Consider the following 72,089-nt stretch of genomic DNA (forward strand, 5'->3'; position numbering starts at 1 on the left):
CCCGAGAATTTTAGGTTTCTTTCGCTTCTAAAGCGAAGCGAAAGAAACCTAAAATTCTCGGGACAGGAGTATGTGTCCAAATTTTTTTTTCATCAGAAACGATCTGTAAACAGGGCTTTAAGTGTAAAATACCGAACTTGTCCTTTACATAATTTTGGACAGTTCCCTGCCCGCCGTGTTGGGTAAATAAATGGAGAGAGAAACAGAACCTCCAAAGATATAATTCCGTTTCAGTCTTTTTGTGTATTGAACGTTCAAAAGAGATAAATGAAGTTAGGCTTACTGCCAACAATTAAGGTGTATGTCTTTGTCCGCTTCATAGCACTGAGGGGGGGCTTATTTTAACTGGCCCATCCAGTTTTCTGGAGGCCCACCTACAATAAAAATCCTGGCGCCGCTAGTGGTGTGCAGTGTGTATGCGGTGTGTAAGTGTCGCAGCTAGTGGTGTGCAGTGTGTATGCGGTGTGTAAGTGTGAGCAGCGTGCTATTGCCTAGTGCTTGCACATATGCTGCGTTTGCAGTGACTGATCCGCGGCTGTACCACAAACACATACTCACTCTTTTTATTTCAAATCCAGAAGTTATCAGCAACTTTTATTAAAAAAAAGTTTTTGTCAGCGTTGCGAAACACAATTTAAACAATGTAGGGCTAGTATTCCATGCATTACTTCTACTTGTATTAAGTTACTCAAGCAAGTGTTCAAATATTTAACCATGTACTTATATTAAAATCGCAAACATTTTAAATGAAAACTTAAAATTGACAGAAACAGCCGACTCTCATGCCTTTTCTTTTGTATTTAAATTTTAATAGGCTACAATACATCTTGCATGTCACAAAGAACTTGTTTTTCCACCTCCACGAATGAGACGAGTGTTGTTCATAATGTCGCCTTGTTGAGGTAAACTGTAGATCTCTGCACTGCTGTGTACGCACCGCTCCTGGAACCCGAAGGACCGCATCCGTGCGCAGTGTGAAAGCTCTAACCTGATAACATGGGCACGGAAAATATGCATTCCAGTGGTCTGAGTGGTTAATTGGTTTTATTATTTTCTTACGATCGTCTTTGCAAATATTTGCTTCAGTGAGTCGATCCAAATCTTCTGCTTCTGGTCCATAGTTTTGCTAAATAAATGTTGCTTGCCCACTAGAGGGAGACATAGGATAAGGATGGAAACTATGAATGGAAATAATCGCATTGATCCAGTAAACTAATTATCATGATTTAGTAGGCTAACATTAACCAATGGAAAATGTAATATTATAAAATAAAAGTAAAAATTCCAAATGTTATAAATGCATGAATGTTATATTTCTATATATTTTATGATTATATGTTATTTTCATAAGTGTTTAAAACACGTATAATAAATAAATGTTGCTTGCCCACTAGAGGGAGACACAACATAAGGATGGAAACTATGAATGGCATTAATCACATTGATCTAGTTCATTTTTATAACTTATGGTGTACTGACAGAATTGTTTTATACAATTAGTGTACATAGAATCTGTGAAATGTTTATGCATTATATTTATATACACATATGTTATATTTATAAGTATTTATACCATATATGGTGCACTTATTATAAATGTTGTAAACAGTGATGTATTTTTCACACAGGTAAAGGATTCACACAGGTAAAGTAATCAACAGGTTTATTTGCAGAAGTGTGTGATCGCAGCGATGGAAGCAGGAGAGTAACTGATGAATACAGTGTTCAGGATAGATGTCTGTTCTGAAATGGAGATCGAGGCAATGACTGAAGACGGATGAAGGAAGCAGATGACTGAAGACAAGTTGTTCAGGTAGCTATCGTGCAGGTAAGGAGTCAGGTAAGTGCATGCAGGTGAGGGCCAGAGAGGATGATGGGAAATGTAGTGAGGAGGTGGTGACTAGCTGGTGACCGTGACAAAGTGCACCATAAGTGAGTAAAAACCCTCACCATTTATCCGGGATTGGGACCGGCACTGACATCGCACTACTTTGTGAATGTCAGAGGCTGGGTTAAAGAATAGTTTACATCTAAAAGAGTGAAGTGAACTTTTGAACAAAAGAAATGGACTGTGGCGTACTCGTCCAGCCACTCGAGATCTAACCCCTCCCCACGGCACGATTTACGACTCACCCCACAGTCAAATACTCCTGATCAACGGGGATGTTCTGCAGAGCCTTCAATAAAACCACTTCCTGGTCTTCTCCGTTAACAACCACTTTCCAGCAGAATGGCTTTATATTGGCCGGCTTAGAGGAATGATGGATTTGAATCCGATTTTGATTCAATATCGATTCATTTCGATAAATATTAGATACATGTTAATTTTTTATTACGCTATATTAGCAATAATGATTATTTTGTGAGACATGGATGAGCTTTGATTGGTGGTTCCCATCATGCACTGCAACATTAGGCTTTGTTTATTTCAGCAGTGATGGTTGGTTGGTCAGATGAGAGGAAGTTAATAACCACAGGAGGAGCTGCTGATGTTTAGAGGAGGAGCTGTAACTATATATAATGAAGAGGAAGACTGACAGAAACAGAAAATGGCTGATAAGTGTGATCTGTGTCTGCTGGGACTGATCATTCTCTCTTCACTTCTCACAGGTAAAGAAATCTGTATTTTCTCTAAAGACATTTAGTGGAATTAGTCTGGAAAGAGTTCATTTGAACATGCTCAGTTTATTCTTGCACACATTCACGTTGTGTTGATCTCAGAGTTGTGTATTGATACACACAGATCATAGTGTATTATTCCTGATACTGGACATAGTGTCACTCAAACATCTGATGATGAAGAATTATCTTCATATTAAGAGTGTGTCAGTGATTTGAACAGCTCTCTGATAAAGACTAATAGTTTATTCTGGAGAGTGTGTTGTTTGCTTTAAGTCAGGAAAAATACTATGATTTAAAACTTCTGCTTTTTATCCTGGTGTGTTTTATGATTCATTTATTAATACACTGTAAAAAATTCACCCATATATTTACAGTAAAATACTGGCAGCTGTGGTTCCAGCCATTTACCATAATTCTACCATTTCAATACAGTTTCAAATTGTACTTGCAGCAATGGTCACAGCAATAATTCTACAATACATAAAAAAAAAACATAATACATTATTATCATTTCTAGTCTATGTAGTATATAATGTATACCGACAAATCAAACTATTTTTCACAAGATGTAGAGAAAATAAAGAAGAACTAGATTATGGTACATCATCTTCTATTTATTAAAACACAAGCAAAAAATGGCCATTTACAAATTGTCTGAAACTGACCCAAACTGAATCTCAGCATAAATAAACAATAAGTTAAAAAGTAAAATAGCACTTGCTTTAACAAACACAAATCCTTTAACTCTCTGGTGTTCTTCGGTCACTTTTGACCACAAAGATAACTAGTGACTCCCAGAGGGTTAAAGAATTTGTCCAAAAATGTAATTCTCATTATTCTTTTACCCTGATACAATCCCAGATGTGCACAACTGCCTTTCTTCAGCAAACACAAACATTTTTAGAAAGAAATTCAAAATCTTTAGATGCATAACATGAAACTGAAAGACAATCATTTGGAAAGTCCAAAAGTAATGCATGAACCTGATCAATTAATATCTTATGTAGCAAAACAATAGGTGTCAACAAAACAAATAAAGATTTAACAAAAAAGCTCTTCCTGTCTGCACTAAATTCATTGTGTAGCTGTGCAACGCAAGTATGTTGGCATGTTAAAGTGTGTAGAAAACGATGCTTTGATTGCAAACAGAAGAATGAACTTTACATGAATATTCTGATATTTCAAACGGTATCAGAGCCCTGGTCAGAAGCACTAGTTTAAAGTAGAGAATGTTTTACTTGTTGATTTGTTTCTTACAATAATCACAATGCTGGAACCCATTTTCTTGCATAGTATGGATCCATGTAGGAAGCTTGAATTGAATTACAGATTAAATATATGCATTTCTATTCTGTTGAAGAAAGTCATATACACCTTGGATGGCATCTGGGAAAATAAATAATGAGAATCTTTATTTTTGAAATGATGCTGCATTATATTGCAGCATCGTGGGTGGTGGTGGCGCAATGGATAAGACACATGCCTTTGGTGTGAGAGACCTGGGTTCGAATCCACTGTGAGACACCAATGTGTCCCTGAGCAAGACACTTAACCCCGAGGCGTGCGACCTCTGACATATATAGCAATTGTAAGTCGCTTTGGATAAAAGCGTCGGCTAAATGAATAAATGTAAATGTAAATGTATATTGTTTAAAATTATGATAACAGTTTTAAGAGGATAAATCAATGTCTAAGAGAAAAGTGTACATTGCCCAGCCCAATGAGAGGAACTAGTGAGTGAATTAACTTATAGAGACCAAAAAACAACAAAAAAAAAACAAAAAAAAAAAACAGCCAACACGTTACACCCTCTTTGGATAGATCTGGCAAGACGACTGTCGAAACTGGTCAACACACCCAGTTCTAAGAAAAAAAAAGAAAAAAAATGTTAGTGCTTATATATAGCATATGGCAAACAAACGATACTTATAAATAACATTGCACACACTTTTAAATTAAACATAAAATTAACTGTTTAGTAGATGAACATAATTAGAAACTTAAAGTGTAAATTGCAGGTTACATTTTTTCACGGAGATAATGCAATGTGCTTATTAAACAAAGATAAGAGCCGCCCACCATTGTTTTGTATGTTTTTTATACCAAAATGCTGAATATAATATGAAAAGTTGGTACTTTTTATAGTGGTTTTAAGCACTACCCCTCCCTTCCACTAGGCAGGGCGTGACGTCATATGAGGGACTCCAAGCCTAGAGTTACTGTTAGTCTAACGGCAAGTAGGCTAGCAGTTATACTGGAGACCTAGCTAGCAAAATTGGTTAACTATTGTGTTTGTGCGGGATGTACGAATACATCAAAAACAGGGCAGAGGCTCCGCAAGTTTCCCCAAGAAAAAACGTCTGATTCGTGCCTGGGTGAGGTTTGTGGCTATGAAGCGGGCAGATTTTACTGCTGCCTCTGTGACAAAGTCAGCCGTCATATGCGGCGAACACTTCACTGCTTTAGACTATGACCCTGGAGACATGCGTCGGTTCAGTATGGGTTTTAAACGCCAGGTACGACTTATTTCCGATGCAATTCCTTCACGTCATTCCCATTCCTGCTCTTCTGCCTGTCCTGTCCTGTTTATATGTTATTTTAGATTCAGACGTGATGAATGACATAACTCAATTGTAAACGTACTCGTGTGTGCTGGCTTCAAGAGGACCGTGATCCTGCCTGAAATGAGAGTAAGCTATTCGCAAAACAAACGGGTTCAGGCAGCATGCGTCAAAACCAGGATCTGCCGGTCTGCTCCACTAAACTCCAAAACGTGTTCACCTCACGGCAGTTCATCACCCAGTTACTGTAAAAAACATGCTACCTTTGAAGAAACCCCAATAAATGTTATTTTAACACATTTTAAGACAGAAATGTTTAAATATATACATATTGAGCTCTTTATACGAGAGCACCACAGCACATGCATGGCCTTGCCATAACTGAGTAATTTCCTCTTGACCGCTTACACCATCAATATGCGTTGGCAAAGATGTTTTCAATTATGCATTCTTTTGACTTCTTTCCAGAAATCATTTGAATTATTTTTTTGCAGTTTCCTTGCAAGTGATTCAGACCTCATTGTGTTTTCATTCCTCTTTATGAAACGTAGGGCATATTTAAAATGTGCATTTGCCCGTTTCTTATATTCAAATAAGGGACCATGTTTATGTCTATACTCAGCCCAAGCTTTAAAAGCCCTTCTAGCCTCCGCATGAAACTCTTCCACATATTCATTTACACCTGGCTTGGCTTTGTTCATCTTGGTCTTGTACAGAGTCCTACTTGATCACCCACAATAAAAAAGCAGGTGGAAGCCTGATCTTGAATAAATGACACAGGCCAACCTGTTGAGATATTCATCTTCATTCTGGGAACTCTCATGGGGTGTATAGATGTTCAGGATGATGAATGTTTTTCCACCATAACTGAACTCAATTCCTATAGCCCAGTAAGCATTCAGTCTGATCAAACTTGTTGTGCCATAGTACGTCAACGCCGCCAAGTATTCTGCCATGAACTAATCCAGCGCTCAAGTTAGTGGCAGAGTCATCCGCCCCATAGAAGTCTTTATGTGGGGAGTTCAGTCTTTCCAAATCCTGCTAAGCTAAAAAAAAGTCTCTTGAACACCCAGTACATCACATAATAATAATAATAATTCATTACATTTATATAGTGATTTTCTCTGCACTCAAAGCAATTTACATGGGAGGGGGGATCTCCTCAACCACCACCGATGTGCAGCATCCACCTGGATGATGCGACGGCAGCCATATTGCGCCAGAACGCCCACCACACACCAGCTTACTGGTGGAGAGGAGACAGAGTGATGAAGCCAATCAGTATATGGGGATGATTAGAAGCCCATGATGGACAGAGGCCAAGGGGCGAATTTGGCCAGGATGCCGGGGTTACACCCCTACTCTTTTTCGAAGGACATCCTGGGATTTTTTGTGACCACAGAGAGTCAGGACCTCGGTTTTACGTCTCATCCGAAGGATGGTGCTCTTTTGGCAGTATAGTGTCCCCATCACTACACTGGGGTGTTAGGATCCACACAGACCACAGGGTGAGCACCCCCTGCTGGCCTCACTAACACCTCTTCCAGCAGCAACCTGGTTTTCCCAGGAGTCTCCCATACAGGTACTAACCAGGCTCAGCCCTGCTTAGCTTCAGTGGGAGACCAGTCTTGGGCTACAGGGTGATATGGCTGCTGGCCCAGCAACATGTCTCCAATAGTTTATCCACCACAGAACGGCGTGATTTATTTCGGTTTATCGGCTGCTGTTCTCATGTAGAGCTACCCAAGTTCTCGCTCACACTGGCCTGAGCTTCCAGGGCCATTGCTGCCAAATCCGACAGGTGGAAGTTCATCCAGGTAGTGTGATACAAACCTGGGAATGTTTTCACCGCACTCATTAAGCACCTTCAGACAGTCCTTAAGGTTGTTAACCCTCTGGGGACCAAAAACGTTCCGGCGCGTTTTGTTCGTTTTTTTTTTTAGCAATGAAAAATAAACACTAAATGCTCTGTTAATTTTGATCTTTCATTTTCGTGTAATACATCAATCGATCCTGTTCAGTTTCTATTTTTTTTCTGTATACTCACAATAAAAATAAAGTGTTTTGCTTTTTGACAAATAAAGAAAAATTAACATGATGCGATTTCTGCCTTCTCTCTGTCAGTAAACTCCCATTTGAAACGCGTTCGAAAATGATCTATAACTCCGCGAAAATTCAGTCAAACAGGCAAACAGACCCACGGGCATAAAGCTTGAGATCGCATCTTTTAAATGAAGTAACTTATATAAAAAACAAATATTCTCATCTTCTGTAATCTGTATAAAAAGAGAGCGACTCCAGTCGAGCTCATTAAGAGCTAATTCACAGTAATGTGACCACTCCCCGGAGAGCGCGTGCTATTCAAACGCAAATTCTGAGAACCATTTCAGAGCTGTGAAACGCCCACATCACCTGTAAAAAAAGCGTGTCGCGATCGAGTAAGGCATAATATAGCCAACCTTATGGAGAAAAGATTCCTCAGAACAGTGCTGATATGAGGAGCAATATATCCTGATATGCAACATGACATCATGACTTTGCGTATAAATAACACGCCACTTTCAAGTCAAGTGGCGTGTTATTTATACGCATTTTGAGCTTTCCGCGTCTATGTGTACGCCGTTAAACGTCCGAGTGATTCCGCGTGTATGTGTACGCGCCGTTAAATGTCCGAGCGAAACGGAGGAAAATGTATATCTACATCTGGGGAGCAATATTTTTTTTCCTAGGATGGTAGGGGAACACTCATAAATGGTATTAACCCGAGTGATGGGTAGGTTTAGGGATGCGGTTGGGGTAGGTCATATATATTTATATACAGTAATGTAACGTAGATCAACGGCGTTGATAAACACGCTGAAAAGCGATTATGCGTGTTGATAACACGCCAAAATGGAAATACGAATTGGCGTGTCATACATACGCCATTTCATGAGATCAGTCTGTGATATGAGGAGCAGATCCCGCTGAGGAGTGAGGTAGGCTGTTTTCTTTTCTCAAGTGCGGAATAACGTTATGGAATAACGTTAGTGTAGGCCTATGCAAACCGCAAAAAGATGAATCGCATTTCTATAATATGACTCGCCTTTCTGTGAGATGAATGAAGGGTACATATTTGTAAAGACTGTTTAGCCTAAATATGAATCGCGCGTCTGTGTGTGAAAGAATAAACTGCTTTGCTATAGCCTACTGAGATGAGTAAAAATCGACTGAAATATGTTGAAATAAAATATCTAACGTTATATATATATATATATATATATATATATATATATATATATATATATATATATATATATATATATAATACTATTTTTGTCAAAAATAAAGTCATAGACTAAGATGTTAGATGTTCCAATGTTGGCTATATTCAAACTAATGAATACATATGATAAAATGTAGGCCTACAATCTTTTTTTTTTTTTTTTTACAAAGAAAGAGTACACTTGAAATATTGTTGAAATTGTAATTATTGTTGTAATTGTAACATTTTTAATAAAATAGCAAAACATATTTACAAGAGAGATGTAAGCGAAATCTTAAATGGTCAATATAAGTCTAAATACATCTTTTGTCCTTGCATTGTGGCTCAGTCAGTGTCACACCTGAGTGAATGGCTCATTATGCAGAGTGGGTGTGACACTGTAATCTAATGTGTAAACTACTCCTCCTTCACACATATTGGCTTTGCAAGCAAAACCTGTTTTACACCATTTAAATCAATGTATTTTTTTTTGTGAACGATAAAGCAAGACTATTTTCTGATAATTTTGAAGCTAGAACTCAAAGGGAGAACATCCATTAGTCAAAAGTCTTGTGGACACATATTTAATATGTGTTTTGTTGTCTTAATTCAGAAACTTTCATTTTTATTTTTTCCGATAGCCAAGCATAAACATTATTCTCTTAAAAATACAAACATCTGCATACACGTTGCTCGCATATTATGGTAGCCCTGTTTGTGCTATATAGAGTGAATTTACACCTTAGCCATTAACATGTTTATAAATAACTGAAAAAAGCACAAATGTCAAGGCATGTCAGAACATCTCAACGACCCCAAAAACAGCTTGGTCCCCAGAGGGTTAATGTCCTTCTGAGAGCCTTTATGTTTGATGCAGCGTATTGTAGTCGTACACATTAAAAATCAAAGTCGTATTAATAAAAATCAAAGATTTTTTACAAGGGCAAGCAGCAGCTCTAGCACGTACCGCCACACCCGTCGCCATCTTTCTTTATTTTTTATTAAAAAAAAAAAATAATAAAAAAAAATAAAATAAATATATATATATATATATATATATATATATATATATATATATATATATATATATATATATATATATATATATATATAAAACGGTTAGGGCTGCGCCATACCGGGCGACGTCACGGTCCTCATTTTTTTTGTCATCATAAGGGTTGTTGAACCGCTCTTAGTCTGACCCGTCGCCTAGGACCTGTTAGGACTTCTGCAGTAATGCGGTCCCTGTACCGGTCTGTCGTGGTGAAGAAGGAGCTGAGCCGCAAGGCGAAGCTCTCGATTTACCAGTCAATCTACGTTCCTACTCTCACCTATGGTCATGAGCTGTGGGTCATGACCGAAAGGACAAGATCCCGGATACAAGCGGCCGAAATGAGCTTTCTCCGCAGGGTGGCTGGGCGATCCCTTAGAGATAGGGTGAGAAGCTCGGTCACTCGGGAGGAGCTCAGAGTAGAGCCGCTGCTCGTCCACATCGAGAGGGGTCAGTTGAGGTGGCTCGGGCATCTTTTCCGGATGCCTCCTGGACGCCTTCCCGGGAAGGTGTTCCGGGCATGTCCCACCGGGAGGAGACCCCGGGGAAGACCTAGGACACGCTGGAGAGACTATGTCTCCCGGCTGGCCTGGGAACGCCTCGGTGTCCCCCCGGAAGAGCTGGAGGAAGTGTCTAGGGAGAGGGAAGTCTGGGCATCCCTGCTTAGACTGCTGCCCCCGCGACCCGGCCCCGGATAAGCGGTAGAAGATGGATGGATGGATAAAACGGTTAGTTCCAGTCCTTGATTCTGATTGATTCATTTTGACGGCAATGAACTTCAAAAGCTCACCCTCCACAATCACTTGCCAAATAGCAACATTATTAATTAATTAATGCATTTTAATTAAAAAATGTTATATATATATACACATTTACACACACACACACACATAGCCTATATATATATATATATATATATATATATATATATATATACCAGTCCTTGATTCTGATTGGTCAAGTGTTTTATCCACGATAAACATGGTTATGACCACTTCACCCAATGGTTCTATGTATCACTACACAACACCCCTAGCAACCACTCTTAGCAACGCAAACATATGTTCTCATTGATATTGATCATTGATAAGCTTGTAGAGTATTGTGAGAGATGAGAAGTGAGTGTACCTGCATTTAAAGTAGATATAGCATCTTCCTTCAGGTCAGTCCTATATTCATAATAAATCAAATCAAATCAAGTATATTTGTATAGCGCTTTTCACAATACAGATTGTATCAAAGCAGCTTCACAGTATTAAATTAAATTAAATTGTTTCTAGTGGAATTTATTGATTGATAGAATAAACTTGAATATCCCCAAAATATCCCCAACTGAGCAAGCCAAATGCAACAGTGGCAAGGAACCGAAAAAACTCCATCAAGCAGAGATGGGACCAAGTCACACATGTGCAAGTCTCAAGTAAGTCTCAAGTCTTAACCTTCAAGTCTCAAGTAAGTCCCAAGTATTTTTTTCTTGGGCAAGTCAAGTCAAGTCACAGGCTATGTCAAGTCAAGTCAAGTCAAGTCAAGTCAAGTCAAGTCAAGTCAAGTCAAGTCCTGTAGTAGGCCAAGTCAAGTCACCTTATTATTGTAATTTTACCTGCAGAATCTGATCTAAATAAAGTGAAAAGACAAGACAAGAAGAAAGCCTTAAGTTTTCAAAAAAGCATTAGACATGTGACCCACTATTCTGCTTCATAAGGACCATGTTGACAATATGACATGACGTGGTTTAATGTAGCCTAAACAATGATTACCAAATTTCTCTCTCATAACCACTGAAAACGGGTAAAAAAATCTAACCAAAAGTCAAATTATTATGGACGTTATCTGACATTAAGCATTTCTGTTTCACATTTTGAGCAGGGCAGCGGAGCGGCTGTGGGTTGACTCCCCACGGTTCTCATGGGCTTTATATATAAGTCCTAACATGAAAAAGCTTTATGGTTTAATGTACCTAAACAATGATTTAGGGGGGTTTGGGGGGATGTAAAAAAAAATTATTGCATCACAATAAGTGTATTGTGATTGTGAAAACATTTTAGTAACTAAACTGAATTTTATTAGGTTTAGTGACAACATGTTACAATGGTTACATGGTACAATTTCTGGTAAGCTATGCTTTTTTATTATTTCAGTTCAATTCAATTCTTGTGATTTGATTTAATATTGACACATGTGGATAAATATTAGGTAGGCTACACAAGGTAGGCATTCATTTTTCTCAATGTAAACATACAGAGAGCCCTATCAGCTGGCAGTATTATTTAAGGTTAAAAATAACTCAAATACATATAATGCGTTTTTTTTATTAATAACAACTTTATTTAAGGATATAAATAAAAATAAATAAGTAATATAGTACACATATTTAGCAAAAAACTCTCTATAGCTCTTTTTTTCTAGCCAACTAATGTGCTATAGCCCATGTTATGGTCATCAAATGGCTTTCCTGAGGTAGCCTAAATGTTATGTGACATAATTGTTCTCCAGCTGTTTTATTGACCCATTTGTTTGATTGATTGGTCGATATTATGTATGAGGAATATACATTTCGGTAAGTTGCACTGTATCTTTCAGTGTTTATTCGTGTTTATTTACTATTAGGTTGTAGAGATGATCGGTTCACGTGCCGCTAGGGATCTGTCGCGTCACATTTACAAGCGCCAAAACGCTATTTTTTGTTTGAATTTCATAATAATAGTGACAGAATCTGAGAGCTGAGATTTTTTTAGATCATAACTAACCTGCTCTGTCTAGTCTGTCGGTATCCGTGTTCTCTTTGCTTCGCAATTTTTCTGTGCGTGAGAAAATGGATGTGTGGCGTGAGAGCGTGTGAAAAGCGTCAACCGCGTGAGTCTCACTGTGAATGCGTGAGAGTTGGCAGCTCTGTGTTCGTCTTTTGCCATCTTGTGAATAATAGGGGTTATGCGGAACGCCCAACGTTTGAACCGGAAAACAGGTATAAGCATTTCCGGTTTTCACTGCTGTACGCATCTGCAGCGGTAGGTGATCTCTGGGGTAACTTATTTTTCGCTTTTTTAGAATACAATTCTTATTTCTGTTTTAATTCAAATGTCACGAATGCTTAAAGGGGGGGTGAATTGCTGTTTCATGCATACTGAGTTTTTTACACTGTTAAAGAGTTGGATTCCATTGCTAAACATGGACAAAGTTTCAAAAGTTAAGTTGTACGTTTGAAGGAGTATTTTTGTTCCAAAAATACTCCTTCCGGTTTGTCACAAGTTTCGGAGGGTTTTTTTCGAGTATGGCTCTGTCTTACGTAAGAGAGGGCGGAATTTCCTTATATGGGTCCTAAGGGCACTTCTCCGCGGGCGCGCGCGCACTCGTAGACCAGAGAGAGAAGAGAGCGAAAGCAGTACGTTACCTCAAAGCACTCTGCTCGGCTTTTAGGGAAGTCAATGTCACCAAAGAAGTGGGTTTTTGGTTGCCAGGGCAAGGCAACCCTGCACAGATTCCCAAAGAACCCAGCATTAAGGGAACAGTGCATGGAGTTTATTTTTCCTGAGCATAAACAGAGTTGTGTAGACTGTTTGTTCCCTGCATTTCGACGATGATTGTTTTATAAACAAAGCCCATATCGACGGATTTGCAGATCGTCTAATAAAGGATCGAGCAGTCACAATTATAAAGGTTCGCTGTCGCATGCGGTGAGTAAACTGATTCAAATGTCTCTCTGTGTTGTTGTTAGCTCGGTTAGCACTATAGCACACCGCCCACACGGCCCGCCCCCAGCCGCTCGTTTTTTTCCGGAAAGACTCGGTATAGCCTATCTTTCTATTATAAATATAATAAAACTAAAGACGTTTTGGAGATATGAAGGATGCAATACTACTCTATAGGTCCTCAAGATTAACAGGAGATTGAGTGAAAAGGAGCAATTCACCCCCCCTTTAAGTATCAGAAAAAAATTTTTTATAAAAAAAATAAAAATGCAGTCTTCATTGATTGTTTTAATCGTCTGCCAGCAAATATAAAAGGTTAAACTACTGATAGCATACAAGTCTAAACTAACTTACTGATAGTTAGCTAACTGTACATCGGGTGCCATTAGCAAAAGCTACATATACTAACTTACATACCTTCATAATCATGAATAAATGAGGAGGTGTAAAAACTTTAATCCTTTATCTAACGAAGTACTCGGGGCTCTGGACGTCCGTTTGGCAATACGATGTACATCTGAAATGGATAGAATGGGTAGCTCCTGTAAACACCGGCTATAAAAGGTCGCCATTCCTACGCTGTGTTTACCGCAGTAGCTGACGACCGGAAGTAGTTATACCCATTTTGTAGAACCCGGAAGTATGTTCCGCATTCCGCATCGGTACCCCTCCGGCTGACATGTTGATGTGATATCTGATCTAAGTGGGCGTGGTGTGCGTAAGGTACGAGAGGGCATGACTGATGATAGTGTCGTGATCCAGTCATGACAACGCTATTCTCAGCCTGCGCTCCAGCTGGGTAATCAACTTTATTTAAAAAAATTATTTATATATTTTATATTCAAACTGAAAACATGATGTGATTAACACTCAAGTCATTCAAGTCATCGTGTCTCAAATCAAGTCCCGAGTCTTTAACTTCCAAGTCCGAGTCAAGTCTCAAGTATTTTATTTTTTGTCAAGTAAGGTCACAAGTCATAAAAATAGCGACTCGAGTCGACTCGAGACCAAGTCACAAGTCCCCATGTCTGCCATCAAGTGACCTAATGGTGTCCTAAAACTCCATCAGGTGACCTAATGGAGAAAAAAAAAACTAATGGAGAACCCAGGCTCAGTCGGGGGCCAGTTCTCCTCTGGTATTTATGAACTAGAGGCCGGATTGTAGTTTGAACAATATTATATGAATGCCTGGCCGAAAAGATGCGTCTTTAATCTAGTTTTAAACTGGGAGAGCGAATCCGAGCAACGAACAGTATCGGAGCCAAATGTGAAAATGCTCTCCCTCCTTTGGTTGATCTGGATATCCTAGGTATGACCAAAAGCCTCGAATGTATTGATCTTAAAGAGCGCGATGGATTATAGGGTGATAGAAGATCCGTTAAATAGACTGGAGCTAAGCCGTTTAGGGCTTTATAAGTCAGTAGCAATACCTTATAATTAATACGGAACTTTATAGGTAGCCAATGTAGTAGGGCTGTACTGTCCTAGTCGATTAGTCGATTAATTGGTCGATACGTTCTGGTTCGACCAAAATTCTGATTGGTCGATTTTCTGCCGCGTTTATTTCATCAGTTTTCACGCGCTGCGGCGCGCTCATTTTATCAGGTGGAAAGCACTAACTGCTAATGGGGGTGTTTTCAGAGTACCCTTGTTTCACTGTAACAGTCTGTCTTCAAAACACCCCCTTTGTTTTCACCGTTTTTGGATTAGCCCAACCCAAGAGAGAGCGTCGAGCGGAGAAGGTTTGATGCTGAAAATTATTTATTTAATTGTGAGAGCGTTTAATAGTCAGTCCTCTTCTAACATGTCAACAACTAAGAAATCGACAGTGTGGCAGCATTTTGTTAAAACTGATAACAGGAAAAAGGTCGAATGCAAAGTTTGCAAGCAACAGTTTTCCACAGCTCGACAACAAATCTAAAAGTGGTAAGCTCACTTGTCTGCGTTAGCTTGCCCTGTCTGTTTTGAGTAGGCTATATGAACATATCAGAATTTGCCTATTTCAATGTTTTAGTGTGATAACTTTTTTATTTTTTATTTGGAGCCTAATGCGCAATTGCGCTGTGCTGTTGGTTGTGTTAGTTTTGAGCCTAGGATGCTTTATTTCAGTTATGCACTTTATTTCGTTTCTGCTCTTGATCTGGTTTGTTTAATAAATATTCTTTTTTTATTAAAGTGGACGTGCATTTTGTGTTTATTAAGAGTAAAAGCTTTAAATTAATAGTCTATTCGTGTCTCAGCTGCGAAGCTGAGCTCATGTTCAGCCTCGCTTGGTGCGAGGACATGCACGGTGAAATGAGAGCCGACAGACTCGTGTGTCAGACTCATTTCAGTGCAAAATAATTAGGTCAAAAACGGTTTAATATTCTGCAAATAGCCTACTAGTTGTTTATGTTTATTTATAATTCATTTAGGTGGACAACAAGGCTACCAAGTACTGCGCACAGTGCGCATAGATTAATTTAAGGGTTTTTTTTTCTAACGTCATTTTTAGTCGATTTTAGTCGATTTTTAGTAAAAAGTTTCAGGACTTCAGTCGACCAAGATTTTCTTTGGTTGAGTACAGCCCTACAATGTAGTGATGATAAAATCGGTGTTATATGATCATATTTTCTTGATCTCGTAAGAACTCTAGCAGCTGCATTTTGGACTAACTGTAGCTTGTTAGCCTTTGGCTTGCTCAGTTGGGGATATTTGGGGATATTTAATTTAATTAATCAATCAACGATACTATTGATCAGCATTACCAAACGTAGACGTTCCACTAGAAACAAACATTGATGTATTGTTCTAATTTATTACTGTGAAGCTGCTTTGATACAACCTATGTTGTGAAAAGCGCTATATAAATAAACTTGACTTGACTTGTTTATTGAGGATGCAGGACAACCGGCTAATAACGCATTACAGTAATCTAGTCTCGAGGTCATGAATGCATGAACTAACTTTTCTGCATCAGAAACTGATAGCATATTACGTAGCTTAGCAATGTTTCTAAGGTGGAAAAAGGCTGTTTTTGTAACATACGAAATATGATTTTCAAAAGACAGGTTACAATCGAGGTAACACCCAGGTCTTTTACTGTAGAGGATAAAGTAACAGGACATCCTACAATGTCAAAGTTGTATTGTGAGAGGTTCTGTGGGCGTTTTTTTTAACCGATAAGTATTACCTCTGTCTTGTCTGGATTTAATAAAAGAAAATTACGCGTCATCCAATCTTTTATATCTTTAACACACTCTGTCAATTTGGATAATTTAGCGTTTTCATCCGGCCGTGATGAAATATAGATTTGAGTGTCATCAGCATAACAATGAAAACTAATTCCATGTTTCCTTATAATATTTCCAAGTGGCATCATATATATTGAGAATAATAGAGGGCCTAACACAGATCCCTGCGGCACTCCATAGTTTACTGGAATTATGATCGATTTTTCTCCATTTAAATAGACAAAATGGTAGCGGTCAGATAAGTATGATCTAAACCAGCTTAATGCTTGTCCTTGAACACCAGTATAATTTTGTAGTTGATCTAAGAGTATTGTGTGATCTATAGTATCGAACGCAGCACTTAGATCAAGTAAAACTAGTATTGAGATACAGCCTTGGTCAGGAGCTAAAGGTAAATCATTTAGATTTTAACGAGCGCAGTTTCAGTGCTATGATGCGGCCTGAACCCAGACTGAAACTTTTCATAGATATCATTTTCTTGCAAGAAAGAGCCCAGTTGAATGGACACAACTTTTTCTAGTATTTTAGACATAAAAGGTAGATTTGAAATGGGTCTATAATTTACTAGATTATTCGGATCTAATTGTGGTTTCTTAATGAGAGGTTTTATAACTGCCAGTTTAAATGTTCTTGGAACATGACCTAAAGATAAAGATGAGTTAATAATATTGAGGAGAGGCTCTTCCACTACAGGTAACACTTCCTTCAGTAGTTTAGTTGGTATAGGATCTAATAAACATGTTGTTGTTTTAGATGAAGTGATAAGTTTATTTAACTCTTTTTGTTCTATAGTTGTAAAGCACTGTAATTGTTCTTGCGGGGGGATAATTGAGGCTGAATTATAAGGTGCGATTGAACGTTTACAATTGTGGTTCTGATGTTTTCTATTTTCTCAGTGAAGAAGTTAATGAAATCATTACTACTAAACTGTAACGGGATATTTTGTTCGGGTGACGTCTGTTTATTTGTTAGTCTAGCCACGGTGTTAAATAAAAACCTAGGATTGTTTTGGTTGTTTTCTATTAGTTTGCGGAGGTGCTCAGCCCTGGCTGCTTTAAGGGCCTTTTTATAACGTGACATACTGTCTTTCCATGCGATTCTAAAGACCTCTAAATTAGTTTTTTTTTCCATTTACGCTCTAAATTACGGGTTTCTCTCTTTAGAAAATGCGTAGTATTATTGTACCATGGTGCTTTAATTTTCTCTCTGACCTTTTTTAATTTAATGGGTGCAACAACATCCAATGTTCTAGAGAGAATGGTGCTCATAGTGCTAGTTAATTCCTCTAGTTCATCTGTTTGTTTGGGTTCACTGAGCAGCTGAGACAGATTAGATAAGCAATTTGAGAAATTATCTATGGTGGATGGAAGGATTGTTCTGCCTAATCGATAACGCGGCGCAGCATGATATATTACAGCAGTACGTAATATGCAAGTTACCAAGAAATGGTCAGTGACATCATCACTTTGTGGAATGATATCTATATCGGTTGGATCGGTTCCATATGATATAATTAAATTGAGTGTGTGATTAAGACGATGAGTTGGTCCGGTGACGTTTTGCTTGACCCCAAAGGAGTTTAATAAGTCTATAAACGCAGCCCCTAACGCATCATTTGAATTATCTACCTGTATGTTAAAATCTCCAACAATTAATGCTTTATCTACATTGACAATAGGTCTGAGAGAAAATCTGCAAATTCTTTTAGGAAATCAGCGTAAGGCCCAGGCGGTCTATATACGGTAGCCAAGGCTAGAGATAATATGGATTTTTTTCTAACATCTAAGAGCGTAACATTTAGTACAAGTACTTCAAATGAAATAAACTTATAACCTGTTTTCTGAGTAACATTGAGAATATCTCTATAGATTGTTGCAACACCGCCGCCACGACCAATCAGACGGGGCTCGTGCTTATAGGAGTATCCTGAGTATCCTACTGGAGTAGACTCATTTAGACCGAAATAATCATTTGGTTTAAGCCAAGTTTCAGTAAGGCAAAGTACATCGAAGCTATTATCTGTGACTATTTCATTTACAATAACTACCTTAGGTGTGAGTGATCTAATGTTTAGAAGACCTAGCTTTAAAATTTGTTTTTGTTTACTAATAGCAACATTTTCTGTTTTAATAACAATTAGATTTTTCCTAGATCCTGCAGTAGATTTATTATTTGATCTCACTAAACGAGGAATAGACACAATTTCTATGCAATGTTCTACACTAGTATTTATATCATTTAAATTGGTGCAGGAGAGACTATGATTTGAACTTTTGGTTACTAGTCATTTAATGGTATTTAACATTTTGGAGATGTTATCCGACAGAAGATCCACTCCGAATCTGTTTGGGTGTAAGCCATCGGCATGGAAAAGCCTAGGACGCTCCCAAAACAGATTCCAATTATTTACAAAGAGCAGTTTCTGCTCATTGCACCATGACATTAACCATTCATTTAGCGCGAATAGTCTACTTCAGAACCTCCGTCTGGTGCAGCCTGATGTCATTCACTCCCGCGTGCAGGACCACAGTTCCGACGCGCTCGTCACCGTTCAGAATCTCGGGTACGCGAGCAGCGATTTCAGAAACACGAGCACCAGGAATGCAGTGACTGTGCACCTTACTTTTACCTAACGTAGCGTGTACGTGCCGAGCGATGGAATCGCCGATGATCACAGCATCGCGTTCGGTTTCGCGAAGATGTTCGTTGTAAGTGAGTTTAAAGGGATGAATTATAAATCAAATCGATAGAGCTCCAAAAGACAACAACGCGTTCAGCGACGCATTCGAATTCCAGAAGTGAATTTAATAATAAATCTGTTTGAATGTCCGCTGCGATATCTTGTCCTTTTTACTGTTAAGGGGTTTTCCAGTGACACTAGTCATTTATCAGTTGCGTCTTGATTCTCTGTGTTCACAAGTTTGAATCCTAAAAGTCATCTCTACTGCCTGACTCACTCATAAAGACAGTCTTTGCCGCCATCTATTGGCGAAATAATGTATGTAACTTCTGCTGCTGTTCACGGTCAAGGACTATTTTACCAGCGGAAAGAAGGCTTTTAGTGATGTTACTTCATGAAAGTTGCATAGATACATATTCTTCGGCTTTGATATTTGCATTCTGTGTTAACCGTTTTATAAAAGCAATAAGGCACTTGAGGCAGCACTGGCAACACTGGTCAGCGCAAGATGACACCAGATGTGCTAATACGCATAGTGACGTGTGCCATTGGCTTCTGTGCGTCAGATGCCATGTCACTTACTGTTAATACCACTGTCGTGTGGCCACTACATAAGGATGACATTACCTCGAAAACATGATGAAATTTTTATTTTCCTCATCTACACATATCAGTGGGCAGTGGCATACATTATTTGTCAAGGAGATAACAGATTCTGAAATGCTGTAATGAATGATCCACACAACAAAATGGAAATGCAGAATGTTTATGCTTATTGTTGACAATACACAATCACATATTCAAAACGGGAATGGCCTTAAATGAGAAATGATTTAATGATTAGTTTGCATAGATATTACAATCAAATGCCAATGCAATGCTTCTGTGTCCAGAGGCATAATGAGCAATTAGTATGAGCATCAAAGATTAGTTTCAGAAACTTTTTTTTTTTTTAACTAAACGAATCAATGTTTTTGGACTAATCTGTTCATTTAATGGTTCAATTGCTCACTCATGAAGGCATTCACTTGCTTAGCCACCTACTGGCTTAATGATGCAAGTTACACAAACACAAACACTACAGTGAAAAGTCCCAGTGCTGACTGGTGAAATATAACATATTCGAGGACCATATTCACATTAATATTTATACAATACTTCTAATATTATTATTACTATATACAATACTATTGCTCATTTCTTGGACTGGGCAAATGCCTATTGTCCATTTATGTATGAACTGACTGTTTGTTCTTTACTGTTATTGTGAAGCGTCCTTGAGCTTGGGAAAGGCGCTATATAAATTAAACATTATTATTATTATTGTTATTATGGCATTATATTTATTAGGTGCTTGTGTTGTTAAATTGAGCTTATATTTTCCACAGTAATTAGCAGAGAACATATGTGTTAAATAGGAATACACTAATAATGTTAATTACTGCTCTTCCTTTCTCATCTCCAGATTGTTTCTGTTACTCGTTTAATACTTTTATCGTACACAGTTGTTTGGTTTAGCTACTTACATCTCGAAGGCCAGACTCACACTATATGACCGTTCACTGAAAGCGTGTCGTGAAGCGTCGCGCTCGGCTCGCAGCTTCTGTGAACATAAAGCCCTAAAACCTCATTTGATTCGATTTTTTTCATCTCGCCTGGGAAAACAAGCGAGCGTTGCGACGGTGTCACTCTTTATTTGGGTGCACTTTTCGCGCTTCTACAATTAAAATAACAAACGTCCCAGACAGCAACATAGTGTCAGCCCAGATCCGGCCCAAGTGGAATCCATGTGTGTACCAGATGTGGGCCGGATCTGGGCCAACACTATGTTGCTGTCTGGGGTGAGAGCGCAAACATGTGAACGGCCTCTAAAGCAGCTCAGATGAGGCGATATGCAATATCATTGCAGCACCAAAGAAGAGTTAATATTAGGCAATTATTTCACAAACTTCATTATATGCACTTCGAAAAATTAGAGGTTCGGACCTCCGAGATCTCAGTGGTGAGTACGGCCCTGTGTGTCAGTGATTTGAACAGCTCTCTGACAAAGACTAATACTTTATTCTGGAGAGTGTGTTGTTTGCTTTAAGTGAGAATAAAACTTCTGCTTTTTATGTTTATGTTTTCATTTATTATATCATAATTATCACTGAGATATACTGTGTTTCAGGAACCAGTGGACTGGATCATGTGTTCATCAGTTCTGGTGAAAATGTCTCTCTGTCCTGTTATAATACTCTTTCTGGCTGCAAATCACTATGGATCTACATTAGCTACGTTAAAGGTTCAGAAGGAGTTATACTTAATGAAGAGATAAAGAATAAAGACTCAGAGAGACATGAGAGACTGAGTCTGGAGTCTGACTGCTCTCTGAACATCAAGAACGTCACAGGAGAAGATTCTGGATCTTACAACTGCCGACAATATGTGAATTACAGAGGACAAGGACCTGATGCACGTGTTGATGCAGTTGATGCACATTTTTTTCTGCATGTTCTTCATGGTAAGTTTATGATTATGTGGTCAATTTAAAAAGGGCAGATTCTCCCTTTAAACTCAGATGATGATTGAAGAGTCTGATTTGTGTCTTGTGTTCAGTTTCAGTGTCTCCATCATCTTCATCATCATCATCATCCTCACAGACTGAGATCAGTCCAGGCCGCTCTGTGACTCTCTCCTGTCAGGTGTATACTCTATACTCCTGTGATGCTTGGGTCAGTTCTGCGGGATTAGAGCTGTTGTGGGTGAATCAGGCTGGTGTTGATCTGAAGACAGACTCCAGATATCAGATATTATTCTCATCAGATCTCTGTATCCTCACTCTGACTACAACACTCCTGAATGAAGATGACAACAGAGAGTGGAGATGTCAGCTTACTCGCAGAAATCATCTCGAGACCTCAGTCAGATACACTGTCAAGTATTCAGGTGAGAAACAACACTGTAAAATATGATGTTAATTCGGTTTAAAATTATACAGTAACGCATTAATACAGTAATACAGTAATACAGTACAGACTCTTCTCAACTACTGCCCCTGTAAACTGTGATGATGAACACACACTGCATGTCATGATCGATATGAACATATGATGTTAATGTCCTACAGGTGATGCGTCTGAACATTCATCTTCTGCAGCTCCAGTCGCTTCACCAACACTGATTCCAGTCAGAAGCTCAAACTCTGAGAAGACATCAAGCCGAACTACAGCAGCAGCTCCAACACAAGGTTCATGATCACATGATCACTGTATAAATAGATTTTATTTTTGGTGAATGGCGATAGTCATTCTCCTCCTGACAGCTTGAGAGTGAAGTAAGAAGATAATAGATGACAGACTCGTGCACATATTCATCATTTCTGTGATGTGAAGCTCCAGTATTATGTGATGATGATGTTGTGTATATGTGGCATTATGTGTTGAACTGAACTAACAGACGTGATCCACAGATCCAGCTGATACAGCATCAGAAACTGGAGTCAGTTTGACTGCTGGATCATTATACAGAGGTACGACACGTTCATTTATACTGACAGCTTTATAACATTAACCCCCTGAGGTCAGCGGTATCGCCGGCGATACCAGCTCGCTTTTTTTTATCAGTGTAAAAGAAACTCATAAATACTCTGTTGACTTTGATTTTCCATAGGAGTTTCATACATCAATCGATCCTGTTAAGTGTGTATTATTTTTGTGTATACTCACAATAAAAACAAAGTGTTGTGCTTTTTGCCAAATAAAGAAAAATAAACGTGATGCGAGTTCTGCCTTCTCTGCCAGTGAAGTCCATTCTGAAACGCGTCCGAAAATGAACAATAACTCAGCGAATACTCAGTCAAACAGGCAAACAGACACACAGGCATGAAGCTTGAATTCTCTTCTCTTAAATGAAGTAATTTATATAAAAAACAAATATTCTCATCTTGTGAAATCTGTATTAAAAGAGAGCGATTCCAGTCGACCTCATTACAACTAATTCAAATGTAATGTGACTCCGCCTACGGATAGCGCGCGCTATTCAAACGCAAATGAATGAGGCAATCCGCGCAATCCTGTGAACGCCCCCATCAGCTCGAGAAAACACAAGTTTATTCAGATCATTACTTGTTTAAACCGTCTCGCAGCGCTGTGAGGAATAACAATAATGAAAAAAGTACCTCAGAAGTGCGGGTATATCGAGGAGCGAGCTGAGGAATACTGGAAGTTTTTTTTTCTTCTCTCGTGAATCGGGTTTCCGTTTGTGATGAATGAACGGCAGAGATGCGCGCTGTTTACCACAGCTCGCAAAAAGACAGTTTAAATTTAAATTGCGTGTGTGAATGAATGATGATGTTTTAGCAAACTGTATTGCCGTACTGAGTTGAGTAAAAATCGACAGAAATATGTTGAAATAAAATGTAGGCTATTTGTATAAGCAACGTTTTAAACTGAAAATTAACATTTATATGCCCTAATATTTCATAAAAACAACGTTACAGTCAAGCGTTTCTGTTTGTGTATGAATGTTTCGGTTTTAGCAATCTGTATTGCTACACTCAGTAAATATCGACTAAAATATGTTGAAATAAAATGTATTTGTATAAGCAACGTATTAAACTGCAAATTAAGATTTATATTTCTTATAATAAAAATGAAAGACCTATGTTACAGACATATGAAAGACAACATTTCGTTGATTAGTTTTGGATAGATTATACATTTTTAATGTAAAATATCTACCACCTCAAATAAGCTTTTGTTTGCCAATATTTTCTTATGTTAAATATAATGTTTTGTCAAAAATAAAGTTATCAAATAATCAATCAAATCCTTAACTTTGAAATATGTATGATAAAATGTATACTTTAGTTTTTAGAAAGAAAGATTACACTTGAATTGTTGTTGTAATTGTAACCTTTTTAATAAAAAAATATATATTTACAAGGTAGATGTAAACAAACTATTAAAAGGTAAATATAAGCCTTTTCTTTAAATAACTTTTATTGTGTTTTATTATTGACAAATTTGGGGAGAGGATAAATATTCCAAAACTGAAAATACAGTATGAGAATTAAGTCAAGTCAAGTCAAGTCAAGTTTATTTATATAGCGCTTTTCACAACACAGGTTGTATCAAAGCAGCTTCACAGTAATAAATTAGAACAATACATCAATGTTTGTTTCTAGTGGAACGTCTACGTTTGGTAATGCTGATCAATAGTATCGTTGATTGATTAATTAAATTAAATATCCCCAAATATCCCTGCACAATTAACTGCACAATGTTTTCCTTGGATATTATAGGCCAAATTGCAAGCACAATATGTGGAAAAATAAAAAAGAATTGAGATGCTTCCAACTGTTGCTCTTGCATTCTTGTGGCTCAGTGACTCACCTGAATGAATGGCTCATTAAGTATGCGGGCCCCATTGTCTCCTAAGGTGTGAACCACTATATATGCATGACCGTTGACGCCCACTCCGCATATGGCCTTTCCAAACAGAAAGTGCTTTACAAAATTCAAATCAATGTATTGTGTTATGTGAATGATAAGGCAGGGTGATTTTCACTTCATTTTGAAGAAAAAACACTAGGTGATGACATCTTTTAGACAAAAGTCTTATTGGCACATATTTAGAATGTGTTTTATGGCCTTATTTCAGAAACTTTAGTTTTTAGTTTTTGCCAATAACCATGCATAAACATTATTCTCTCAAAAATGCAGACATGTACATTCTTGTTGCTCACATTTCATGGTAGCCCTGTTTGTGCTAAATAGTGTGTAATTTTTTTTTTGCCATTAATATGTTTATAAGCAACTGAAAAAAGCAAAAAATGTCAGGCATGTCTCAAGGACCCCAAAAACACCTTAGACCCCAGAGGGTTAAATATGAATCGTGAATACAAAGAAAGATTACACTGGAAATATTGTTACAATTTTAAATGTTGTTGTAATTGTTTAACCTAAAAACCTTTAAAAACATAATATATATATATATATATATATATATATATATATATATATATATATATATATATATATATAGAAGGATAGATGTAAACAAAATCTTAAAAGGTCATTATAAGCCTTCTCTTTAAATAATTTTATTATGCTTTATTAGTGACACATTTGGGAAGAGAATATATTCCAAATGTGAAAATACAGGATGAGAACAATTAACTGCACAATTACTAGAAATGTTTACCTTGGATATTGTACAATTTGCAAGCACAACAACTGTGAACCAGTTATATATTGTCTTTGCATACTTGTGGCTCGTGTCTGAATGAAAGGCTCATTACTTGTGGCTTGTGGCTGAATGAAAGGCTCATTACGTATGCAGCCTCATTATGCAGGCCCCATTGTCTCTGCAGGTGTGAATCACGCCCACCCGCATATGGCCTTTCCAAACAAAAAGTGTTTTACAAGATTTAAATCAATGTATTGTGTTATGTAAATGATTAGGCAGGATGATTTTCACATCATTTTGAAGAAAAAATTCTAGGCAACAACGTCCATTAGTCAAAAGTCTTATTTACATATATTTAGAATGTGTTTTATGGCCTTATTTCAGAAACTTTAGTTTTTTGTTTTTTAAAAAAACATGCATAAACATCATTCTCTCAAAAATACAAACATGTACATGCAAGTTGTTCACATATTATGGTAGCCCTGTTTGTGCTAAATAGAGTGAATTTACACCTTTGCCATTAATAGGTTTATAAGAACCTCTGGGGTCTAAGGTGTTTTTGGGGTCCTTGAGATGTTCTGACATGCCCTGACATTTTTGCTTTTTTCAGTTGCTTATAAACATATTAATGGCAAAAAAAAAATTACACACTATTTAGCACAAACAGGGCTACCATGAAATGTGAGCAACAATAATGTACATGTCTGCATTTTTGAGAGAATAATGTTTAAGCATGGTTATTGAAAAAACTAAAAACTAAAGTTTCTGAAATAAGGCCATAAAACACATTCGATACCCCTGAGGGTTAATGAAGCCTCAGACTTAAAATAAAAACAAAAATTTTTACAATGCCATTACATCTGCATTGAAAATAAAAAATACAAATAATGAAATGTCACTGGCTACAAAAACCCCAAATTACACAAACTTGTAATTATAAAATATATAGTTACTATAGACTATAACTTACTATTCAAATACAATGTGAGCTAATTTAAAAGTGCAGTAGGAAAGCCTTATAAAACTAATGTAACGTAAACAAATTAGCTCAAATGATATACCGTATTTTCCGGACTATAAGTCGCACTTTTTTTCATAGTTTGGCTGGTCCTGCGACTTATATTCAGGTGCGACTTATATATCAAATTAATTCAGACTGAGATGAACCAAGAGAAAACATTACCGTCTACAGCCGCGAGAGGGCGCTCTAGTTGGCGGAGTTATTCAGAAGCGACACCATATGAAGAAAATTCAGTGGATTCAGTGATGTGGAATGAGATCGCGGGGGCTTAATGAACTTGTTTACTGGTAACTTGCTTGTTGGACTCACTGGCTTATGTTAATTTAGCCTATTCAGCCTCCCAGGTATATGTTCTTTATGCTATTGTGTAGCTGAATAACTGTTAATGTGTTGCGTTAACATACCGGACACCTTCTCAGCCTGTTGTTCTGTGTGCTACTGTGTAGTTGAATAACTTGCCTTTCCAGATTAAATGTCTGTTCTTGGTCTTGGATTTTGTGAAATAAATTTCTAAATAAATGCGACTTATACTCCAGTGCGACTTATATATGTTTTTTTCCTCTTCATAACGCATTTTTTGACTGATGCGACTTATACTCCGGGGCGACTTATAGTCCGGAAAATACGGTACAGGGAATTTTAATAATTAATCAGGAATATGATTAACCCTCTGGGCGCCACGGTCGAGTTTACTCGACAAGATGCGGCACTGAATAAAACGGCCGATTTTGTCAAATAGGGTGTCAAATTTCGTTCAACCTCCCCTCCACTAGTTGGCAGACATGTCATACTTCATCCCTGACTCAAAAAAACGTCATGTTTCTATACAAAATCTTCGAGCTAGAGCGCATTGAATCAGTGCGAACAAAAGCGGAGCTAGTGTGCGAGTGAGCCATTTTATCAGAGCAATATTGTCAACGTCAGCGAGTTTTTGCATTAGATTATTATTATTATTATTATCTAATGGCATCAATAAAGCTTACCCGCAAATGAAGTGTTGTGTCTTCTATTCGCGGACCCTGATTCTGAAGGGGAATAACGTTATCTGCCTTCAGAAAATGACGGTGATTCTGAAAGTGAAAGTATAGCCCTACACCAAGCACAAACGGTGAATCCTTTGCCCAATATAAAGTTAGATGGTCCTTTACCCAATGTCAGTGGTGGGAACAATGTTTCCCGGGGTCGGAGTGTTCATCGCGAAGTTAGCAGGCGTGTTAGTGTTGTGGGGAACGAGGTGGCCGCGGGAGATTTTTACCGCGCTAGCCATGGTGACCGTGTGCCTCTCCGCAATCGCGGCGACAGTATTGTGGTGGAGGCTTTGTCTATTGCCACTAGGTATGTTAGACGAGATCGAAGTATTCATACGACAGTAAGGGGGCAACGTGGAGGCAGGGTGGGGAGTCGCAATGACAATGACAGTAGTCCGAGCTGTGCACACTCGGCGCGCGCGCGAGGCAGATCTGGCCGCGCCCGCGCTGCTGCTCATAGCAGTAGAAGAGGCGATGTGACACGGGGCAGAGGGGCTATTATGCATAGTCTTTCGCAAGACCACACCATGAAACACTACAAGAAATGTCACCTGGATGAATAGGGAGTCATTATCTCTACAGCAAAAGCCCTGCAACAATTGTTTTTGTCTGCCATTTATTACACTGTTGATTTACATTTCCCTGACCATTTAGTAGTGTACAATATGTGTTCTTTTTTGTGTGTTCATGTCCTTGTGATGTGTGCGTCTTTGTCAGCTAAAAAATAAAATAAAATAAAAAATAAACATCAACAAAAATTATAAAAATTCTATAATCCAATATGGCCGCCACCATATGACGTCATAATATGCTAATTAGATGGGAAAATGTAATCCCTACATAAACTTTGGGTCATCCTTAATATTTCTCTAATTTACAGAAAGTCTCTATCTTTTATCACTTTTAAGATATAGCCTTTTGAAATTAAGATGTCAAAATCGAACGTTTTAGGAAAAAACCTCTGGCGCCTAAAGGGTTAATATATATATATTTTATATTACAGTTACCTTAAAATTATTGAAGCTGAAAAATAGATAAATTGAACATATCAATATTTCATTCTTCAGATCAATTATCCTGATATCTTTTACTGGAAATTAATGTAATTATCAAACAGTTGCTTGGCCCGCAAACGACCATAAGATTAACTTATCAATGTCACATGCCTGTCCTGTCTCGTGTAGCACATGTGGTGTTTGTGTTCCTGTCACTGTTTGACCCCACCCTCCTTGTTATCTCATTATTGGTTTCATTTGCCCCACCTGTTGTTCCTCATTACCTGCCTGATTTGTCCCTTTTATAAGTTCCTTTGTGTTTGCAGTCTGTGTCGGATCGTTGTCTTGTACACGTCTCCTGTTCCCCCGTGACCCTGTTTGGTATGTTCATTTTTGAAGTTGTGGTTGTTTTGTATTTAGTTATGTTTTCCCCCTCGTGGGTTTTGTTTTGTGTTTAGTGTTTCTTTTTGTAATAAATATAGTTTTTTCCCTTTGCATTTTGAGTCCTCACCTAGTTTCTTTAGATTTACGTGACATAACGATCCGAACCATGTCGAGGACTCCGCAAGGGGTTTCACGTCACCCACCAGCCCCCTCTGTTGCGTGCCCCCAATACGAACGTATTATTCGTTTTCAGGCACTTAGTTCCCTCCGCCAGCAAGGGGCTGATTTGAGGAAATTCGCGGCCGAATTCCTTAGAGCGGCGGAGGGCCTACAACTGAACGAGGGGCCTCTTAAGGACCTTTTCTTTTATGCACTCGATGAGCCCATGGACTGGTTACTTAGGAGGGCGTATGAAAGAAGTACCTTTGAGGCAATGGTGGAGGGTCTCGCTCGCTTGCAGGAGCGAGAGGCCAGGATGAGGGTCCCAGTTCCAGTGGCCCCAGTTCCAGTGGTCTCGAAACGGAGGAGGAAGAGGAAGACTCCCTCCGTGACTGTTCCGGTGGCCTCAGTTCCGGTGGTCCCGAGTCCGGTGGTCCCTGTTCCGGTGGTCCCTGTTCCGGTGGTCCCTGTTCCGGTGGTCCCTGTTCCGGTGGTCCCTGTTCCAGTGATCCTGCTCGCACTGCCTGCACCACCTCAGCGATCCGTCACGTCTGCCCAGCCAGAGACTGTTCACGCCACGTCTGACGGGCCTGTGTCTTTGGACAAGATGGCCGTTACAGAGACTGTTCACGTCACATCTGCCGAGCCTGTGTCTTCAGACAAGATGGCCGATGCCGAGCCTGTTCACGTCACATCTGCCAAGCCAGAGACTGTTCACGTCACATCTGCCGAGCCTGTGTCTTCGGACAAGATGGCCGCCACAGAGTCTGTTCACGTCACGTCTGCCGAGCCTGTGTCTTCAGACAAGATGGCCGCCGCCGAGAGTGTTCACGTCACGCCTGACGAGCCTGTGTCTTCGGACAAGATGGCTGCCGCCGAGCCTGTTCACGTCACGTCTGCCGAGCCTGTGTCTTCAGACAAGTTGGCCGCCGCCGAGAGTGTTCACGTCACGTCTGCCGAGCCTGTGTTCCCTGACAAGATGGCCGCCGTCAAGCCTGTGTCTGTTCCTGAGCCGGTGGTGTCTGTTCCTGAGCCGGTGGTGTCTGTTCCAGCTCCTGAGCCGGGGCCAGTGTCTGTTCCTGAGCCGGAGCCAGTGTCTGTTCCTGAGCCGGAGCCAGTGTCTGTTCCTGAGCCGGGGCCAGTGTCTGTTCCTGAGCCGGGGCCAGTGTCTGTTCCTGAGCCGGGGCCAGTGTCTGTTCCTGAGCCGGAGCCAGTGTCTGTTCCTGAGCCGGAGCCAGTGTCTGTTCCTGAGCCGGAGCCAGTGTCTGTTCCCGAGCCGGAGCCAGTGTCTGTTGCCGAGCCGGAGCCAGTGTCTGTTCCCGAGCCGGAGCCAGTGTCTGTTCCCGAGCCGGAGCAAAATAATGACATTGAAAGATTAATTTACACTTAACACGACTGCTATAGGTGATAAAACAAGATAGTGTCGTCTAAAACAAGACAACAAAAAGTCTAACCCTAGCCTAAACATAACATTAACGTTAACTTACCTCATCTGGCAGAAAAGGTGGTTTGTTTTCCTAGAGAGAGAGAGAGAGAGAGAGAGAGAGAGATAGAGAATTGTTTTGACTGCAAATGTCACGTCCATAACACTGGAAGCGCCCAATTTTAACGAATTTATCCTCAACTAGTTTTTGTGGTGTAGGTCTACGTATTTTATCATGTTAACTTAAATAATACTAATAGTAATTTAAACATGTGGTAGCCCTACATCTTACACATCGTGTAAACAAAATAAGAATGGAAACTAAAATATGGTAGTATCGCGCTACAGTGCACATTCTATCAGCTGCAGTTCTGGCACCTCGATCAGTCCCAATACTGTAAAACTCGACGTACATTCACATGTTAATGCAGCGGTAGAGTTACACTTACAGGACACTGTGCACTTATTCGCAATCACAAAAGTGCATTATTTGCTCGTGCTTTAAAGCTTTGCCGGGTAAACATTCATTGGCATTCTGTTCTGACATGATGCACTTTTTCTAAGCGCGAACTGAAGTGCGCGCGCACGGTCAAACAGCACCAAACTGGATTTTTGTTGGGTCAAACCCAGCTGATATCGAAGGGGGGCTGATAACGCGAGATCAACATGGAGCTAAATGGAAAAAAATAGCACCAAACAAGCCACTTTGAAGTGTTGCTGTTTTCATGAATATAAAAGTTGGGTGACCCTCCCTCTAGACTAAAAAAAGTTGGATGACCCTCGCCTCAACAAAGAATAAAAAGACATGACCCTCCCCTATTTTCCTCCGGTGGTCCCTTCCATAAATACCGAACGGTCCCTTAGACGTTTTTTTGTGCTGACGGCCCTTGGTTGGACGGCCGTTCTGGACTTTTCCCGAACACAGATTGCCAGTCCACCCCTGTCAGTCAGTCTGTAAATGCTTTATCAATAACTGTTGATAGTTGAATACCCTTGACTTCAGTCATGTACAGTTTCTCTTCTTCCTCTCATGTTTCCTGCAGTGATTGTGATTATTGTTGAGATCGCAGTTTTGCTGCTCCTACTGTGATTCTTCTTCAGATCATCTGTGCAAGAAGAGCTGGTGAGTTTTGAGCCGCACACAATCTGATGATTCACACTCATCTGATCTGGAACAATCTGCAATCATGATAAAAACACATACGAGAGGTCAGTCAATGCTTTTATTTTGCAGGGAGGAAGGACTCGAAGCACCCAGAGGAAATAGAGATGCCGACAATATTAGAATAAAATACTGATGAGTCTAGAGCCAATCTGCAGCAATATTTACAATAGCAGAAACTTACAGAGGATTGTTCATTGTTTTATTTTCTTCTTCTCAGAAAACAGAGAAAAAACTCTGAGCACTTATAGTGACATAATCAAGTTTAGATTAAAATGTTTTTTTTACATATAAAAAGGCAGATTTATTTTCATTTATATTGATTTTATGGATATATTTTCCTACAGTGTTGAAAGTCATTTTCTTGCGCTTCATATGTAAACTGCTTTAAATATAATATTAATACAGTAATGGACAGACTCAGACTGTATAATCTCTCTCTGTTCTGTGTGATGGAGCTGATTTGAGGATTCTTGGATCTTGTCTGTTCATTCCTGTTTTTAGCATCTTTTTTCATTTTGAATGATTGCTATAATTTTCTTAATAAACCTCTGCAGTTGTGTTTAATAAGTCTCCTTTCCTGAGATGTTTGTTAGGAATATGTTAATTCCCCTTCATGAGCTGGTAATGTATCTGTAAGTCCACTGAAGCGAGTTGTAGTTGAGAAGCCGCTTCAATAACCGAGAGCTAGATATTGGGTCTTAAACACCTCACGACACCCTGAAGGAGCCACTGAGAGGTCAGACTTGAAGCACTGTTCCTGAGATGCTCTTCTTGGTGGTTAACTGTAAGCAGCAGACAGATCCAGCAAGAGGAGAACTGAGGATTCGGAGGCTCCTCTTGCCAGTCTCAGAGCTTCAATAAACCGAGAGCAGGGCCGTCTCAGTTTAGTGGCGCTTCTGAAGCCAGACTGGTTGTTGTCCAGGAGGATGTTCTGTGTGAGAAATGGAGATAGTTGGTGGAAAACGACTCGTTCAAGTGTTTTAGCAAAGTGGTCCAGAAGTTCAGGGAGGCGGAAGTTAAATCAGTGGTGCTTGAGAAATACATCCCAGATCTTCCAGAGCATTTGTAGTGTTGATAAAGGAGTCTGGATCTGATATATTTCTCAAGGCTGGAGAGAGTAAAGCAGAACGTTATAATCCATGTGTAGAAACTCCCTGAAGACAGTTAATATCTGCTTTACAGACGCTCATGTGCAAATGCAGCTTTATTTTACCAAGCTGATGCTAATAATTACTTTACAATACTTTTAAAATCTGTTTTATAACTCAGGAGTCATGGATAGTGGAAACCTTTTCAGTAATGAACCAATTTTATCAGTAACTAGAAAACGTCTCGGTTACGTATGTAACCCTAGTTCCCTGAATAGGGAACGAGACGCTGCGTCAAACGCTGTGGGAACGCCCCTGCGTGAGTGCGTCATGAAGCACGTATGGAATCAGTCCAATGGCGAGACGGAACGTCATAGGCGGGTGACGTCATCGACCAGGAAACTATAAAGCACCCCAGAATCACAAATGCGACAGCTTCTGATAGGCCTGAAGCAAGTAGATCACGGGCTTGCCGGGAGTATGGCAGAACGACGCAGCGTCTCGTTCCCTATTCAGGGAACTAGGGTTACATACGTAACCGAGACGTTCCCTTTTAAGGGAACTCGAGCTGCGTCAAACGCTGTGGGAACGCTAATACCCACGTCGCCATAGGAGCAAGTGTCCGTCGTGTGAAGTCAGAGCGCACAAGCAGACGAAAGCACCTGCGCCCCAGGGGTGGAGCTGAAGTCCAGATCATAGAACCTGACAAAGGTATGCGGCGAGGACCAGCCTGCCGCATCACAAACATCATGAAGGGAAACTCCTGACAAAAGAGCTTTAGAAGCAGCCATACTCCTAGTAGAATGAGCTCGTACAGCCAGAGGTGAAGGCTGACCAGCCGACTCGTAAGCGAGTGAGATGGCCTCAACCACCCACTTGCTCATCCTCTGTTTAGATGCTGGACACCCCTTGCTGGGTGATCCGAAACAAACAAACAGTTGTTCTGATTTCCTCCACAGGGCAGCTCTGTGGACGTACGCATCTAAGGCCCTAACTGGGCAGAGTAAATTAAGTTTCTCCTGGTCAGACGATGTAAACGGAGGAGGACAGAAGGCCTGTAGGACTATAGGTCTAGGAACATTAGTAGGAACCTTAGGGACATAGCCCGGCCTAGGATGGAGAAAGGCTTTCACCATCCCAGGCGAAAACTCCAGGCACGAGGGAGCAACCGACAGTGCTTGAATATCTCCAATTCTTTTAAGAGATGATATAGCCAGCAGAAAAATAGTTTTAAGAGTGATGAATTTCTCAGAAACCTCTTCAATGGGCTCGAAAGGAGCCAGGGAAAGACCTTCCAACACAATGGCCAAATCCCAAGATGGCACCCTCGTGCGAATTGGCGGCCTCAGCCTCAAAGTACCACGAAGGAAGCGTGTTATTAGCGGGTGTCTCCCCAAAGAGACTCCACTTAAAGGGACATGGTAAGCAGCTAGTGCCGCCACGTACACTTTTAGCGTGGAGGGGGATAACCCTGTGGAGAAACGCTCCTGCAGAAACTCCAGCACTGCACCCACTGGGCAGTTAACCGGGTCCAGCTGACGTTCTCCACACCAAGAAGTGAACAAATTCCACTTCGAGGCATATAACCTCCTCGTGGATGGAGCTCTGGAGTGAAGAATGGTCTCAACAACCTCAGTTGAGAGACCAGTACCTATGAGCTGGGCCCCCTCAGAGGCCAAGCCCAAAGGTTCCACAGTTCTGGGCGGGGGTGAAGGATCGACCCACTCGCCTGAGATAGAAGGTCTCCCCTGATCGGAATCTCCAGAGGAGAGCCGTCAAGGAGAGACACCAGGTCCGCAAACCACACTCGGGCCGGCCAGAACGGGGCTACTAACAATAGACTTACCCCGTCCGTGCGAACCCTCTCCAGAACTCCTGGAAGCAGAGCAATCGGGGGAAAAGCGTACAGGCGCGACCTCGGCCACGCCTGTACCATAGCATCCAACCCCAGAGGGGCTGGATGACTCAGAGAGAACCACAGCGGACAATGCGAGGTCTCTCTGGATGCAAACAGGTCCACCTCGGCACGACCGAAGTGCTTCCAAAGGAGCTCCACCACCTCGGGGTGGAGTCTCCACTCCCCGGGCCTCGGCCCCTGCCTCGACAGGATGTCTGCCCCCTGATTCAAATACCCTGGGATATAAATCGCCCTTAGTGAGAGAAGCTTCCCTTGGGACCATAGGAGGATCTGGCGAGCCAGCTTGTACAACGGGCGCGAACGCAGACCCCCCTGATGATTTATGTATGAGACCACCGAAGTGTTGTCGGACCGAACAAGAACATGATGGTCTCTCAGGTCTGGGAGGAAATATTTCAGAGCCTGAAATACCGCCAACATTTCTAGACAATTTATATGCCACGAGAGATGATGGTCCTGCCACAGACCCCGGGCTGGACGACCACTCATGATCGCCCCCCAACCTGTGAGGGAAGCATCTGTCGTTAGCGTTACACGACGACAAAGAGCTCCCAACACAGGCCCTTGGGATAGAAACCAAGGTTCTCTCCACATGACCAGAGCACGAAGGCAGCGCCGCGTGACTTTGATCATGCGGAGTGGGTTCCCCCTCGGGGAAAACCCCTTGGTTCTGAGCCACCACTGTAAAGGTCTCATGTACAACAGGCCGCAAGGTATAACGTTGGACGCTGCTGCCATCAGACCCAGCAGTCTCTGAAACTGCTTCACAGTGAGCGACTGGCCTAGCTTCACTTGTTTCACGGCTGAGAGAATCGATGAGATGCGAGCAGGGGAGAGGCGTGCTTGCATCACCACCGAATCCCATAACACCCCCAGAAAAGAGGTCCTCTGAGCTGGAGATAACACACTTTTCTTGGCATTCAGCCTCAGCCCCAACCTTTTGATATGCGCGAGGACGACATCTCGATGCCGAACCGCTTGCTGCTCCGAATGAGCCAAAATCAACCAATCGTCGATGTAGTTTAAAATACGAATGCCCTGGAGTCGCAGTGGGACCAGCGCTGCGTCCATACATTTCGTAAATGTGCGGGGAGATAAAGCTAGACCGAATGGAAGAACCCTGTACTGGTACGCTTCGCCCCCGAAAGCGAACCTCAGGAACTTCCTGTGTTGTGGAAGAATGGAAATATGGATAATATGCGTCCTTTAGATCGATCGTGACAAACCAGTCCTCGGATCTGATTTGTGACACGATCTGCTTGAGAGTAAGCATTTTGAACTTGAGCTTCGCTACAGAACGGTTCAACAGGCGCAGATCTAGAATTGGACGCAACCCCCATCCTTCTTCGGAACGATGAAATATCGGCTGTAATAACCCGACTCCCTGCTGGGAGAAGGAACCCATTCTATAGCCTCCTTTTGCAAAAGCGTTTTCACCTCCTGTTCCATAACCAGAGCCTGCTCGGGGCCCACCACAGTGGGCAGGACCCCGCTGAATCGAGGCGGACGAGATCTGAACTGGATAGCATACCCTCTCTCTATCGATTGCAGGACCCACTGAGATACTCTTGGAAGACTTTTCCACTCCGCCAGAAAATCTACTAAGGGTACCAGCCTCTCGAGGCTGGCCTCTGGAATATTTTGAGCAGCAAACGCAGCGCCCTGTAACGGCGCACCGGCAGGGAACGACTGGTTTAACTGCTCTAAACCCCTCCTCAGAGAGGGCGAGCGTCCCTCGGGAAAACGCTCGCTGAGCCCGTCCACGCCCCGGCATAAAGGCAGGGTTGGTAGACTGGACCCCTGAGGGCACCGAGAGAAAATGGGCACCGTCTGCGGCGGTGAACTCCTTTCTCTCACGGTGGGGACTACCCTCAGCATCCTGACACCGGAGGCGTCGACGAGGCCTTCTTGGCCATAATAACCGTCCTCAGATCGGTTTTACCACCAGAATACTTCGTCTGAGAGCGCCGCGTCTGTTCCCACTGTTTGACAGGAGGGGCACGAGACGCTACACTCTGTTTTTGTTGCGCCCTATGAGAGGAGCTTGTCGACGGCCGGGACTGCCCCCGCCCAGCAGCCCCAGGTACATGGACTTTGAGTGGGAGATATTTCTGAAATGCTGCTGCTTGTTTTTTCTCTTCCTGAAACTTTTCAATGACCGAATTCACCGCGTCACCGAATAAACCAGTAGGAGATATTGGAGCATCCAGAAGAAAAGATTTTTCTTTTTCTTTCATACCAGAAAGACTTAACCATAAATGTCTCTCTGCGGCCACCAAAGCTGCCATAGAGCGGCCCATTAGTTTTGCCGACTCTTTGGTGGCACGCAGAGATAAATCAGCAGCCTGACGTAATTCACGAATAACATCAGTGCTCACCTCCTCACTCTCACTCACATCTTTTAATAAATCTGCCTGATACGCTTGTAAGATTGACATTGTATGCAAGCAAGATGTAGCCTGACCTGCCGCCGAATAAGCTTTGCCCACCAAAGCCGAAGTATTTCTTAATGGCTTGGAGGGCAGCGCTGGTGCCTTTAAAGATGATGCTGCCTCAGCAGAAAGATGAGATGCTAGCGCTTCTTCAGCTTTAGGCATCGCCCCATAACCATATGATTTAGCCCCCGCAATATTAGAATATGTAGATGTTTGAGGGCTAAAAATACGGTACGAAACCGGTTTCTTCCACGACTTCGACACCTCAGTGTGGAGGTCGGGAAAAAACGGCAGGCACCTGCGTGGAGGTAGAATACGGGAGGGCAGAAATCTCTCATCTAGTTTGCTTTTTACAACAGACTCCTGCCTAGCTGCTGGCCATTCAATACTCAGTTTGGATACAGCGCGAGTAATAACCTCCATAAGCTCCTCGTGTTCAGGGGAATGAGGTGACGAGTCCTCAGTATCCCCAGTCTCAATACTGACAACATCCAGCTCCTCAGAACTGGATAGTTGCAATGTTGGTGCCTCAGCCTGGGGAGAAGAAACCGCAGCGTGTGCTTCCCCCTGAACTGAGGCACTGGAACTGGCAGGTAAAGGCTGAGATAAGGCAAAGCCCGTCTCAAACCCCGCTGACAGATCCATCTGCGATCCCCACGTCAAGCGCCGCCGCTCTGCCTCGGCAGAAGCGGGACCCGAGCCGCGGGGAGCGCGAACCGAACCACTTTCCTCAAAAAGTGCTCGGCGGGAGCGGAGCGTTCTGAGAGGCAAACGCTCGCAATGCTCACAGTCAGCCCCCTCGAGAGCTGACTGGGCATGCTGAACTCCCAAACAAACAACACATAGATCGTGTGTATCCCCACCAGTAAGATAACGAGGACAAGGGGGAACACACTTTCTAAATTGCTGTTCGCTCGCCATGATAATATATATATATATATATATGCTGCTTAGTGAAACACTAAATGACAGACAGAGACACTTTGGACAATATTCACACACAGAGCGCTTGCTGAAGGCACAGAAGCTGTCGCATTTGTGATTCTGGGGTGCTTTATAGTTTCCTGGTCGATGACGTCACCCGCCTATGACGTTCCGTCTCGCCATTGGACTGATTCCATACGTGCTTCATGACGCACTCACGCAGGGGCGTTCCCACAGCGTTTGACGCAGCTCGAGTTCCCTTGAAAGGGAAATGCATTTCCGGAGGAACTGCAAAGTGTGCTTGCTCGGGTGCAGTGCACTAACGTTAGCAGGTAGTGGATAGATGCGAGATGCGAGAAAAAATGCGAGAATGCGAGAAAAAAGATGTCAAACTGTCTTTTATTTTCGAATTTAATTCCTCAATCAGCGCTGGACCGGCATTTTCTGTCTTCCGCTGAGCCCTGGCCGTAGACAGATCATGTGTTTTACCCTGTCAATGCAGTGGTCTGCGTTGCGCTGATCTTATTCACACTATCGAGTGTAGGTGCAGCATTCTAACATTGAGTCATAATGAGCTGTTTATGAAGAAATTATCCGCTTCCTAATTATGTCATTTTAATCACGAAATTGAAACATTAAAAAACGATTTGCTCTTTATGGTGTGCGAGTGATAGAGCGCGGCAGCAACGAACCATCAGCTTGCAGGGTAACAACATTGAATGCTCGGCCGAAAAGCTGATCATAGCTGTAAAGGGTGCCTTATTATTTTTCATCTCCATAAATATATCTAGTAGTAAAGCTAATGCAAGGGCTAGAAATCTAGTAATCTTTTGCTGATACTTCCTTAGCTGTGTCTGAAACCGCTCATTCGTTCACTAATCCCTACATAGTGAATGGCAGTTGAGTGCACTACATCAGCAAAGAATTTGGACGCTGACATAATTATCACGCAGAGAGCTCGGACAATTTGTCATAAACATTACCTTCCCATCTTTAATATTTCCTTTTTTTGGCTGTATGAATTGTATGTAACCATTGTATGTATGTATTTTTCACGTTTATTGCGTTATTTAATTTTTAAAAAAGATAATAAAAACACTTGCTTGTCATATTTATTTACTTTTTTAATTTATATGTGAAAATAAAAGAGAACAAAACACTACACAACACATTTGATTTTTCAAATATAGGTATAACGGTATATATAAATATATAACCAGGCGTCTGGTCTTATAAATGATTGTTTTCTAACTCGCGTGCACCGTTGCCATGGTGACATTTTTGTTTATTTTTCATTCGCGCTCTATCGCCTTATCGTGTTGGATTGTGGGAAATAGTGTCTCAGCAAGTGTACATCGTATGTACACTCGAATTCAGAGAGGATTGTGGATAAAAGTAGTGAAGAATGTAGGGAATGATGTCGTTCACTCAGAATTCGGACACCACTACAAAATGGCCGACACCCTAAATAGTGCACTATATAGTGGATAGGGAGCGATTTCAGACACAGCTCTTGTCATCATGGAGAGCGCAGTTCATGGTTGCATAGAAACGACAGACGCCACAAGAGAACAAGCGAAAGGAGACAGCGGCGCGCTCGCGCTTTCCACTTGTTTTTACACATCTAATGTGCGTTCCATTCGACAGGGTCCATATGCAATGTTCACTGCTCCCCTACTCCCTGAGCACGGTATATCAGTTGAAATGGACTTCACTGACAATAACCGCTCATTTGAAACGCCCAGCAAATGTCATCAAAGAAAGAGTCGCGCAGATTATGATATAACAAATATATATAGGGCTACATTCATATTTGAATTTTTATTATTATATTATATATTTACAATTATATTGCACTATTTTACAACTACCTAAAATAAAATCACTTTACTTCACAAACTAGCTAAGCTAGCTGCATTCACTGAGGTAAATTATAATCATCAAAAATAGTATATGTAATATTCACAACAATAACCGTTAAAAATACTGTCATTTGTATAACAATGGCGAAATGTATTACTTACACACATAGCCTACGTAAACTCCTCCATCGTTAGTTATGACCGTTCTGACTGGTGATGACCTGATGCGCGAAATGACAGTTGGGTGTGTGATCATCGCTCTCCACTTCCTGTGAAGTGATGTATCGATGTTCCCTTATTCCCTATGCCGTGCGCAGTGCCCTTCGAACTGAACATGTTCGCTCCCTTCGGATTAGACTCTAATTTAAGATGGTGGAATACCCTGTGAAGTCCACTTCGCAGTCCACAACGCACCTCTAGAGCGACGTCGTTGATTGTTTGAGCATGTGACTGCGCATTTCTCCTTGTTTTCTATTGTTATGCGCAGCATATTTCCCGCGCGCACAAACACAGCCACAGACAATTAATTGTTTGTTCGGTTATCGAAGAAGAGCATGATGTATTTTGAATAAAGTTTTTTTTTTTTTAAACTGCTTTGAGGATTGGAAATGCACAATTCATGCATACAAATCTGTATATATTAATAAATGAATTTGATTAAATTAGACTGATACAAAAAAACGAAATTCATGACTGCATTTATTAAGACAAACCTAATAAAAACGAATGCAGTCTATACACTGACTTGGCTGCTCTGTGAAATGTAATACAACAGTGCCACCTACTGTCTAAATGCATTAACATTAAATCTAACTCTTGCATAGACATAGGTAAATGGGTTTGTCTATTAGCCTGAAATAAACAAAAAATTAAAACAATTCAGATCTTGTGCTTCCTCACATTGGAGTCCCGAGTTCATGTATAAAGTTTGGTTTCGATACATGACAGCGTTCCTGAAATATGAACTACTTCCTGTTTTGGCGACTACGCCGCCGATTTCGTTTGGCTGTGACAGGCAAACGCTTCCAAAAATCAAAAATCCTTCTAGTAACTTTTGTCAGGCTTGCTCCAAGGATCATGTACGTCCAGTTTCGTGAAGTTCGGACCAAATTTGTGACCTGTGAAACTTTAGTTTCGCTTTCTGTTCAATCCACTATGGCGGACGAACGACATGGACTTGTGATGTCATCTTCGCGAGCAACTTACACCGGTACTGACCGAACGTTTTAAAGTTGGAACGGTGTCTCTGTCTCAAAGGGCCTAGGCGCAGGAGCTGGCCAAAATTTTTCTCCCGGGAATAATAATAATAATAATAATAATAATAATAATAATAAGAAAACTTAAGAAGAACAATAAGTGTGCGCTTTCAGCAAGCACACTTAATAATAATAATAATAAGAAGAAGAAGAAGAAGAAAACTTAAGAAGAACAATAAGTGTGCGCTTTCAGCAAGCACACTTAATAATAATAATAAGAAGAAGAAAACTTAAGAACAATAAGTGTGCGCTTTCAGCAAGCACACTTAATAATGGCAAGATTTTACTTCTAGAGTTTAATGGCATACATACAACCGGCACATCCGGGAACTTAACTGTCAATTTCGTAACCGCCCCTTTTTAGGGGCAAACAAACCAGACTTCCCATAGACTTCAATACAAAATAGCGGCACAAAACAACGTCCCTATACAGCCGGCAGACGTGTATAACTTCAGAAATCACTTAGATGAAATATGTCGAGTAATTATATGTCCACCCTGCATTCCATAGAGCGTGAACGATAAATTTTTTAAACTTAATTTGGGCAACTTAAAAACATGTCCCTTTCATTCTACCAGCGTCAAATTGGTCTAACAACCCCACCCATTGGCCAGAAGTGTTTTACCCGGACATTTAGTCGTACCTCATCGAGTCACCAGCTAGCCAGTGAATGATTTTACTACTGTTTTAAGAAGTAAACATCTTTAAATGTATAATATTATGTCTTTATATTTAGAGTAGCTACTGAGTGCACTTTTCTGTCCAGCCATACAACTAGCCTGATTTAGCTTTCGATAGTATCATCCGTAATTTATGATATTTCCATGTTCAGCAAGATATTGATGATGATGGCAGGCAGAGATGGGCATAAATACATGGAAATGTATTTAAAATAAAATAAAAAATACAAAATACTGTGTGGAAAAAAATAATTAAATACAAATACATAATAGGGGTAGCCTACTGTGTGAAAAAAAAGTTTAAATACAAATTACATGTTTGTAAGGGTTAGTACACGTCCTCAATCCGTTACTGTGTATGGCGCTCGCCGGATTGTTTTCCCCTAAAAGTGGGCGTGAACCTTTTCAGAGACGTTCTATGACGCGACGCCGGTTGTATGTATGCTGGAAACTGCTAAAATAAAGAAGTGAAACTGACAGTAATGCTAAGCATAGCCTGGAAGGGTGGATTTCCTGCAGGGGTTCAGTCTGCAAGTCTGCCGAATGACTAAAGAAGCGTTGTCAGCAAGATGGTAGAAAACTGCACATTTCTTGTTTATTCCACCCACTGCCACTTATACTGTAAGGACTGATTTTCCTGCTAAATAAAACGCACCCTGCAATAAAGCCATAAAATGCCCCTTGGACAGCAGATAACAAAGACAGAGCACAGAACCTTGTCCTGCCCAAACTATCTCATTGTCCCTTTGTTTGACTTCAACTCATCCCCCCTCTCCCTCCTCAAGGCACTGAAAGTTCATTAAGAATGTCCATATATCGCTTATGGTGTATCTTGTGAATGTGTTGTTTTTCCTTTTCATGTTTGGTGTCATTTTAAGGGTCTCAGTGCGATTGGTAAAATGGTCTTAATTTCATTGCAGTCATTGGTTTAATGAGAAAGATTGAGAACTCAGGAGAATCCTGTATCTCCTCTCTGGCTGATATCTCTTTACGATATCTCCTGAAATCAGGTGCTACCCCCCTGGCCTGGGGTACATGGATTGGCCCAACCAACTCTAAACAACATTTGTATAACCCCCTTCTGTTCTGGTCTGGTATTTAAGGCGAGGGAATAGAACACACTTTGGGAATCTTTTACCAGGAGAATCCCCCACAGTAATGCATGTCAGTATTACTGTGTGTCTTGTGTCAGGAAAACATTACTTACTTTTAGAATCATCTTTGAGTAAATGATGTCATGTATTTTTGAATTGGCTTTTAATCATTTACTTCTGTAATTGGCATGATACATTTTTACCTGACAAATAAATGTTACATCTTGATTTATTCTGAAGTATTCTGAAATCATTATTTTAATATATTAAGGAGGCTGGTGCTACCGCAAATCTTAGTTAAGGTAGGTCAAACTAAAGGCGCATGTATGAACGGAGCAGTAGGCACGTCATCATGAAGACCTTTTGATTTCTGTCTATCACTGGTTTAGCAAGTTGTATGGAAGTGGCTAAATTAAACTACACTCTCTAGTCCGAGTAAGCAGTAGGCGACCGACTTTAGAGGTATTAGCAAACCCTACATCCTCTGACTAAAATCAGAATTAACAAGTTTGTGTCCGTGAGAAACACGAATTGGCCGACGTGATCTCTGTGCGGCATTGGGTCCATAATGAATTAATAACTGAAAGTATGGGATACTCAGAATAATCAAAGATCTAAATTAATTCATAATCAATGTTTATGATTATTTTCTAATCAGAAATACGATCTAAATTTGATTATCATTTGAAATTGGAGTCAGATTACGCATAGAGCTCAAGTAATACTAAAACTAAGTTCCAATAAATTAAGTGAACTTCACTGGATCGCTGAAAAGACATACACGCTTTAAACCTTCGCCAGGCCGTTGGATTCCGTCGTTGGGCTAATGGATGGTCCTTACAATACCAGCGACGGAAATAAGCGCAGTTACAATAGCTTAATATGTGGGAGAGCGTTGCTGAAGAGAGTGATGATATTGTATTGCAATATGAAGCACTTCAAAGTCAATACCAAATCAAAACTAGTTAGCACATTATTTGTAATTGAAAAGGTTTAATGACAAAATATGGTTATGGTTACACTTAAAATAGTTACAAAATAGATGATGATAACTTATACCATTAATTGTACCCAGCATATATGTAAAATGTTACCAGAGAGAGAGAGAGAGAGAGAGAGAGAGAGAGGGGAGAAGGGACCAAGAGCAAAAGAGAGCAAGAGCACAAAAAGAGACAGAGCAACAGTTACAATCTTCTTTTATCCTTTCCTAACCATGTAACTTTGTAATCCCGCACTCGATCGGCCCAAAAACAGGCATCCGACCAGCGGGGAAACTGCGTGTTACTGTCTAAAACTTTAAATCAAATACATTTATAAATATTTCTCCTATGTATTCTCTAGTTATTTCATCTGACTCCATAAGTAAAAAGGTTTTAATGATATCCGTGCAACATTAAATGTATGCGAATGTTTGACTATTCTTTTTAAACTCTTTAATGAAAACAATGTTAGAGTCCGTTAGGATAAAATCAAATGTTTACAATTTATTATGTCAGATAAATGTATCATGCCAATTTCATAATCAGTTCAAAGATAATCAATACAAAACATCAAATGCTCTGGAATAAAGAGAAGAGATGCGAACCCTGACATTAGGAAATACATGATGCTGAGAGTCAGGCTGATCTGAGGTACAGAATCACGCTGATCCTCGAGTTGCATTCCATTATACAGAACCTCTTTCACAGACAACTGAGAAAGCCTGAACACAAACAAAATGCCCCCAAAAAGTGTTTTCTTTGGCATGCTGTCCGGGGGAGGGCTCCGAGCTCAGAATTTGGCCTGAACCCAGAGTACTCCCCCTTTTTACTGGGATAGAAACCGGCCGAGAGTGAGGTGATGGGGTGGTGGAGGGATGCTGTGAAACTTGACATGAGACAGAGGTGAGGAAAGGCTTTATTTATACTGGCTTCCACTTGTGCTGATTGGTTGATTACCTGAACGTGCTCCTCTCGAACATAAAACTTCATTTTATTAAATCCAGGCAATTGGTTGATGAAACATTGATTAAAATTAAGATACAATTAATACAAAATGAAATTCACTTCAAAGACAGGCTTTGTGCTTTTGTTTGAGGTCTCTGTGAAAGTTTTAAAGCAGTTTTTTAGTGCCGCTTTCAGCCGGTTTCATGTATATCGACTGAATCGGTCATTATTATTAGTATTTTGCTAATAAGAACTTTATTTAGCAAGTATTAGTAATATTCGTCATGGATTTTACTCAGCACGTTCACTCCATGCGCTCGTGTGGTGATTAGCACAAGCAACGAGCCGGATCACATTCATCAAAGAGAAGGTTAACCAGATAGCGCTCCGGGTGACCAGAAAACCCAGAGTTCCTCTGGCAACGAAGGACAGACCGTCGAAACAGATAGCGCTCCAGGTGACCGGAAAAGCCTGGAGTTCCTCTGGCAGTGAAGGACAGACCGTCGAAACAGATAGCGCTCCAGGTGACCGGAAAAGCCTGGAGTTCCTCTGTTGTATCGCGGGAGAGTAAGACAGCCGAAGCCACGACATCATCGTATCGTGGGACACGTCGCATTCTGGAAAACATCAGGCCTGCAACGACCATGGTGAAGGCATTTCAACACATAACGGAGACATTTTGAAAACAATAGCTGCCGAACTAGATCCCCTAGCTGAGATTGTACATGCTCACTCCCAGGAATTGGAGAACTGTAAAACGCGGCTAGATGAGGCCAAACGAAGAATCGTTGTGGAATTAGCAAAGCAAATCTTGTTGCTTACAGAGCACGCTGATGATCTGGAGAACAGAGGACGGCGCAAAAATATATGTATTGTTGGCTTACCAGAAGGGGCAGAGGGCCCTAATTTACTGGATAGACTACCTCCAAAAAATTGCCCTCCATCCAATCAATCCAAAACATTATCTGCTTTATGCGAGGAATTAGGTTTTTCTGATGTTTGGTGTATACTTAAGCCTTTGCAAACAGATTTTACCTTCTACTCTCCTCCCCATAAATGTTATTCACGGATTGACTATTTCTTTGTCCCAAGTGTAATTCTGCAATATATATCCCGTTGTTTCATAAGCAATACTGTGGTTTCCGATCATGCCATGGTTATATTAGTTATATCTTATTCCAGTACTAAAAAACGGAAGCAAGTAGAGAAACAGGAACGCTTAGAACAAGAACTCAAAAGAGCAACTGAAGATCATGTGAATGATGCGTCTCCTGCCAATCTGGAGAAGCTGGTGTAATACGCGCTTCTTTGGATTCTTTGTTATTGCAAAAGGCCAACACTAAAATACTGTTTTCAAAGCAAAGACTGTATGAGCATGGCAATAAGCCTAACGAGTATCTATCTTATTTACTGAAGGAGAAATCTGGCCCACAGTTTATCAACTCTATTATGGATTCTTCTGGAAAGCAATCATTTGATTGTGGTGTTATAAATGATACGTTTAAGCAGTTTTATTATGACTTATATCAAAATGAAAAATGAAATTATTGCGTGGCAAATTAATTATAATAGCCTATCCTAGGCCTTCCCTAATAATAATAATAATAATAATAATAATACAAATAATTTAATACATAAATTGGAAATGCTAAGCCATCTTGATATTGATAGCTGATGCTTGTTTTGACAATATCTCTGGATACATGATATCGTCTATAGGCGCAACCCGCACATATTTCACACGTATAGTGTGAGCAGTGAAGTCGCAGCTCGACGTTCGGACCGTATTGTGTGAGCACATAAATCCTGAGCTTTGGCTTTACATCGCCTGCGATCTGCTCGTTCAGTGTGAGTAGGTACCTTGCTGAAATCGCACAGACATCGCACAGTGTATACCTGCCTCTAAAGTTACACCTAGATCTAATCGTCTATTTTAGTGGTGTTTTCTTCTTCCCGCTGTTCCAGAGTATCCTAGCTATTGTTTATATATTTCCCCCCTTAGTTTTTTATGCTTATTCTGGAGTTCTCAGTTTACTTTAGTTTTTATTCCCTTATTATCCATAGTCAGTCTTAATATTAATTCTTTCTCCTTATTTGGGGTTTCTATGGTTTGCGTATTTGTGTATATGTACTTTGTATGTAACCCCAGTAATGATACCTGCTATGTTAAACCTGGGGCCTGGGTAAGTATTTGTTTCACAGTTATGATTACCTATAATAATCACATGTATTTTCCATTCCCTTCAGCAGCAATAAAGACTATTGAATCAATACTAGTCTTATGAGGTTTTTTTTTTTTTTTTTTTTATCTATTTATCAACATTACAACCATTAACAACCTGAACAAAAAAAAAAAAAAAACAACAACAAAGCCCGGAAATTACAGTACAAATAATAATAATGATAATAAGTAAATAAAGAAAGTAAAAAAGAAAAGAAAAAAGGTGACAGGAGCATTATACCAAACCTCAAAATATTACTTAAAGAATCATCAATACAATCAAGGTATGGGGTCCATGTCTGATGAAAATCTTCAGTTGATAAATGTGGAACGCATGTCATACAGTCTTTGCTTTGAAAACAGTATTTTAGTGTTGGCCTGTTGCAATAACAAAGAATCCAAAGAAGAGCGTATTACACCAGCTTCTCCAGATTGGCAGGAGACGCATCATTCACATGATCTTCAGTTGCTCTTTTGAGTTCTTGTTCTAAGTGTTCCTGTTTCTCTACTTGCTTCCGTTTTTTAGTACTGGAATAAGATATAACTAATATAACCATGGCATGATCGGAAACCACAGTATTGCTTATGAAACAATGGGAGATATATTGCAGAATTACACTTGGGACAAAAAAATTGTCAATCCTTGAATAACATTTATGGGAAGGAGAGTAGAAGGTCAAATCTGTTTGCAAAGGGTTAAGTATACGCCAAACATCAGAAAAACCTAATTCCTCGCATAAAGCAGATAATGTTTTGGATTGATTGGATGGAGGGCAATTTTTTGGAGGTAGTCTATCCAGTAAAGGATTCAACAAACAATTAAAATCTCCCCCTACAATTACAGTAGCAGAAGCAGTATCTAGCAAATCTGAAAAAGCCTTTGTGATCAGCTCAGGAGAAAGGTTTGGTGGGCAGTATATATTTAAAAAAGTGATCTCCACTCCATACAGTAGCCCTCTAACAGTAACGTAACAGCCTTGTTTATCCTTAGTGCTATTTATAATCTTAAGGGGTAGATTTCTATTAGCAACGATAGCTACACCCCTACTACTCGTTGTAAAGGAAGAAAAATAAATTTGACCAATCCATCTATGTCTGAGACTGGCATGTTCCTTGTCATTCAAATGTGCCTCCTGCAACAGGGCCAGATCAATGAAATTATTAATAACCATCTATACATTTATTTTAATAAAATGAAAAAGCATAAAAAATAAAATGATAATAATAAATAACATAAATAGATCTCCTGCACTAACATTTTTGCATAATTTAGTTTTTTTGTTTTGCATTGTACAAAAGGAAGAAGTACAAACATTTCCGGGCAATAGAACATTGAATAGAACAATTTAATAAAAATAAATAAATAAAAAAAAAATAAGAAAGGAAGAGGCGCTTTCCCTACTCATAAAGGGAACTCTTTACCCCAAAAATCCCAACACTTTCCGAACAGCACGGAATAAAAATCTGAACAAAAAACCCACTCAAGAGGTAAACTTGCATAATCACATCGTCCGCACCGTCCAGCAAAAGAAAGAAAATATACCAGACACAAAACAGACAAAAGGAGAAAGAAACGCATTCATGTCAATGTTTCGGCGTCACGCACCGCACCGAAAGATTCCTTCACCCACCACAGGCCTATCCCGAGGGTGAACTGACAGCAACCACGGCTCGATCAAGATGAACAGTCTCCGCTATAAATTCCGAGACCGCTGCTGGCGTGGTGAAGATCTTGGTGGTATTCCCCATCGTTACTCGCAGCTTAGCTGGATATAACATTGCATAGCGGGCTCCGATCTCCTGCAAGCGGCGTTTGACCGAGTCAAATTTCTTACGCTTTCAGATCACAAAAGCGGAGAAATCTTGAAAGAAGGAGATTTTATTGTTCTCAAACCGCATACGCACCACCAGCGGTCGCGGTCTCTCCTTGACTCCTGGCCTGGGTGCTAGGGTGCGATGAGCCCTTTCGATCTTGACATAGCCTCCCTCGGTCTGCAGCTGAAGAAACTCCGGAATCCATTCCATCCGGAGGAACTCTGGGTTTTCCGGTCACCTGGAGCGCTATCTGGTTCACCTTCTCTTCGATGAATGTGATCCGGCTCGTCGCTCGTGCTAATCACCACACGAGCGCATGGAGTGATCGTGCTGAGTAAAATCCATGATGAATATTACTAATGCTTGCTAAATAAAGTTCTTATTAGCAAAATACAAATACTAATGACCGATTCAGTCGGTTTACATACGGGATTATCGTGTGAAAATCCTATTATTTAACCTCTACAATCTTCTCTTTTCTCTGACTCGTGTTCCCTTTTTTCTTCTCTCTTAGCCATGCCCCTCCTTTTATCCATTTGCGTGAAACGTGAGTACGTAATAAGACATTAAACATTAAATATTATACCATGGGCTGTTTAAATACTCGATTCTGATTGGCTGGAAGGTGTGCAGTAAAACCGTTTAATGCACAGGTAGTTCCAGTCAGTTTGATTACAGTTCGAAATTAATCCGCTACATTGGTAACCATAGTAACACAGATACACTTGCAAGCAGAGTGAGAGACGCATATGAAAACGTTTAGTAGGCTAAATGGATGATTTTTGAATATCGTTTAATTTGTATCAGTGTTGCCTGTCATTCATAAATAATTGTAATAAATCCATTAAAGAATCATTAAAGGTGCATAACGCAAGTCTCTGAGTTTTTGCAGAACTATGCCCCCCTCTGGCGACAAATGAAACTGCAGCACTGCAACTGAACGCGCATGACGTCACGCCCAGTCTCAGATTCCGACCCGAATCCCTCTTATTTATTTTACTGTACAGGATTATAGAGGCAATCGCATTGATCAGAGAAGGGCTCATTCAGCCCATCAGGCAATTGTTTAAGCATGTATGGGTTAGAATAACGGGTATTTTTAACTTTAAAAGTTGCATAATGCACCTTTAAGTTAGCTATATGCTTAAGCAACGAGGGGACTGTAGCTGCTAGACTTTAAAGAAGAGATCGACGCACACAGGTAACTCGCGCACGCATCTCTCTCTCTCTCTGTTCCTTCTCCTTCAGTTCTCTGTCTCTCTCTTTTAATAATGAATTTAAATAAATGTGAATTCATTCAAATAAAAGCAATCCGATGGCTCTACTTTGTTTAAAGCGGACGGAGTGCAAGAACTGACGAGCCTTAACTTAAGAAATAACCGTCATTTTTACACGTCTGTTAAAAAATTACACTGTAAACATCAGTTACAGCTTTAACTTATTTTTAACTTGGCAAATAACCAAGGTATAAGCGGGATAATCCACGGCTAGCCATGTGTGACGATCTCAGTGATTAACTCATTGTCTCGGAGTTACAGGTGACTGGCCGGAGTGAGTGGTTGTACACCTGAAAGCAATTATTACCTCCTATAAGAGTCTGAGACAGAGAGGAGAGGAAGGAGGGGAGAGGATTGAGCTTGTGTAGCCTAATCCTTGGGCTGGTTCTGTTCCGTTCGTTTGGTTTGGACTCTTGACGGCTTGGAGAACTCTGGAGATTGTGAGGAACATGGGAGACCTCTGCCGCCCTTTGATCCATCTCATATGAGATGGTTGGATGATTGACTTTCATTTACGAACTTTACACACAACTACTAACACACTGATTTTCACTTAAACTGATCCCTAATCTTTGGACTTACAAATAAATTCATTGATTAATTATTGCTGGCGTGTGGAGACTCCCTTATTGTTTGTTATGATTCACTAGAGATCGTAACAAATGGGGGCTCGTCTAAAAACGAAATTATTTAATATGAAATTTGATATTTGGTATGATTTCGATTAGAGTAAAATAAATACAATATTGAATTTTCGGTAGTGCGCGTTGTTTTGAGACACGTGTATACAGATATTGCGTTTAAACAGTCTCCTGGGTTTGTGTAGTTGTAAAAGGTAAGTGCATTTTTTTTCTTTCTTACAGGTGTATATTGTTCATTTTCTCCCGGGTAGGAATTAGCAATGCTTAGCGTTGATTTTGTTATTTTGCCTTTTTTATTTTTGTGCAGGCTTCTGGGCGAAGTACACCGCCGTGGTTTTTGATTGAGCTGTTTGTTCAATTTTTAAATCATCGGTATTTGTGTTTAAAGTCGCTTTGTTCTTGGAAGTTGTACGAAGACTAGGCTTATGTTAGTTTAGTGGGTTGTTAGGCAGTTTAGGGGAGAGAGTGAATGAGTGTTTCACCTGTTTGTTTTGTTCCGAAAGGGAAATAAATGCACTTGCTTTTTATTTTTGGGAGTAGGCCTAATATTTTTTTGAGAGCAGAATGACGTCTATAGGAGAATAGACTTTGTAAAACAACAATTATGGGAACTTGTAGATCATTTCAAAATCAGTGAGGTCGATAAGAAAGCAAAGAAAAAGGAACTAAGATCTGTTGTGAAAAATTGGTTATGTGAAAATAACCTTATGGTGGCTTCTCCAGAGAGAAAAACCAGTTCAGATCCGAAAGGTGCTGTAGATATTTTTTCGGGGTTATCTTTTGAGGAAAAAAAAGAGATTTTACAAATGCAGCAGCTTCACGATAGAGAGTTGATTAAAGAGACTAAACAGTGTGAGTTAGAGATTGAAAGATTGAAAAATGAGAACCTGCGTAGACAAAACGAACTTGAGTTTGAACAAATGAGAATAGCCGCTGAGGAGTCCACACGTGATCATGAGCTACAGGTGGCGCGTTTGAGATTAGTAAAGGAAGGGAGAATGTCAGATGTCGGGGAGAGAGGTTCAGGTTTATCTGATGGGTTTGACTTGTCAAGTAATCTAAGACTGCTTCCTAGATTTAATGACCATGACCCTGATATTTTCTTTTCTCTATTCGAGACTATGTCCGAAGAAAGAGATTGGCCGAGGTCTATCCGAATTGTCATGCTTCAAACGGTAATCACGGGGAAAGCACAGGAGGCGTTTGCCGCACTTCCAATGGAGGACAGAAAGGATTATGACAAGGTAAAAGCTGCTATTTTGAAGGCCTACGAACTAGTTCCTGAAGCCTATCGCCAGCGATTTCGAAGCTGGAGAAAAGGTGATCGTCAGACTCACTGTGAGGTGGTAAGAGATCTGGTTTCTTATTTTGATCGTTGGTGTGTTGCGTCCGCTGTTGATAACTTTGAAAAATTGCGTGATTTAATCATTTTAGAACAACTCAAGAATATTGTGCCCGATTACATTGCTACATACTTAAATGAGAAAAAACCAAAAGATGCAATGGAAGCTGCAGTTTTGGCAGATTTACTTTAAATCCAGGAAAGTTGTTAGTGAAAAAAATATTAAAATTAAGATACAATTGATACAAAACGAAATTCGTTTTAAAGAAAGGATTTGTACTTTCTGTTTTGAGGTCTCTGTGAAAGTTTGAAAGTCTTTTAGTGTTTTTTTTTTTAGAGCTCGCGTCCATAATGGAGAAAAAACAGAGCGCATGCCGTTCATTCGTCAATAAACAGAAACCCGAGAAGGAAAAACTTACTAGTATTCCTCAGCTCGTATTCCTCGTATTCCTCATTATTCCTCACAGCGCTGCAAGACGGTGTAAGCAAGTAATGTTCTGAATAAACTTGTGTTTTGGTTTTCTCGAGCTGATGGGGGCGTTCACAGGATTGCGGATTACCTCAGCCATTTGCGTTTGAATAGCGTGCGCTCTCCGTGGGCGGAGTCACATTACATTTGAATTAGCTCTAATTAGGTCGACTGGAATCGCTCTCTTTTAATACAGATTTCACAAGATGAGAATATTTGTTTTTTATATAAATTACTTCATTTAAAAGAAGAGATTTCAAGCTTCATAAAGACATATATCACTTGTATGTGTGAGAAGTATTCACTGAGTTATGGTTCATTTTCGGACGCGTTTCAGAATGGACTACACGGACAGAGAGAAGGCAGAACTCGCTTCGTGTTTATTTTTCTTTATTTGTCGAAAAGCACAACACTATGTTTTTATTGTGAGTATACATAAAAATAATACACATTTAACAGAATCGATTGATGTATGGAACTCCTATGGAAAATCAAAGTCAACAGAGTATTCATGAGTTTCTTTTACACTGATAAAAAAAAAAGCGAGCTGGTATCGCCGGCGATACCGTCGACCTCAGGGGGTTAATGCAGAGAGGGCTCAGGTCTGCCCGGTGTCTCCTGAAGTCCAGAATGATTTCTTTTGTTTTTGAGGTGTTGAGAGTCAAGTTGTTTGCCAAACACCACTTGGACAATTTCAGAACCTCATCCCTGTAGCGATTATGTATTAACGCATAGAAGGGTATATAGAGAAGACAGATCAAGTCCGCAGAGTTGTAACTTTAATGAAAATACAGCTGGAGCAAAGAAATGTGAACAAATGTATCCTTCAAAATCAGAGAACAGAGGTCGGATGAAATCCGATAAAGACTTGGTGTGTAACTATTGTTTTAGTCTGGGCCATTGGAAAAACAAATGCCCAGTTTTGGCTGCTAAGTGGAATGTGGGGAAAAAGAAATCGCATGTTAGTCCCGTGTTAGTGACTGATGTTACTGAAACTAGCAGCGATCATTGTACTTCATTAGAAATAGGAAAGGAAGTATTTGACTCCAAATTAGTAGCCTTAAAGAATTTTGTACCGTTTATTACGGAGGGTTGTGTGTCTTTGACAGGCTCTGAGGATAAAATACCAGTTAAAATCTTGAGAGATACAGGATCATCAGAGTCTTTTATTCTTGAATCTGTTCTGCCCTTTTCTCAGATTTCAAGTGAAGATAGGAGTGTTCTGATTAGGGGAATTGGATTAAACACCCTTTCTGTTCCTCTACATAGAGTACACTTGACTTCTGACCTGATTTGTGGAGAAGTATCTTTAGGAATTCGTCCATCTTTACCAGTGGATGGGGTTGCTGTCATCCTGGGCAACAATTTGGCTGGAGGTAGAGTATGGCGCGAGGTGATTCCACCTCCTGAGGTAGTGCCTATTCCAGTCATTGAGAACTCTGACAATTTGCATCAAACTTTTCCTGAAGTGTTTACTTCTTGTGTTGTGACTCGTGCTAGGAGTCGTGAGATGGCGTTTGAGAAACAAGTGTCAAAATATGTTGTGCCTGGTTTGTCTAGCCTTTCACCTATTTCTCACAAGGAGTTGGTAGAAGCACAGCAGGAGGACCCTGAGTTGCAGAAGTTGTTTGATGCTGTAATTTCGCCTCAGGAGGTAAGGAGTGCTGTTAGTGGATGTTTTATCCAAAATGAGGTGCTTCTAAGGAAGTATGTTCCCAGTAGAAAGATTGATGTAAGCCAAGAGTGTTTAATTCAAGTGGTAGTGCCAAAACAATTTCGAGACATAGTATTACAACAAGCACATGGTGAAGTGGCTGGACATTTAGGAGTAAAAAAGACCTACGGCAAAATTTTAAGACAGTTTTACTGGCCCCGGTTAAAGAAGGATATATCATCCTTCATCCGAACGTGTCACACGTGCCAGGTAACTGGGAAGCCAAACCAGTTATTGAAACCAGTGCCTTTAAGTCCCATCGTTGTTACAAGCAAACCGTTTGAGCATTTATTAATTGATTGTGTGGGACCACTGCCTCCATCAAAATCGGGGAGTATATATCTGTTGACAGTTATGTGTCAAGCAACCCGTTATCCAGCTGCTTATGCTCTCCGAAGCATTACCACTAAATCGGTTGTCAAGGCGTTATCTCAGTTCATATCTATTTTCGGGATACCTAAAATTATTCAAAGTGATAACGGTACTAATTTTACGTCTCGTATGTTTGCTGAGGTTCTGAAGGTACTTAAAGTGAAACACAATCGATCAAGCATATTTCGTCCTCAAAGTCAGGGTGTGATTGAACGATTTCACCAGACTTTGAAATCACTTTTGCGTGCTTATTGTGTAGAGCTAAATCGTGATTGGGAGGAGGGTTTACCCTGGCTTTTACTTGCTGCTAGGGAAGTACAGCAGGAGAGTTTGGGATTTAGCCCAAACGATTTAGTCTTCGGTCATAGTGTACGTGGACCTCTTTCTGTTTTGCGTGAGGGACTAGTTGAGGAGGATCCTCCGCAAAATTTGGTAGAGTATATGAATGGTTTTCGTAGACGTTTGTTTTTGGCCGGATTGAGTGCACAGAAGAACCTGACTATTGCACAAGAGAAGATGAAGAATCACTTTGATAAGCAGGCTGAAGTGCGTGTCTTTACACCGGGTGACCAGGTGTTACTTTTGTTACCATCTCCTGGGTCTCCTTTATGTGCTAAGTTTACTGGGCCCTATACTGTTCTTCGGAAGCTGTCTGGTGAAAACTATCAAGTCGCAACTCCAGATAGGCGTAAATCTAAACAGTGTTTTCATGTAAATTTGCTTAAATCTTATCGTTCTCGAAATTCTGAGGTTCAGCCAACTAAATTAGTTGCTCCTGTTGTTACTGCTTCTTTTGAGTCATATCAATCTTTTGTTGAGGGGGGAGGAGATATGGTTGGGGAGGATACAGTTGTTCCTGAAGATTGTGTTTTGTTACCTCGATTAAAGAATTCTGAGACTCTTCAGAATTTAGATGCTCTTTTTGTACATTTAACGGATGTTCAAAATAAAGATCTAACCCAGATGTTAATGGAGTTTTCTGGTCTGTTTTCAGATATACCCACTCGTACTCATCTGATTGAGCATGATGTGGATGTGGGAGAGGCACAGCCTATTCATCAGCGGTTTTATAGGGTTCCAGTTAGTAAGAGAGAAGCATTGGAGTCTGAGATCCAATATATGCTCGAGAACGGAATAGCAGTACCGTCGTGCTCAAGTTGGGCTTCACCTTGCTTGCTAGTGAGGAAAGCAGATTCAACTTTTAGATTTTGTACAGACTACCGCAAGTTAAACGCCATCACAAAGCCTGATGTTTTTCCACTTCCTCGAATGGAGGATTGTGTAGATCAGGTGGGTACAGCTAACTTTGTGAGTAAGTTGGATCTTCTTAAAGGGTACTGGCAAGTTCCATTAACTCCTAGAGCTAGAGAGGTAACTTCGTTTATAACATCGTCGGGATTATACTCGTACTCTGTTATGAGTTTTGGCTTGCGAAATGCACCTGCCACTTTCCAGCGACTGATGAACCGAGTGGTATTCGGGCTGGAGGGGTGTGCAGTGTATTTAGATGACGTTATTGTTTTCAGCGAGACTTGGGAACAACACTTGATTCGTTTGCGAGCTCTTTTGGCTCGGCTGACTGAGGCACATCTGACAGTTAACTTGGCAAAGTGTGAGTTTGCCAAGGCTACTGTAAGATACTTGGGGAAAGAAGTTGGCCAAGGTAAAGTACGTCCAGTTCAGGCTAAAGTTCTGGCCATTCAGCAGTTTCCTTCTCCATCTACCAAGAAAGAACTTATGCGTTTCTTGGGGATGGTCGGTTATTACCGGGGGTTCTGCTCTAACTTTTCAACCGTGGTTTCTCCGCTTACTGACTTGCTCAGGAATTCAGTGAAATTTGAATGGAGAGAAAATTGTCAGAGAGCCTTTGAGAATCTCAAACTGTTATTGACTACTGCTCCTGTTCTGGCTGCCCCGAGGCTGGAGAAACCCTTTAAGTTACAGGTGGATGCCAGCCAGGTTGGTGCTGGAGCTGTCTTATTACAGACAGGGGAGAATGGGTTGGACTATCCCGTTAGTTTTTTTTCTCGTAAGTTTAACACTTATCAGAAAAATTACTCTGTGATCGAACAAGAGGCTCTATCTTTAATCTGGGCTCTTCAGTTCTTTGATGCGTATGTGGGAGGAGGAATGCATGTTGAAGTGTTTTCTGATCACAATCCTTTAACGTTCTTGCATTCTTTACAGTCACCAAGTCAGCGCTTAATGCGGTGGATTCTCTTTCTACAGCCCTATAATTTAACTGTGAAACACATCAAAGGAGTGGATAACGTAGTGGCAGATGCGTTGTCCCGTGTTCCTGATCTGATCGATTAAAAACAATGATTTTACAGTTACTTCTGTTTCTCTGTGCTCCCTTGTCACCTTAATTTGCTTTCAGGATCCAGATTGCTGGCGGCAAGGTGGGGCAGTGTGGGAGAATTGAAGGAAATGTGTAAATCATGGTTGTACTGCGATCAGAGGTGGTATGCCATTGAGTGTTGAATATTTCTGAGTTTATGGTGCTGGGGTTTTTTTTATGTATTTTGTTTTCTGATTTTCGATCCAATTTGTAATGGATCTCTTTTAAAGGGGGGTGTGTGACGATCTCAGTGATTAACTCATTGTCTCGGAGTTACAGGTGACTGGCCGGAGTGAGTGGTTGTACACCTGAAAGCAATTATTACCTCCTATAAGAGTCTGAGACAGAGAGGAGAGGAAGGAGGGGAGAGGATTGAGCTTGTGTAGCCTAATCCTTGGGCTGGTTCTGTTCCGTTCGTTTGGTTTGGACTCTTGACGGCTTGGAGAACTCTGGAGATTGTGAGGAACATGGGAGACCTCTGCCGCCCTTTGATCCATCTCATATGAGATGGTTGGATGATTGACTTTCATTTACGAACTTTACACACAACTACTAACACACTGATTTTCACTTAAACTGATCCCTAATCTTTGGACTTACAAATAAATTCATTGATTAATTATTGCTGGCGTGTGGAGACTCCCTTATTGTTTGTTATGATTCACTAGAGATCGTAACACATGCATTAAAGAATTTTAACCCTCTGGAGTCTGAGGTGTTTTCTGGGCCCTGGAGGTGTTCTGACATGCTCTGACATTTGTGCTTTTTTCAGTTATTTATAAACATGTTAATGGCAAAGGTGTAAATTCACTATATATAGCACAAACAGGGCTACCAAAATATGTGATCACCATGCATGTATATTTTTTTATTTTTAAGAGAATAATGCTTATGCGTGGTTATTGAAAAAATAAAAAATGAAAGTTGCTGAAAGAAGACCTCAAAACTCATAATAAATATGCATGAATAAGACTTTTGAGAAATGGATGTTCTTCCTTCGAGTTCTGGCTTCAAAATTATGTGAAAATAGTCTTGCTTTATCGTTCAGATAAAACAATACATTGATTTAAATTGATGTAAAACAGGTTTTGCTTGGAAAGCCAATATGCGAGTGGGCGTGAACGAGGAGTGGTTTACACCTTGGAATACAAAATGTCCCACCCATTATGCATAATGACTCTGCATAATTAGCCATTCATTCAGGTGTGACACTGACTGACTGAGCCACAATGCAAGGACAAAAAATTAGAAGAAGACTTATATTGACCATTTAAGATTTTGCTTACATCTATCTTGTAAATATGTTTTGCTATTTTATTAAAAAGGTTACAATTACAACAATAATTAAAATTTCAACAATATTTCAAGTGTACTCTTTCTTTGTAAAAAAAAAAAAAAAAGATTATAGGCCTACATTTTAGGCCTATCTATGTATTCATTAGTTTGAATATAGCCAAAATTGGAACAGCTAACATCTTAGTTGATGACTTTATTTTATATATATATATATATATAAATTGCTAAACAAAAGCTTATTTGATATATATATATATATATTCAGTATATTCTACAGTAAAAACTGTACTCAAATCTAGTCAACAAAATGTTGTCTTTCATATTTCGCCTGACTGTAACATTGTTTTTATGAAATATTAGGGCATATAAATGTTAATTTGCAGTTTAATACGTATTGCTTATACAAATAGCCTACATTTTATTTCAACATATTTCAGTCGATTTTTACTCATCTCAGTATAGTAATACAGTTTGCTAAAACATCATCATTCATTCACACACGCGATTTAAATTTAAACTGTCTTTTTGCGAGCTGTGGTAAACAGCGCGCATCTCTGCCGTTCATTCATCAAAAACAGAAACCCGATTCACGTGAGAAGAAAAAAAAACTTACAGTATTCCTCAGCTCGCTCCTCAATATACCCGCACTTCTGAGGTACTTTTTTCATCAAAAGCTTATATTCTACAGTAAAAACTGTACTCAAATCTAGTCAACAAAATGTTGTCTTTCATATTTCGCCTGACTGTAACGTTGTTTTTATGAAATATTAGGGCATATAAAATTGCAGTTTAATACGTATTGCTTATACAAATAGCCTACATTTTATTTCAACATATTTCAGTCGATTTTTACTCATAGTAATACAGTTTGCTAAAACATCCTCATTCATTCACACACGCGATTTAAATTTAAACTGTCTTTTTGCGAGCTGTGGTAAACAGCGCGCATCTCTGCCGTTCATTCATCAAAAACAGAAACCCGATTCACGTGAGAAGAAAAAAAAAACTTACAGTATTCCTCAGCTCGCTCCTCGATATACCTGCACTTCTGAGGTACTTTTTTCATTATTGTTATTGCTCACAGCGCTGCGAGACGTGTTAAAGTAATGATCTGAATAAACTGATATGTGGGCGTTCACAGGTTTGCTTGGATTGCCTCATTCATTTGCGTTTGAATAGTGCGCACTCTCCGTAGGCGGAGTTACATTACATTTGAATTAGCTCTAATGAGGTAGACTGGAATCGCTCTCTTTTAATACAGATTTAACAACATGAGAATATTTGTTTTTTATATAAATTACTTCATTTAAGAGAAGAGAATTCAAGTTTCATGCCTGTATGTCTGATTGCCTGTTTGACTGAGTATTCGCTGAGTTATTGTTCATTTTCGGACGCGTTTCAGAATGGACGACAGTGGCAGATAGAAGGCAGAACTCGCATCACGTTTATTTTTCTTTATTTGGCAAAAAGCACAACACTTTGTTTTTATTGTGAGTATACACAAAAATAATACACATTTAACAGAATCGATTGATGTACAAAACAAGCATAAAAGATAAAAATTAATATTTTTATTTCATTATTTTTTTGCACTCATACAGAAAAAAACGAGCATATCGCGCCGGCGCGATAGCCGACCTCAGGGGGTTAATGCACTTCGTAGAGGCAACCACCCTCCGCTTCGCGTCGGGTGGTTCTTCGCCTCTACGTCGTGCATTAAAATCCTTTAATGCATGGCTAGCCGTGGATTATCCCTTACATATTATATATAAATATATAACTATATACATACACATGACAACACTGTAGAGGCACAGAATAAATAAAACACACACATTATAATGTAAAAAGTGTCAACTACTGTTACCAACCTCGGTGTTAAACTGGACCCACAACTGACCTTTGCAAATCATATCAAACATCTTTACAAAACCTCCTTTTTTCATATCAAAAACATTTCTAAACTCCGCCCCTTCCTCACTTTTCCTGACGCAGAAAAACTGGTCCACGCCTTAATTTCATCCAGGCTGGATTACTGTAACAGCCTGCTTATCGGTATACCAAATAAACATCTTCAGAACCTTCAAATCATTCAGAACTGTGCTGCCCGAACTCTAATGAAAACCCGCAAATATGAACACATCACCCCCATTCTTCAGAATCTTCACTGGCTCCCCATAACCTCAAGAATTCAATACAAGATTGCCCTCATCACCCACCTCTGCCTCTATAACAAGGCCCCACAATACCTCAGAGATCTCCTTACCCCTCACTCTTCCACCCGTAACCTCCGGTCTCAAAGCACAAACCGCCTCCATCAGCCACGCTCAAAACTTCTCACCTTGGGAGACCGAGCCTTTTGCACTGCTGCCCCTCGCCTCTGGAACTCCCTCCCTGAACATCTGCGAGAACCCCAGTCTGTGGACTCTCTTAAAAAAGAGCTTAAAACTTTCTTGTTCAGGCAGCCGTTTTTAAGCTGTCCTTAGGCTTTACTAATTTTGCCCTGCTATATTTGAGTAGTTTTCTGCCTATATATTTTAGCACTAGTTATTTTATTTTGTTTTTGATTTTAATTAGTTTAATATGGTCTCTGTAGCACTTTGAGATTATTTTATGAAAAGTGCTTTATAATTAAAATGTATTATTATTATTATTATTATTATTAAATAAACATATTACTTTCAAACAGTAATTTAGTGTCTTTAGGCTCACCGGGCTACATGTAGATGCACGAATGGAAGTTATTTAGTATATTTACTATTTTAATATTTTATTCCATAGTACTGCAATAACTTGTTTTAAATAATACATTGAATGTTTTTGACTAGGGGTTGAGTGGCATTGTTTTGGGGTATTGAGTGTGTATGTGGGTATGGGAATTGGAGGTGAGTTCATAAGATCACTTAGAAAGTTCATAAGATCACTTAGAAAGTGTAAGTAAACGATTAAACTATTTAAATTTACATTCATACGTCTTAAATATTTCTATGTTCTGTATCACTGTGTTGTGTTTGTTTCCTTTTTCTGTTTAGAAGATAACTGTAAAATCTCCTTTGTAAAAGCTTTACAAGGCATAACTAGTCCTCACTTTAGATGAGCTCACAAAAAAAGTTAACTGACCACAACTAAATGCTTTATAACTACCTGAATTAACCATTAATTATTGACACACTAAGTAACTATTACTATATGTCTGAATAATAAGATGAATGAATGTACATTTTAAATAGTTGATTTATGTAACCCAGGTCATTAAACTCAGGTCACTAATATTAATAATTAGTATTATTTTATTTATATCGCTATAAAACTAATAGTAAGAAAAGAACATGAAGTAATTTTAATTTTATTTTATTATAAAAAGAAAAGTTTCCTGAACTGATTCCTGATTGGTGAGGTGAAAGGTTAGCCCCGCCCCCTGTTGGAGAGTTCCAGAAGATCGCGCACAAGCAGAAATGTAGAGAGATTGCGAACGACACGAGAGTGAGAGCAGATGCGATTGAGTGATTTGAGGGAGAACAAACTGTTTAATAATCCAGCAATAGATTATTAACAAGTTGAGAAGTAGATTTATGAGGTATTAATTCTTTAAAAAGCTCACGCTTTGAGAAGAGTGCGATGTGAATCTGAACGCGACGAGAAGAAAAGACACTGACGGAGAAAATACTTTTTTTGTCTCTGATTTATATTTCTCCTTGGTGAGTACCAATTTCTTCATAAGAGATGTATTTAGGTAATGTGAGTGTCTGAAAAATTGCTGCTGTGATCCTGAATCTTGTCCTGGCTGTGGACTCTTATCCCGGGTTTGGACTGGCGAGCCATCCCATCGTTTCGTACCTGGAAACAGAGAAAAAGGAGTTGTGAGAAAAGGAGTTTTCTGATTGGGTAGGACAGAACTGCATACATTGCGTTTTTCAAGTTTTCCAGGATTTCCCTGAAGACAAAATTAAGTCTCATAGTCTTTGTAACCACATTTAAGCCTTACTTTACCCTTTGTCTCCATCGTGTGGCCAGAATATGTAACTAACGTGCAGTTTGACTTCTTCAGAGGTGTTTTCTTGTTAGGGGTTTTCTCCAAGTCTTTAAAGGACAACACGTTCCTCTCTGCTCCTGTGTCTAGCTTAAAGGTTCAGTTCTGGGTTGAGCTGTATGTGGTGCAGTCCTGGTACACATCCTAAACCAGTAAACACATCTTGGTAATCACTCAGAATGAATCCTCTCTGCTCCTGTGTCTAGCTTAAAGGTAAGTGTGCAGTTGTTTATTCTGAACTCTTGAGTCCATTTCTTGTTTTCACTTTCCATGGTAGAGACTGTATTCATTTGTGTCAGCCATTTGCTGTTTGCTCACTTCATTCAATTTCGATGGTACGTATAAACAATTCATCATCTTCTTGTTGTTCAATCTCATGGACTTTTTTCTACAATCTTCTAGGTTTGCCTTTTTGTTGTGGTTTTTTGCACATGCGGCTAAAACGGTTCCTCCGCGAGCGCTCATTACACATTTTGCCATAAGCCGGACACTTCCTTGGCTCATGTACGTCACCACACCTCGTGCACTCTTCCTTCTCTTTCCCTGTGTGCTTGACATTCGCCTGTTTGACAGTGGACTTTGTTTTGGTGATTTTGTTCACAGCCTCTTCTGCTTCTTCATGCAGCACTTTCATAATATGGCTTTGTGTTATTTTATTGGCACGACAGATATCCACTGCCTTTGCTAGGGTCAAACCCGTTTCCCTGAGAAGCCTAGCGCTCACGGTGTCATTGTTAACACCACAGACAATGCCACCTTTACTCAAGTCATCAGTTAATCACCTTTACTCAAGTCATCAGTTAATCATCTTTACTCTAGTCATCAGTTAATCACCTTTACTCAAGTCATCAGTTAATCATCTTTACTCAAGTCATCAGTTAATCGTCTTTACTCAAGTCATCAATTAATCATCTTTACTCAAGTCATCAGTTAATCACCTTTACTCAAGTCATCAGTTAATCACCTTTACTCAAGTCATCAGTTAATCATCTTTACTCAAGTCATCAGTTAATCATCTTTACTCAAGTCATCAGTTAATCATCTTTACTCAAGTCATCAGTTAATAGTCTTTACTCAAGTCATCAGTTAATCATCTTTACTCAAGTCATCAGTTAATCGTCTTTACTCAAGTCATCAGTTAATCATCTTTACTCAAGTCATCAGTTAATCATCTTTACTCAAGTCATCAGTTAATCACCTTTACTCAAGTCATCAGTTAATCACCTTTACTCAAGTCATCAGTTAATCACCTTTACTCAAGTCATCAGTTAATCATCTTTACTCAAGTCATCAGTTAATCATCTTTACTCAAGTCATCAGTTAATCACGTTTACTCAAGTCATCAGTTAATCATCTTTACTCAAGTCATCAGTTAATCACCTTTACTCAAGTCATCAGTTAATCACGTTTACTCAAGTCATCAGTTAATCATCTTTACTCAAGTCATCAGTTAATCACCTTTACTCAAGTCATCAGTTAATCACCTTTACTCAAGTCATCAGTTAATCGTCTTTACTCAAGTCATCAGTTAATCATCTTTACTCAAGTCATCAGTTAATCACCTTTACTCAAGTCATCAGTTAATCATCTTTACTCAAGTCATCAGTTAATCACCTTTACTCAAGTCATCAGTTAATCACCTTTACTCAAGTCATCAGTTAATCACCTTTACTCAAGTCATCAGTTAATCACGTTTACTCAAGTCATCAGTTAATCGTCTTTACTCAAGTCATCAGTTAATCATCTTTACTCAAGTCATCAGTTAATCATCTTTACTCAAGTCATCAGTTAATCACCTTTACTCAAGTCATCAGTTAATCACCTTTACTCAAGTCATCAGTTAATCACCTTTACTCAAGTCATCAGTTAATCGTCTTTACTCAAGTCATCAGTTAATCATCTTTACTCAAGTCATCAGTTAATCGTCTTTACTCAAGTCATCAGTTAATCATCTTTACTCAAGTCATCAGTTAATCGTCTTTACTCAAGTCATCAGTTAATCGTCTTTACTCAAGTCATCAGTTAATCGTCTTTACTCAAGTCATCAGTTAATCGTCTTTACTCAAGTCATCAGTTAATCGTCTTTACTCAAGTCATCAGTTAATCGTCTTTACTCAAGTCATCAGTTAATCGTCTTTACTCAAGTCATCAGTTAATCGTCCACATTCACAGTCTTTCGCCTTATTCTTCAAGTGAGTCGCGTGTGCATCAATGGTTTGGTTCGGTCCCTGTGCTCTGGTGAACATATGGAGTTAGGAGGCTTCAGCTGCTCCATGGTTTTCCTCTGACACCATGTGATGTTTGTGGACTGTGTATTTTAATAATTCACTGAGACTCCATATTAATGCCACTAACTGTTTTACTCAACTTTTTATTTACTATTACTTCATTTACAAATTACAAATTACTTAATGTTTTAAAATGGGATATAAAAGTTGAGACTAAATATTAAGTCTGTGCATACAAATGAATATGAAATATATTGCTATATATGTGAATATAAATATTTATTAAATGTGCAAGAAATAATAACAATTATGTAACAGTTGAGGTGTAATGTAATGCCACATGTAAAATCTGAAATATAAAAGTAATCAAGCTGTGCTAGCTGTGTCTCTGTAACAATGGTGACAGAGGCTCATGGGTAATGTGGAGGCTCATGGGTAATGTAGAGGCTCATGGGTAATGTAGACAGACACAGTAGCTCGGGGTTAGAATGACGTTTACTTAAAAAAATATTTAATTTCCAGACTCAAAACTCTTGATGATAAATGAACTCACTGGATAAATCCAATGTTTGTGCTAAAAGTTTAAAAGTGTTCTTTAGAAAGTTCTGGACTGCTGTTGTCTTCAACATCTTCCTCCAGCGTGAAGAAGGAAGGGTGTGTGTGTGTGTGTGTGTGTGTGTGTGTGTGTGTGTGTGTTTGTTTTTGTGGTTTACGAGGACTTTTGACCTGAATACGCACCAGCACTATGGGGACATTTGGGTTTATGAGGACAGAGGCCATGTCCTCATAAATCCGACAGCGTAGATGTCATTTACTGCGTCCCAGAAGCTCCCGCTCAAAGTTTGGCGCCATGTCCTTACATACCACAAAACCCTGAAATTTTACCATACACAGTGTATCCCTGATTTCGAGAGTGCGCTCCTGTAGCCAGGTCCTGGTATTACACCCGCGTCATCAAAAATTTGCATTTTTTACACAAGTGTATGCTTTGGGGCCTGTGATTGGACAGATCGGTACCGGTAGGCGGGAAATCACGAAAACAAAATGGCGCCAGTGGGCGGAGCTTCAATTGGCTTTAGTGATTGGTCAGATCTGTACCGGTAGGCGGGAAATCGCGAAGACAAGATGGCGCCGGTGGGCGGAGCTTCAATCAACGCTGCTTGACTGCATACCATACTGCATACACGTGAGTTAATACAAAATACCAAGTAATTATTATAATTCTCAATAATTTATCGGTTGTGAATTAAATATGTGATGCATAGTGATCATGCAATGAAACGCATTCCTTAAATATAATATAATAAAGTATCAAAATATCTTGAAAGCATATAACAAGAAACGTGATGTACAGACTATTATCTCATTAGCTTATAATTATAAGTATAAACACAGTTTACTCATAGGCGTACATCATAGATGCTAATTTAAATATGTATTTAGATTTTTTTAATTTTATATTATAATCAACGTGTTAATCAGAAGTGTAACGTTAGTGATGGGTCACTTTAATTTCCAGTTTGGATCTGATAGAAACACCACGTGTGAAGACCTGTTTGAACCATTGCACCTGTTTGAAGCAACTGTTTCTGGAAAGGTAAGTTATATTGCTGTTTAATTGCTTGTGGGTCAGTCTGGCTTGTTTGTGCATGTCTTGCAAGATCTTCGCTGCTCATTTTACAGTCAGAAAGCAGCTGATGGAACGGCGCTAGCATGCTAACGGCGCTAGCATAGTGATTGTCAACAGATTGTCAGCAGAGAATCAGCGATGTTGTCAGTTTGAACTTGTTTTCGATTTCAATAGAATTGTAACTGCAACTTTTTGAACACATAAAATAGTCTATCCATCCTAATAATGCATTGTCATGACGTCTGTTGAAGGGGAGGGGAATGGATATTCTATTATATTAATACCACCCAGTACAGTATCCTGACATTTTGCTGTTAAATATAACTGCAGTTCTGCTGGGTATTAAATATATTGTTCAAGATGCCCTCTTATTACTCTTGAATGTAATAACATATACTCTGTAGGCTACCAATAGTCAGTCTTAATGTTAACAGAAAACAAACTTGCTTAATTTGTCAAATGAAATGCAATATTTAGAATTATTGAGTGTCTTTTTCTGTGACAGCCGACACTTCAGATAATGGCTGAAGTGAAACGGCGAAGGAGAAAGCCCAAGCCTCTGGAGGAGGCCATACAGTTTTCCCTTCTTAAAAAAGACAAAGAAGGGCTTGATGGCAGATTTATCAATGATTCTAAAGGTGAGTTAAATAAGTGAGTTTGTTTCATAAAGCTGTGTCAGATACATTATATGCCATTTACAGTGAGGATTTGACTTTTTCTCTGTTGTTGTGTAGGGAGAGGTGTGTTCAGTTGCACTGAGTTTGATAAGGGAGATTTCCTGCTGGAATACAGAGGAGACCTCATAAGCAAAGCAGAATGTGAGCGGAGGCAAAGAGTATATCATGACGCCCTCAAAGTATTCTTGTTTGAATTTCGTTACGATGGAAAACTCCTCTGGTATGTACATGTATTGAATGTACAGTACTGTGCAGAAGTGTTGGACACTTTATTTTCACCCTGTAAAAAGGTTTTAAGCCAGTTAATTTTATATTTTGCTGCAATGTGTCATTAGGAAATATAGTTTTACATTTCCACACATTAATTGTGCCATTAATTGTTATAATCCAGTGAGATTATATGCACATGGAGTCTGACAACAGCCGGTGCTCCACACAGAGATTTGATCTCACCATCATCGAGTCTGTCTGGGGTTAGGCTACATGAAGAAACTGCGGCAACATCTCTAAGATGCTTTAAGAAACCTTCCTGTAAATTTAACTGAAAAACTTTGCAAATGTATCTAGACAAAAGCCGTTTTAAACACACAGTGTGATCACACCAAATATTGATTTGATTTAGTTTTGATAAATAAAATATATTCTTGACATTATTTTTGAAAGCATCCTGACTTTACAGCCCTTTTGCACATGTGCCTAAAACTTTTCATAATACGGTAGCTTTGCAGGAAGGTTTCTTCAAGCATCTTGGAGACATTGCTGCGGTTCTTCTGGATTTAGTTTGTCTCAGTTTTTTCTGTTTCTTCATGTAATCACAGACAGACTCAATGATGGTGAGATCAGATCAGACCGGCTGTTGTCAGACTTGTTGTGATACAGAAATCTTACTGGATTATTACAGTTAATGGCAAAATAAATCTGTGTAAATGTAAACTGATATTTCCTACTGACACACTACAGCAAAATTTTATTTAAATAACTGGCTTGGAACAATTGGTAACTTTACTTGAAGGGGTGTGCATAAGACTGACATGACACCTTCATAATCATGACATGGCAGATGTCCTAAATATGAAGGAGGTTTTATGCATGTTTATGACAACTGTCATTAAGTGTCATTCGCTGAATTATGACATTTTTAATGCAAATATGTTTGAGATGTCTTTATGACAACTTGACATAAACCAATACATCATAACCTGTCAGTGTCTTTGTCATGACAACTTGACATTACCAAGACAACATAAATTGTCATAAATATGTCATAAACATGACACAGCAGATTAACTATCAAACTTAAGAAACCACTTAGCTTTATGGGTTAACATTACATTAAACTGTCAGGTGGTTGGTTTTCATTGGCTGTCATGAGGCCATTATAACTGTGTCATGAATGTTTTTCTTGACCTCAACTACAGTGGTACAAATTTAATTTGTCATTAAAATGTTATAATGGCTTCATGACAGCCAATGTCAAAACCAACCACATGACAGTTTAATGAAATGTTAACCCATAAAGCTAAGTGGTTTCTTAAGTTTGATAATTAATCTGCTATGTCATGTTTATGACATATTTATGACAGGTTGTGTTGTCTTAGTAATGTCAAGTTGCCATAAGAAAGACATCTCACACAATGTCATATTTGCATTAAAAATGTCATAACTGAGCGAATGACTCTTAATGACATTTGTCAAACATGCATAAAACCTCCTTCATATTCATGACATGTGTCAACAATTTTGAACAATTTTTTGTTTTGGGTAATAATAACATGCCTAAGACTTTTGCGCAGTAGTGTATATTTATAATTATATTCAAAATGTGCAAGTGAACATGTCAATGATTAATTAATGCATAATTTTAGGGCTGCACGATTATGACAAAAATCATAATTGTCGATTATTCCCTTGAAATTGTAATTGCGATTATTAATTACGATTATCACAATTTACATTGAATGATGTTTTGAGTAGTTTGGCCATGGGACCCACATTTTCCCATTGTCATCAAGCTGCGACCCACCTTTTTAGGAATTATATAGGCCTATTAGCCTGGGTTTTCCCATGCTGCCTTGTGCGCAGCGAGATTTTATTCACGCTGCTAGGCAGTCTGGCTACCATGGACCAGATTTTTGCCTCAGTTAGGGAACCAATCACAGAACGGGGAGGGAGCAGCAAGATGATGACAACATCTATGCGACACACCGAAGCAGTTTGTTTATATCTATGGATCTAACATGAGACGTAAAAATATATGCATATTTTTAGGAACACATCTACAAAAATATGCCTGTATTTCAAGTTGATAAAATAATTTAAAATCAACATCAGTTTATTTGTGCCCACGCGCCACGCCCTCCCAGGATCTATAACGTTACCTAGGCTACTTTCATTTTTAAAACATTCTTCATAACCGCGCGCGCGATCTGCTTGCAGTCGTCGAGATAGATGCTGAGGAGTTGAAGAAAAGAATAGCTAGTGGAGATTGTAAAGTTGTCGACAATACGTCATCAAAAATAAAGTCCAGTGTGTGGGAGAAATTTGGAGTTATCTGAAGAAAATATTGTGAAAGGCTTTGCTGCAAACATTTTCGTGTTGGATAGCCGCAAATGTGGAACTTCATCCCCAAGGAAGCACACAGATAACTGTGGTAAGAAAGCAGTTCTATCGAACGGTATTTTTCATATTTAACACTGTTAAGTATGTGTGGTGTGCAGGGCGTGTTTGAACCCAAAATGGTCAGATGAAGGCTAGACGAAATTGCGTGGCATATAGTGCTGTAGCCGCGTCTGTTCGCGGACGCGCGAAAAATAAACATTTTTGTAAGTGTGTCTATAATGTGATAGTCTGAACTGATTTTATTTCGGGTGCGGGTCGGGTGTCGGTACTATTTTAAGCGGGTCGCGTGCAGATTTTAATTAGTGCTGTTGACGGAAAACGGGTTGGGTGCTGTTTTAAGCAGTGCGGGTACAGGCGGGTGCGGATTTACAAAATCGGACCCGTGCAGGATTGTCGTCTTCTTTGTTGAATATCTGTCGCTCTACATACGTCATCTGGTATAATTTAAACGATTGGCTATGAGCTACGTACAGGCGCATTTGATAGACATTTGTAGCGCCCAATAAACGGCTCTGGGCATTCGTAAACCACGCCTCAAATACGAGAAAATGCACATGTGGTTCCCAGACCACGTCTCAAAGAGAAAGTGGTCTGACGTTAGCCAGGCTATAGGCCTATTACAATACATTTGTTTACACAAAAATGGTTGACACACACAAGTACTGTCCCCCTTTACTTAACATACAAATAAATTGTAAGAATATGACTAATACTGATAAATAAACAGTAGGCCTACGAGGTTAAGCTATTAAATAGCAGTCCCAAACTAGTTTTTTGTTAATACAATCTTGGTGTGAGCCACCACAGTCATATAATATACAAAATAACCAATAAGTGGCATTTTGGGGTTATGGAAACAACAGGCTACCATGCTGATACACAATACTTACAAGAACTGTTAAAGAAACATGGAAGCTGCTCCTGATAAATAGAATTAATCATACCTGCATGCAAAACACATGACATACCAATAACGTGATTTATTGGTATTTTACTTTTATTTCGTTACTTACTAATTTACGACGTTGCATGGTCGTATTTCTTTTGTGCTTTAGTGAAGTGATACAGTGCGCACCGGCGCATTTGCGTGTGCAATTGAAGAGTGTGCGCGCTACTGCAGTATAGTGGCTGAGAGGACAGGAAAGTCCGTTTTTCTGAGGTGAGAGACTTTTTATTTCAGCGTACACTTTCGTCTCTGGTAGTTCCTATTGTGCTGGGTTCTCTGAAGTAATCGTGATTCGCCTCTCACAGCGTAACATGCTCTAAAACACACCTTGCAGAATAATGTAAGCAGCTTTTTTTTTTTTCGCGGCTTTGAACGATTACGAAATCGTGGCATTCGTAATCGCGATTAGAAATTCGATTAATTGTGCAGCCCTAATTTAAGGCATATTTTGGTATATTTTTTTTTAAAATATCAGTTATGCATTATCAAAGCTGGGTAATGAGCATTAAATGATTGAACAAATAATATAATATTTGATGTTCCTAGGCTTTCAGTACTGATAATCTGTTTTTAATGTCAAAAACATTTTAACAGGAATAAGACTCCATTATTGATAGTTGAACTCTCATTTGTTTAGTGTTGATGCTGCCCGAGATGACGCTTCTCTTGGTAGACTTGTCAATGATGACCATATTAACCCAAACAGCAAGATGAAGACGATCCGTGTGGATGGAAAACCTCACCTATGCTTATTTGCTATAAGAAGCATATGTGCTGGTGAAGAGATCACATATAATTACGGTGATTCTGAGTGGCCATGGCGATGCACGGTATGTAAACCTTTACAACAAGAACTTTTATTTATTGGATTATTTCAAAGGTTCAAAATATTAAGTCAAATGTAATGGATTTTTATATTACAGTATGTCAGTTTGTGTGTAGCTTTACACCTGGCCTGTTTAGATTAGATTAGATTTAATCATAATTGAAGTAGGTAAAAAAAGTAGCCTCCTCAGTTAAAATAGACTTTCAATAAGTAATTCTGCAATGGTAATTATTTGTCAAATATTTTGTTTCTTATGTGTTTTTTAAAACTTATTTCAGATGACAACTGAAAAGAATCAGTTGAGACCCAAACAAGATGCAGCAACTCTAAAGGTATCCAAGAGGTTAATTTAATAATTTAGTTATTCCTTGAAGAAAAGAACAGATTTCAGTGTTTCTCAGAAACATTGTTTGCCACTGTTATCAGTCACTGAATTATGATTGTGTGTGCAAAAAGAGAGTCCTGATCACTCACTGTACATCTAGCACAGGCGCGGTGTCTCGTATCACTCTCATACACACACACTTTAACTCAGGGTGCCGTCAAAATGTATCTAGTTACCAGTGTCCCAGTAAAACTAGTGTCCTCATAGACCAGGTTTCTGTCAAACTTACACAACACACTCAGTCAAAGTCAAACATCAAGAACATGTTCGTATGATGACCTCATAAAACAGTGTCCTCATAGACCAGGTTTCTGTCAAACTTACACAAAACACTCAGTCAAAGTCAAACATCAAGAACATGTTCGTATGATGACCTCATAAAACGGTGTCCTCATAAAACAGGTGTAAAGCTACACACAACCTGACATACTATAATGAACACACACACACATAATATAATGCATATAAAAAGCCATGAACATTGGAAATTTCTTTTCAATTTTATAACTAGTATCAATTCCTGACCTCAAGTATCCTATTTTAGAATTGGAATTGTGTGTTTTTTTTTATTCCAAACTCTAAGAATGAGCAAATGTAGCAAAGATGTTTTTGAGACCTAGGCTGTTAACGTATTTAGACCAGTGTTTCAAATGT

General features: G+C 39.6%; 1 protein-coding gene across 2 annotated transcripts; it reads left to right on the forward strand.

Moving 5' to 3' along the window:
• Nucleotides 1–2,522: 2,522 nt before the first annotated feature.
• LOC308690062 (uncharacterized protein) lies at nt 2,523–31,985 on the forward strand. Of its 2 annotated transcripts, XM_081364298.1 has the most exons (8): nt 2,523–2,610; nt 21,248–21,580; nt 21,676–22,005; nt 22,187–22,306; nt 22,529–22,588; nt 28,619–28,673; nt 31,302–31,381; nt 31,493–31,985. In XM_081364298.1, exons 1-7 carry the CDS (start codon nt 2,550–2,552, stop codon nt 31,318–31,320), a joined length of 978 nt encoding a protein of 325 aa, XP_081220424.1. In that variant the 5' UTR covers nt 2,523–2,549; the 3' UTR covers nt 31,321–31,381; nt 31,493–31,985. The 2 variants fall into 2 exon arrangements, with proteins under 2 accessions (XP_081220424.1, XP_081220425.1); XM_081364299.1 differs by lacking the exon at nt 28,619–28,673.
• The last annotated feature ends 40,104 nt before the right edge of the window (nt 31,986–72,089 follow it).

This window comes from Scardinius erythrophthalmus, assembly GCF_964197995.2.
Source record: "Scardinius erythrophthalmus genome assembly, chromosome: 1".
NCBI classification, from domain to species: domain Eukaryota; kingdom Metazoa; phylum Chordata; class Actinopteri; order Cypriniformes; family Leuciscidae; genus Scardinius; species Scardinius erythrophthalmus.

Coding starts and splice junctions, on each gene's coding strand:
- LOC308690062 (XM_081364298.1), top strand. CDS start 2,550: ATGGCTGATAAGTGTGATCTGTGTCTGCTGGGACTGATCATTCTCTCT. Junction 22,006..22,186: donor ATACACTGTCAAGTATTCAG/GTGAGAAACAAC, acceptor AATGTCCTACAG/GTGATGCGTCTGAACATTCA. Junction 22,589..28,618: donor TGCTGGATCATTATACAGAG/GTACGACACGTT, acceptor TTGTGTTTGCAG/TCTGTGTCGGATCGTTGTCT.